General features: G+C 36.1%; 5 protein-coding genes across 12 annotated transcripts in view; 3 read left to right on the top strand and 2 right to left on the bottom strand.

Moving 5' to 3' along the window:
* Positions 1 to 5200: 5200 nt before the first annotated feature.
* LOC140803008 (uncharacterized) lies at positions 5201 to 11778 on the bottom strand. Of its 3 annotated transcripts, none has more exons than XM_073158677.1 (9): positions 11359 to 11778; positions 8578 to 10986; positions 8397 to 8501; positions 8100 to 8252; positions 7306 to 7469; positions 7082 to 7229; positions 5962 to 6081; positions 5771 to 5858; positions 5201 to 5601 (listed from the first exon to the last, which is right to left on the bottom strand). In XM_073158677.1, exons 2-9 carry the CDS (start codon positions 10906 to 10908, stop codon positions 5435 to 5437), a joined length of 3276 nt encoding a protein of 1091 aa, XP_073014778.1. In that variant the 5' UTR covers positions 10909 to 10986; positions 11359 to 11778; the 3' UTR covers positions 5201 to 5434. The 3 variants fall into 3 exon arrangements, with proteins under 3 accessions (XP_073014778.1, XP_073014777.1, XP_073014776.1); XM_073158676.1 differs by having other exon boundaries at positions 8578 to 11243; XM_073158675.1 differs by having other exon boundaries at positions 8578 to 11778.
* An 11669-nt stretch (positions 11779 to 23447) lies between these two features.
* On the bottom strand, positions 23448 to 24704 carry LOC140803009 (probable xyloglucan endotransglucosylase/hydrolase protein 23). Its single transcript, XM_073158678.1, has 3 exons — positions 24331 to 24704; positions 24031 to 24224; positions 23448 to 23949 (listed from the first exon to the last, which is right to left on the bottom strand). The coding sequence occupies exons 1-3, from the start codon at positions 24610 to 24612 to the stop codon at positions 23547 to 23549; spliced, it is 879 nt and encodes a 292-aa protein (XP_073014779.1). The 5' UTR covers positions 24613 to 24704; the 3' UTR covers positions 23448 to 23546.
* Positions 24705 to 33178: 8474 nt separating this feature from the next.
* LOC140803010 (mitochondrial outer membrane protein porin 4-like) lies at positions 33179 to 42829 on the top strand. 4 transcript variants are annotated; one of them, XM_073158680.1, is made up of 7 exons: positions 33179 to 33352; positions 33674 to 33760; positions 35494 to 35561; positions 35953 to 36063; positions 36233 to 36319; positions 41738 to 41946; positions 42315 to 42829. In XM_073158680.1, exons 2-7 carry the CDS (start codon positions 33712 to 33714, stop codon positions 42616 to 42618), a joined length of 828 nt encoding a protein of 275 aa, XP_073014781.1. In that variant the 5' UTR covers positions 33179 to 33352; positions 33674 to 33711; the 3' UTR covers positions 42619 to 42829. The 4 variants fall into 4 exon arrangements, with proteins under 4 accessions (XP_073014781.1, XP_073014783.1, XP_073014780.1 ...); XM_073158682.1 differs by having other exon boundaries at positions 33193 to 33352; positions 33682 to 33760; XM_073158681.1 differs by lacking the exon at positions 33179 to 33352 and adding an exon at positions 33409 to 33582.
* An 816-nt stretch (positions 42830 to 43645) lies between these two features.
* LOC140803012 (protein YIP4b-like) lies at positions 43646 to 58056 on the top strand. Its single transcript, XM_073158683.1, has 3 exons — positions 43646 to 44295; positions 57336 to 57410; positions 57627 to 58056. Exons 1-3 carry the CDS (start codon positions 43786 to 43788, stop codon positions 57885 to 57887), a joined length of 846 nt encoding a protein of 281 aa, XP_073014784.1. The 5' UTR covers positions 43646 to 43785; the 3' UTR covers positions 57888 to 58056.
* An 8609-nt stretch (positions 58057 to 66665) lies between these two features.
* The window catches only part of LOC140803013 (ADP-ribosylation factor 1), a 9374-nt gene continuing 3950 nt past the window's right edge, over positions 66666 to 72089 (top strand). The window contains exons 1-6 of one of the 3 annotated variants that reach the window (XM_073158687.1): positions 66666 to 66786; positions 66946 to 67149; positions 67239 to 67277; positions 67596 to 67658; positions 69959 to 69977; positions 71581 to 71692. In XM_073158687.1, the coding sequence (XP_073014788.1) occupies positions 67047 to 67149; positions 67239 to 67277; positions 67596 to 67658; positions 69959 to 69977; positions 71581 to 71692 (336 nt within the window). In that variant the 5' untranslated portion in view covers positions 66666 to 66786; positions 66946 to 67046. Of the gene's footprint in view, positions 66865 to 66945; positions 67150 to 67238; positions 67278 to 67595; positions 67659 to 69958; positions 69978 to 71580; positions 71693 to 72089 lie in introns of all 3 variants that reach the window. The other 2 variants (XM_073158685.1, XM_073158686.1) reach the window with 2 other exon arrangements.

Raw genomic sequence — 72089 nt, forward strand, 5'->3', positions numbered from 1 at the left:
TTGACCCATCTCATAAATAAATATTTGTGAGACCGTTTCACAAGAAACATACTCTCTATTTGATGAGTTTTACAATTTTTTCCTACTAAAAAAATATAAGAATCATATATAAATATTTCTAAAATTCACGATAAAGTGCTAATATTTTTTATATTAATTTGTTGCATCTACGTACAGTATAGATACAAATTAATTGTAGGCCACCTGGCAAACGACGTAGGAGTTGATGTTTACTTATATTAAATCCAGGAAATGACGTATGAGTCATAAAAAAAAAAAAAAAAAAAAAAAAATCAGCGAACGGGTTTGACAAAGACACACGCTAATAAAATTATGTACTTGCTTTGACTTACTATATATTTCATTCAAATCCATAAATTTCAAATATGTGAATTTTAAATTTTTTTAAATATATTTTTATTGATTCGAGAAATACGATAATAAACTTTAAATTTATCTATTTTATGTTTATATAATATTTAATATTAATTAAAATGACTTTCAAGTTCACTCAATAATTCATTTTACTTTATATTTAAAATATTTAAATAAATAAGATGTTGATTTAAGATTTGATCTATAATTCCAGAATTTCCCAACATTTGAGTAATATTATATTTCATATAAAATAAAATTTCAATACTCCAATCCAAACACAATATCGATTTCATATCAAGTACTTATGCAACTATCATGTTTATAGTTATAGCGAATTTCAAATGCACCCGAGATAAGCATGACAAATCAAATTTCTCCATTAAAATCAAATTCATTAATCCAAACACAACACAATGATAATGTCCTCATGATATACTAAACTCAACTCATTTAAGGAATGTAAGCAAAATATTATGATTTTGCAAAAGTGACTAAATTTATAGATTATAGACAAGTGAAGAAACATAAGAAGTGGACAATATTTGAAAATATAAGTGAAAAGTTGAAAAATCAGAAATGAGGTGTTTGATAAATAAGTAGATCTAATACTAACTTTTTATAATAATCAGTTTTGTAGAAACAAAAATCTCATTAGTTGTTGACTTTTAATTAAATTAAACATAAGCTAACCCAGAATCTGGATTTAAAAAAAAAAAACAAAACAAAACTAAAATTTGAGGTCAGAGACCAAGAAATTTTTTTAGTGATTGCAAACACTGTTTTAAACATATAATTATATGAAATCCAAGGATTATGTTTCATTAAATACTAGTTTTTTTTATACATGATTAATAAATTATTGTATTAAAAAGGATTTTTTTTTCCATTGGGATTTTAAAGTCGAGGCAAGTGAAAACTCTTTACTTAATTGATGACAGTATATATATATATATATTATGAAAGAAATCCTTTTGACATTTGTATACTTGTTTTAATTAATTTAATCAAGCTGTAATTATCTAAAAGCACTTTACGTACAATAATTAAGAGACTACGCAAGAAACAGACGCAGCTGCTGAGCTCAAACTGAACCCCCTAAACCATTTTATAAATTAAGTACTGGTTTCATTAACATTTGTCAAACCCTTCTTTTCAACTAACCCAACTAGTCGTTATTGGCATCCAAGAAATTGACTTTTCCCTTATCAATCCACACATAAATTGTATGGCTTACACTTGTAAATTAGTTAAAATTTTGAGCTTATGAAATTAACTAATTATTATGGAAATTGGTTTGATATATTACTAATTTATAATATACCACCTCATGGAGAAGAATTTAATCTACAAAGTTCATGCTTACACATTTTCACGGGACATCGACTGTTAAAAGATATGACGAATTTGCAAGTATCAGACTGAGAAATATCGAGAAAACATAAAACCCTTTTTCGATAGATTAAAATCTTTTATAATAACGTGTTTCTAAAACCTCTTTTAGGTCGTGCTGACATCCATGAACTTAAAATTATGGATTTGAAATTCATGTTTTCAAGTTCTTTGACTGGTTCAGATGAACATACTTCAGTTTAACTTCAAATAAAGCTCTTGCTAAGTTAAGCAATTTCAACGATGATTATTATAGATTTCAAATTCACCGTCGATCCATTTTTCTTAAATCCAAGCACCCAAGACGTGTGAATGGAACTTGGGGAAGCACGTGAGAGGCCGTTGACATTATAACCAGTGAGAATTAGGTACAAAAAATTATGGAGCTTCCAGAGGAATAGAGGAATGAAATGATATATGTGGTGTCACCGAATTTGACCTCTGAGGATTCGTTAATTCAGTTGTTCATGCCATAATTTTTAAATTTGTGCCTAAAAATCTATTTTTTAAAATTAAAAAAAGGACAGAAATCCCACCTAAGATGTCGAAAACATGGAAATTAAACTAATGTCTACGATATATGGTTTATAATTTTCATAAAGTTATCGAAGTGTTTGGTTTCTGTGATGGATTGTGAAAAAATCAACTTTCAGTGTTGCTGTACAACTTTCCTGATGTTATATTGATGAAAATTGAAATATCAACCAAATTTTGATCTTCCTAGAAGCTTCTTTTAATACAAATTATTGGGTTATATAATGTATTTTGTTTCGGTAAAAGTTTTTAAGATACTTAGACTATTTTTTTCTCTTGACATAATCAAGTCCCTTCACAAGTTTGAATATTCAAAATTATAAAACTCAAATATATTCGATCATATTCGAGTTTTATATATTTTTTTGCATAGTACATGCATGACTTTAGGCAAAAATTTCAACACAAAAACTCACGTGAGATAGTCTAATGATTTGGTTTGTTAGAAAAATTTTCGACTCGACCCATTAAAAAAATAATTTTTATATCAATAATATTTACTGCATGTAAGGACCACATCAACACATTTCATGGTTATAGATCCGTGAGACTGTGTTATGGAATAACTACTCGAATTTTTATATATTTATCAATTATTTATGCATGTATTAAAAATGAACTAACGTAACAGATTTCAATTGTGGTCCGAGATTTTTTTCATCATAGAGTTTGATAATTAAGATCCAAACGACAGGGGTGGGATCGCGCAGATGCCTGTTCAGTAACGTCCTACTCAATACTCGTCCCGATAAGAATTGATAATCTCTCTTTCGATTCCGAACCCGATAAGTGTTAAGACCCGAATGTTCAGGATCATGGACATTTGGGATCCTATAGGCCAATAAGAAGAATATATCTCAATAAATAATTTTTAAATCCATTGAATTTGGATAAGACACGTTAATTTTTAAATTCTGATGAGCGTGAATACGAGCACGACAGGCAATGTATATAACTATTAAAAATTAAATCATTTTTTCTGACATATTACAAATAAACTGAAATTACTTCTTGATTAATCCAAAACAAAAATTAGCATACCCAAATCATTGTCTCGTTAAACTACCACACAACCTTCTCAAGGTCCATTTGACATCAATCAGTATTCTCCTAGTTGAAATTTTTTAGTGATTATATATATATATATATATATATATATATATATATATATATATATATATATATATATATATATATAAAATATAAACAAAAAAACATTTTATGAACAAAAAATAATTTTCAATCATTTGATGATAAACTCGCTTTTATTTTCTATAATATAATTTTATTCGAATTATAATTATAACATTTGCATATGTGATTTCTTTATTTTGATGAATTAGTTAATCATTTAATTTAAGTCCTAAAATTGTCATCTATGGCTCCATTTAAATAAGTATGTAAAATTATAATCTATCAAACACAATGTTTTAATAATATTATAATAGTCTTTCAAAAAATTAATTATTAATATAATCGAGTTTAGACGAAAATTCCATCAGAAACATATTATATATCTGATTCCTCTTCCTACATTGATCTGGATGGAAAAAATTCCGACAACTCAGGTCAAAAAAATGACAAGTCTAGATATTTCGGGACTGGAATTAGACGAAATTCGAGATGGGTCGGGATTTTTGGGAATTTTGCCAGCCCTATCTGAACATCTAGTTGAACTCATAAGAAAATATTTATTTTAGGCTACGTTTGGTTTGATTGATTACCGGAGGATTAAGCATGGATTAATATATTATCCTTTGTTTGACTCCTTTTTTAGGGCACACATGATAACTGGAAGCCCATGATAGCGACACTGTAGTAGCTTGAAAAGATGAGACAGTAGTCCCTTTTTTTGGGTGGTACACACAATCCGGAAATGAACAGGAACACATATTTATTATTTCCCTACCACATTTACCCCTTATCTCACCAACCAAAAACACGAAACTCTTCTCATCTCTCGTCAATGGCGGTCGCTCGTTGTTCACAACCTTCAAATGACCGTTGCTCGAACACAAACAGTACGATTCACAGCAACGACTACGTTACACCACCAACGAAAACATAAAATCGTATGACACCGGTAATTGGTGGAAAAAAAGTTAAATAGAGGTAGCAAGAAAAATTTTCAACAGTTACTCTTCAGAAAATTCACCTTTTCAGTCGTGCTCCGTCCACCCAAATTCGCGAAGTTGCGATGAAGAGATCATAAATCGGAATCAGATTTCCCCGTTTGCCATAGGACGTTAGGGTTAAGATTTGGGTTGAGGAGGAAAACCTCGTGCTTCAAATAATGTACCCGACTTTTTCACCAACTCACTACACTCCAATTTGTTTTTAATAAATATTTTTTTTTCTCTTTAATTTATCTTTACTGTACATTTGGAGTATATGTATAATTATTAAAAGAATACATATTTAAACAGCAATGGGGGCATTTACATCATTACATTAAAGTGAACATAAATAATCCATCGTTTAAAAATCATACCAAACACCATGTTATTTATCCGACCACACTATTAATCCGTATCTCTCATTTTTTAATCACTCTTAAAACTAATCATTTACTTATCTCATCACTCCTACCAAACGCAGTCTAAGAGTTTAGAGATTTCTAAACAAGCTGGAATTTGAACTAGCTCTTGGTAATCAAAATAATAATAATAATAATAATAATAATGCTCAAACTCATTTACAAAAAGTCAATTCGATTCATTTATGCCCCAAAAACATCAAATATTAACAAGAAATATAGCATTTACATATAAAATAACAGCTTGTAAGTTATAACACTTCTCTATTAATTATTCAGCGTATACCAAACAAGAACCTTCTACACGAGCATGAAAACAAACCAGCTCAAGTATACAACCGATACTACTGTAAGAGGCATAGCTGCACAGAGCAACATCATGTCGAATACCACTTCGAAGTATAACAAATTACATTTCTATAAGTTTTCCCGAGTAATAGCGTGTCCGAAGACACGTTATTACACTCCACTAAACACGATGGAAAATATTACCCGAGTTAGTGGATGCTTTATTTTAAGGCGGCACACGCTTTGTTCTGCAGCCATAAAATTCTTCGAGGCGGGATATGCACATGAAAGCTCGTTTCTGGTGAAGGACTATTTCAAATTCATTTCTGCGGCCATGTTTCTTAATTTCTGAGAAATTTCTGAAAATGATGGCCTCTCTGATGGATCAGATGCCCAACAACTCTCCATCAATGACTTCCATTCGGGGTTGCACCATGTTGGGATTTGTGGGCGTAATGTGTTGTTCACGATCCCTCCTACGTGTTATAGTTAGGACGTTTCTTATTTAAAATCGAAGCGTTCAAGAAATTGAAGAATAATGAGATAGAGCGAGCAAATTTATGTTATTATATAAATTGGACTCGTCGAGAGATAAAACAAACGGTGACCATCCAAGAATCAAATGCTCAAAAATATGGAGCATACCAATTATGGAAGCACAGTGCATATCTGCATAGGGTTCATCACCAGTCAGCAACTCCCACAAGACAATCCCAAACGAGTAAACGTCAATCTGAAGAATGAAAATGTAAAATATAAATAGAACAACATCTGCATGAATGCGTGAAAAAGACGTCAAAAAACAGGTACAGCAGCTCAAATTTAAGCACAATTACCTTTTCAGTAACCTTACTCTTCCCACTCAGGAGTTCGGGTGCCATCCATGGTAATGTCCCACGAACACCCCCGGACACTAAAGTGTGTTGTTTCACCTTCGATAGGCCAAGATCCCCAATCTAATATGAAATTCAGTAGAAAGAAAACGGGTTTAGATAAAAATAAAAAATCATATTCCCAAATCACCCAACTCCCAGAGAATATCAAAGCCAAACAAAGACCTTCAGATAATAAAACAAAATAAGGTTAAGTTGCCATGCAAATAAACTTTTACATTGATGCTTTCAAGCAGACATCCTGAGAACCAGAGGCAAGTTGACAAGAGCCATGGTACTATGTGGGCAACCTAATAGGAATTTTGGGCCAAATTTATTTAATAGTTCAGCCTATAATTTTTAAAATATGTCTTAAATTATCCTTGCTTAATATTGGAGAACTAAGCCAAAAAAATTTAGTAGAAAAGCCCATAATTTTTGAATTGTCAAAATATAAATTACCTTAGCCTAATATCGAGAAACTAATGGATCTTTTTCTTTTCTTACAAATATGCAAATTTTCGGTTTGTATTAAATATTTTAGAGATAATTTTGTTTGATAAATTTTGGTGTGATGTTTTTAATGTTATTGTTAATTGTATGTTGGGATTATTGATTATTTTACTATTTTTTTAAATATTGGGTTGAATATTTTTTAAGAATCTCCTTGAATCTGAGTTGTTGGAAAGCCAAGGTCAAAATGAATATGGAATAATGAGTGTTCCTTAAGCGTATGATGATTCATCGGTTTTTATTTGGGCATTTTCTAGTCAAATGTCCAAATAATTTTGTTTGAGTTGTGTATTGTATTAGGGGACAAAATTAATACCAGGAGTACGAAAAGATCGAAAAAAATTCGCCCACAAGATTGAAAGTTCATGGTTTCGTCCCTGACTGTAACCTGCTTCATCTTAAATTTATATTAATTTAGAGTTTTAGGTTATCATACATATTAAAATATTTTGCCCATCCTAAAATTTTCGAGTTTTAGTTTTGCCCTTCATCCACATCTAATCATGTAGTAAATGCAGTAAATGGACTAAACACAGAAACTCAAATGTCTTTGTTCAGTTACCAAACTTACCTTGCAAACTGGACGATGAGGGTCTCTCATATTTACCAGCAGATTCTCACATTTTAAGTCGAAATGGACGATATTCTTTCCGTGTAAGTACTCCATACCAAATGCAGCATCCATTGCTATTATTAGTCTTTTGCGTCTGTCGATTGTTCTGCCCAAAAAATAATCATAAACATCGCATATCAATCATCGGCTTTACAATATGCAGGCCAATGACAGAAAATAACCTGTCTTTCTTCTGCAAAAATTGTTTAAGAGATCCATTAATCATGAACTCGGTCACTGTTGCTAAAGATCCATCTTCACCATCACGAACTACACCGTAGAAAGAGACAACATTTGGGTGGTGCAATGAACTTAATATCAGCGCCTCCTTCCAGAAATCCGCAATCTATGTTTAAGAAAGATTGAGTTAAAACTTAAAACCCAATATGACAGGAAAAATCTAAACAAGTTACTAAACCAAGTCTTTTAAGAACAAAACATGCAAAGAAACCAAAAAACACGTTATAATTCAGTTCATATACTGACCACATTGCAGTAAAAGTTACAAAATACATAGGAAGATATAATCACCAGTAGCAAACGAAGAACTATTATAAGGTCATGTCAGTGTTCATCAAGGAAACATTGAACTTCACCAAATGTATCATAAGTCATTCCAGAAATTACACAATTTATCATCAGCACCTGCTCTTTCTATAAACAAACCAGCAGGTACACATTTGCTTCAGAAATTATCTTGATCTGAACAAAAAGGTTACTTCATCAGCATTTTAAGAGGATTCTAAAAAAGACAACAGACTATATCATTTTCCAACTAGTTCGTCCTGTTGGTGAAATCATAGGCAAGAACTTTAAAAATATTGATTCATTGAATAAAATATAAAACACAACATTTTGCGGCAAACGTCCACAAATACTCAATGTTGTATATAATAAACATCGGATTAAAAATTCCAACATGGAAATGAAGATTGTTTTAAAGCAACTACGCATTTAATTGAAAGGAAAAGGTTACCAGTCGTCCCCTTTCAGAAGGCTTTCCAGCAAAGCAGCTGGCTTTTATTCTTTTTATTGCTACATCAGAGCCCTTCCACTTCCCATGATAGACTGCACCATATGTCCCAGAACCTAACTCCCGGATCTCCTCCAGATCTGCACTTTTTATTGTCTACAAGGGTAACAAAATGTAGAAACAATAAATGGCTGCACACGATCAGAAAAAAAACTATTTAACATTAAAACATTTATGATGGACATAAAATTTCTCCGATGGCATGAAGATCACATAAACTAATAAAATATCAAATTTAACCTGTAATCCTTGATCAATCGCTTCTGCTTCAGCTTTTGTCGGCTCTATCTTAGAATTGTAAACATTTTCGTTATCAAAATCTACTTCCAATTCTGTGTTGGCATCCTATATAAAGCAAGAAAAAGAGTTTTAGTAAAAAAAAAGGACAGTAAATTAATGATAAAATTTACTCGATACTTACAACTCCATCCGCCTCCTTTTGAGTATGTTCATTTGCAACTACTTTATGCTCAGCCCCCAAAGCGGCATCATCTTGAATTTTAGACTTCATCTCATTCATACTTCGCAAGGCCGCCTCTTCTACACATGCAGTTAACTCCGGCAAGACTTCCAACTGGACATGCAGGGACTCCTTAGGAAAACCAACATTGGTTGCCTCTACTGTTGCAATCCCACCATTTTCTATAGATGGTTCCATAACATTTGATTGAATGGATGCGTAAGATGTTAAACCATTGGAATTATTCTCCATAATGCCACAAGTAACAGAATTTTCTACTGCTCCTGCGTGATTTGATTCTTTAGTAATATCTGTATCATTTCTGAAATCTATACTAGCATCAGCAAGAGGAATTGATTTATCATCTGCTAAAGATGCTGGGTCAGCCTTCTGAAAAGGGCCTTTGGAAGTACCAAACTTAGTCAACTCAGCTGCTGATTGGACGGGTTCCAGACCATATTGTTGAGGATTCTCCACAGTGTACATATTAGGAGTCAATTTTACAGTTTGGAGATTAAAATGTTCAGGTATGTGAGACCCATTGAAGACGATTTTTTGGGATGAATCAGCCCAAAGATTCTGATTCTCCAAAAAAGCTTGAACCCTGGGACTACCCTCCACTGTACCTCGGATGACTCCAGTACCGACAGAGCCATTCGCGAGCTGATGTGAAACTGATGCCTCATAAGAGGGAACACCATTTCTCCATAGAGCTTGTGAAGGAATGTGACATTGGGGTGCCGGGTGGAGATTATCATCCACATATCTATAAGCAGGATTTACAAAGCGAGTTCCGTCAGCAGATGGCAGATGAATATGTGATCCACTTGCAACAGCATGGTCTTGAAAAACTTGACTACCATACTCTAACCCAGACCGAGCATATCGTTGATCTTCATGATGGATGTAAGGTGATTGCACATGGTGTCCATCACATACATTACCACGACCATGGAGAATATTCATACCATTTTCGATAGTGTAGCCATCAGCTAACCTTCCAGCAACAGATATATGTGGTCTTGATTCCTCGGCCCAAGGATTTGACTGATGTGGTGAAGTCCATCCTCTTTCATGATTATGGGTCTTAGGATGCACAAATCGAGGATCATTTTGATATGCAGGGTGCATATTTGCATCCGAACTCAACATGTACACTTCCCGGTTTGGAGGGCATTCTGAGCAAGAATTAGGGACCTGAATATACCCATTTCCCAGGTTAGGAGTCTCGAGATGTGACTGTTCACTGGCCTTCCTAGAAGATTCAGGATAAACTTGATTTTTTGGAAAATTCATCCGGCAACTCTCACAAATACTGTTACGTTCATAAGCGCTGAACCCTTGGAGTATGTTACCAGGAAAACCAGCCTTCTCATTGACAGCAGATCCTGTTGGAATTAACACCACATTGTCTGAATACTGCAGAGGTTGTTCATACATGAATTGGGTATTGACTGGAGGTCGACTATAGTCCTCAGAATAAATTCTGTCAGGAAAGTCTCCATATGGAGTTCGACAGCGGGAAGAAGGCGAACTTGGAAACTCTGCAAATTGCCTCTGATCCATGTTTCCAGGATGCCTTGGGGAATAGTAGCCAGGACTCCATGGTGTCTCAATCTCGTTATATCTTTGAGCTATCGGTTGCTGAGGTTGCCCCGAACCCAAATGAGGTATTGTTAGACGCCGTAAATTCATCTGAGCAATTGGTAATTCCATGTTTCTTTGACCATGGAAGCTACCCTCTAGATTCATCTGATTAAAGAACTGCTCAGAAACATGACCATCGTCAAAAGGCACCGCTGCCAAAGACTCCCCAGGCTGCTTTCTACACTCGGGAGACTCGTTAAGGTTCAAAGCATCCACATACCTCCTCTCATTATCCCTTTCATCTCCATCACCAAAATGCAATGACCCATCCGGATCATTATGCAAAAACAAAAATATCCTCAACCTGATAAACCCGTCCCTGGATCCTAACTTGTCGTACTCCTCCATCATGTTTGTGACATCATCATCGTTGACAACAGATACCAAGGCATCAAGATCCTCATCCGGCTGTTGGTATTTCAACAAAGCTGCACCTTCCAAAAGCTCCCTCATTTTACCCATAAGTTCTTCATAAGTTATATCACGCGGGACGTTCACAATACGTGTCTCACCTCCAACATATCGAAGTTTACCATCTTGGGGCCGAGGCAATATACTACCCAAAAAGCTACACAAGAATTTAACACGTGGAATGTCATCATTAGAGCTCGGGGTGGAGCCAGCAGTCACCATGGTGCAATCCATCAAGGATACAGATTGATGCTGCTGATCAAAAAATTGGCATTCACGTTCGACTTCCACTTCGTTTAGATTGTCGATTTCCTGATAATTACACATAACATATTCCCATCGGTTTCATGATAAAAAGGTATGCTCCCACTCCATTCCTCAACTCCTCATCCAGAACCCAAATTACACCACTTTTCACACTTAAAGATTAAAAAAATCCAATAAAATCCAACAACAAAAAAAAAACTAATCTTGATGGCTAAAATTAACTAAATACTCCAGCGGTTAAAATTTCTTATAAGTGCCCCAAATCAAAGCAGCAACATCAGAACTCTCGAGCGCATATTCGTCTCAAAGAACCAAACTTTTCATCCAAATATTACTCTTAATACGTAAATTTGATCAAATCCCACAACAAAGAGAATACACACATATATCGGAAACGAAAAAAAAATAGCGATTCACCTGAGAATGGGGATTCCGAAAACACCAGAGCCCCGAATTTCCTGAAATTTCGAATTCAAGAAAACTCCGGAAAATCCCCCAAATCTAATAGATCCCTAGTACCCTTTTGCATCAAAAATAATAACAACAAAAAAAACAAAGTGATATGTCGTCTTTCCTAGAAAATCCGAAAAAAAAAGGAGAAACAATTTTCATAATTTATAGCTGCATAGATAGATATGTGTGTATCAAAGAAATGGAGTGGAGGAGTTTGTGATTATGGTTCATGTCGAAGAAGAAAAGGGGTGAGTTGTGGAGATGAGATGCCATGGCTGGGGATGCTGGAGGTGCCAGGTTACGAGACACGTGGCGGATTTTGAGTGCTTCGAATCAGTGATTATTTCTCTCTTCCTCTTATTTGTACCGCGCAGAGTTCGTTCATTAACGTTAATTAATACAAAACCACTAATGAGTTTTGTAAGATTGTGTACAAAACACTATTTTCAGGTTTGTATATATATATATATATATATATATATATAATATATATGTACATTCCGTAGATGGACGTCATTATATTAGTCAGTGTTCACATAAATACTCACAACGAGGTTCAATATATAAAAAAAATCTATATCAATAAATAACACAATGTATATATATAATATTTTTTAAAATGATATATGATTATCTATTACCATATTATAAGAGAAAATTAGAAATAAATTTCCAAATCTAAACTTAATTTTACCTAAATTTCATAAATCTAAAAAACTTTGTCCAACTCCCTCAACAAGAAAAAATTAACTAAAACACCCTTATATATTTTAATGATTGATTTTCTTGAGGAAAATGATATCAGAGTCGAGGTAAAATTATTTCAAACATATAAATTTATTAATATAAAGTAATCAAATGTTTGAGGAGGAGAATTTTCTCAAATAACATGTATCCGAACATAGGTTCGAGATTAATTATTTACAGAATATATTCCAAATTTTTGGAATTTTCGAAAAAAAAAATATCTAACCAAGGTTGAATCTCAAGAAAACAAGGGAACTTATCAGAGTTCTAGGCTAAACTTATGATTCAAAATAACAATTTTCTAGAAATAGTACATATTCTTCTAAACTTTCAATAGATCTTAGAGAATTCAAAATACAGTACATAATTATGGAAATATGTTGTATTATATACCACAAAATGTGGAAAATATTATTGAAAACTAGTAAGAAATTATTGGAATATTAAAGGATATTCGAATAAGAATTCAAAACCTAGAACAATGACCAAGTTCTAGTAAGATGACTTTAGAAGGAAGGTTACCACCATCATTTAGTACTGAACCCTAATTACATCAAAGAGGGAAGACTAAATTGATGTTAAAACCTTTAACTGAAGAAGAAAAATGATCGTTCTAATCAATACAGACTCAGAAAAGAAATTAATCCGATGACAATTTTAGAAAAGATTGGTCTAGAGGATCTTTAAGATCTTGCAGAATTTTTTGCAAATCTCAAAGCAGTAGATCTAAAGATGAACATAATTAAGGGCCAACAACCAACCATGACATGATCATCTTCGCAAGAACCACTAAGAGAAAGTTTGGGATCTCAGAATATAAATATGAGAGAATCCCAATCAGACTTTTACACTGGTGGAGAATCACACACAGCGGGAACAAGGTCAAGGAAAAATCAAATTCTTTTGCATCAAACACCATATGGGAAATCTGTTTTAAACCATATACATCCTTATGGGGTTATGCTTGACCTAGATGTATTAGATTTCAAAAATAGAAAAGATATCATAGATGATTGGACATCCGCTATGAGAATCGCAGCTTGCACACTCGATCTCAATAGAGAAGGATTCATTAAACTTCTGGAAATGAGTCTCATGAGATCAGTTAAAATTGCTTGGGACACGACTTCGTTAGAAACCAAAGAATCAGTCCTAGCCGTAGAATCTCTTAGCGAGATAGCCGGAAGAATGGCTACCGTTTTTAAAGCACAATTTATAGGGGTAGATTATTTTAATAGTTGAAGGATCGGTTCTAACACCTTCGAGGGTGCGTCAAACACAATATTCTTCATGAGCTTCAATAGCTCGTGTTCTAAGAATGTAAACATCGATGAATTAAATTGATTTTGGTGTTCAAACCAAGCGGAAGACACTCGAAATAATCATTCTTTAATAAAGCTAACTAATTTGAAAGCTTTTTAACTTGTGTAAACTGAATAACTGAAATAAAGGGTATCAATTCTTGCATGTATTAGTTCAGTTATAGCGAGAATTGAACTAATAATAGCTCGAACTGATCAAATCAGTTTGAAAACAATAGTTAAACAGTTAAGTAAAGATATGTTTATGGATGTTCGGATACTTCAACTGCTCCTACGTCACCCCTTCTACCACCTCGGGTAGGATCCACTAGAAGACTTTGATTTATACAACACCTTGGACAAACCCACTCAACTTAGTACTTACACTACTGCCTAACTGAACTCCTAGCCTAGACTGAAGGCAGCACCTTCCAGCAAACACTTGTTTAACGTCCATGCGTTAAAGACTACATACACAAGTTTAATATCTTTGTGCAAGAGTCACTCAACTTAACAGTACACTCAATTTTCTGTATGTGTGAGTGATGGTGTGTGTGTGTGTGAATTGATATATGAATGCAACACGAAAATATTCTCACAAACTGAGAATTTTGTTTCTAGACGAAGCGGCTGGCATGCTTTATTTTTCTCTTCTTTTTTGATCTTCACACACTTGTTTGTTGATGGTCTTGATCTTGTATTTATAGAGGCTTCGTGACCATACATCAAGATTCATCAAATATGTTCATTGCAGTTGAATATGTTCCTCGATATTTGTGACTTGTCCCATGCGACAGTATTCTGGAACGTCTTGACTTTAAGCTCTGTTGCAACGTCTATTATTTTCCTTTGACTGGACAATTGCTTTTCTTAATGCACACAGCTGGATTCCACTTAGATAAGTTTGTTGTGTTCTTCAAACTGGTCGGATCCTAACTGATGTTTTGAACTGGTCAGTTAAACTAGTCTTGAACTGGTGTGGTGAAATCAGTTGACTCGTCAGCTGAACTGATTTCAGTGATTCAGTTGAACTGATCAGCTGGGCTCTTCATCAGTTAAGCTCTTCATCAGCTGACCGGGCTTCTGAAGGTCTTCTATTGAACTACCTATCAGCTGGACAATCAGTTGAACTGGTCTTTAATATAACAATTGAATGGGTTCAGTTTGGGCAATCAGTTGGCGCTTTCAATTTTCATCTCGAAAGCTTCGGTTTAGGCTCGGTAGCTTTCTGCGCACTTAGTTAAATTTATTAGAAACAAAATAACAAGTTTTGTTAATATCAAAATCAAGATTACGAACATGAAATGTTCCAACAATAGTCAAGAATGGTGTCATCTGACATCATTACAAAAGAATTACAAACGATTAAAGGGTATTAACAAACGTATCCATTTGTGTTGTAAAGAAAATGATCTTCCAACAATTATTGGAAGTAAACCACAAAGACAAAAGAGGAAAAGTTTTAGAACTCATCCTTATGCTAGAAGTGGAAGAAGTTATTGGAAACCAAGAACAGATTGGTATAGACAAAAGGCCATATCTTATAAATCTGGGCTAAGAAGTGGACCGTCAAGAAGTAGGGTATCATCTCAAGCATTGAGTATATCTATCATCTCAAACATCGAGTATATCTCGAAGCACGTGAATAACACCTACAAAGAAAATTTTTAGAGACTAAAAGAGACATTTTATAGAAAATTGTCAATTCAGTTTCGCAGCAAGCGTGGTGATGAAGGAAACTTTTGAATCCAAAAATGAAGGATTATAGATGATCTAGAGAAACAATGCTCCAATTAAGAGCAGATAAGCAGTTCCAACCAGAAGAAATAGAATGCCTCCAGATAGCTCTACATCAGAATGAGGTAGAGTATGAATCAAGAGTATCATTAGAAAATGTGAAGAAAAAGATGAAAGAAAATTACAATGAAGATCTCTTGACATGGTGGGATAAAAATCAATGCAAATCATGTCTTAAAATTAAGGAAGGAAAGGAGTATGAATATAAATGATCAAAGAGATATGCAGATTATAATCAAGGAACATCTGGACCTTAGCTTAATCAAAGCGGGAATTTCACCATATAGTAGCACAGGATTTCTTGTAAGAAATCATGGTGAAATAAAAAGAAACAAACACAAATATTTATTAATTACCAAGAAATTAATAAGATTCTGGAGTTTGATGGGTATTTCATACCTAGTAGAGAACATCTAATTTGTTGCATACGCAATGCAAAGATATTCTCTAAATTTGATTATAAGTCTGGGTTTTATAAAATTCGGATGCAGGAAGAAAGCAAAAAAGTCACAGCTTTCTCCACACCACGAAGACACTATATCTGGGAGGTATTACCAATAGAATTGGCTAATTCTCTTCAGATATTCAAAGGAAAATGAATAATATATTTAAAGATTATTTCAAATTTATGTTTGTATATATTGATGATGTTATAATAACATCTAAAAATATGGAGGAACATATTATGCATATAGAAATTTTCTCTAATGTTTGTAGAAAAGAAGGATTGGTTCTATCTGAAAAGAAAGCAATCATTGACACAAGACAAATTGAATTCTTCGGAATAGAAATCAATGAATATGGTATAATTTTGCAGGATCATATAGTAGAAAAAGTGCAAAATTTTACCAACGAGCTAAAAGAAAATAAACAACTTCAAAGTTTTCTGAGAGTTGTTAATTTTGCTAGGATGTTTATTAAAAACTTCGCAAAACATAGAAAAATGTTCAGTCTATTATTGAAAAGAGATGCAAAATTTATATGAATGAAAGAACACACAGGGACTTTGTCAACCAAAGAAGATTTGTAAAAATCTTCCGAAATGGCTATTCCTCAGGATGAAAATTATCTGGTATTATATACAGATGTCATTGATCATTGGTGGGCGGCAGTTTTAACAAAGCTCACAACAGAAGTAGAGTAGCCATGCAGATATTGCAGTGGACTCTTCTCAGATGCATAAGCCATAAGATGACATATCAACAAAAAAGAATTTTATATAGTAAAAATGAATTTTGAAAAATGGCCATTATTTTTACTTTCAAAGAAATTTATTTAAAAAGTTGATAATACACAGGTAAAAGCATTCTCGAGGAATAAAATAGAATCTAAACCCGAGATGGCCAGATTATTAAGATGGCAAGGGTTATGTCAAAATTATATTTTGATATTGTGATCATTAAATCTCATGAAAATATTCTTGCAGATTTTTTATCAAGAGATGGACGGCGGTGATATTGATGCCATCATAAAAATGCAAAGGCATATGAAGGAACACCTTGAAATACTTCAAAACGAGTTCCATAAGCTTGCCCTAAATGCAGAAGTTGCGGGTAGGCTACAACAAGCCGATAAGAAAATTGTCTCTGATATAATAACATGATGTCTACAGGCTTATACTCAGGTATGGTCTGTAATACAAAGGCCTAACCTCCAAGATATTGAGAAACCACTGGTTTCCAAAATAGAGAGTTTTCGCGTACAAAACTCTATACCCGGAGCAGGGGATTCAAATATCCCTAGCACAAGTATTAAGTCGGGATCATCTCCAGATGAGTCGGTTGAAACAAAAATTGAAACTCCATATTCATATCTCAAGTCTTCAAGTCAACCCTTCACCTCGGGAATCGAAGAGAGAAAGATCAACCATAGACCTAATATAGACATGGGAAAATCTACGGTTGATATTGATGAAGCTACAATTTCTCCATTGCAGGTATATCAAAAAATGTGAGAGAAATTAAAAACAAGAGTAGGTATTAACCCTGCCACAATCAGGGTTGATGTTTCAAGAAAATATCATAGGGTATGGATGAAACCAAATTCATACCCAAAGAAATTAAAATTCTAGTATGAATTCGGGGCTCTTGCCTTAGTTTATACTACATCACCTAACTTCCCCGAAATTTCAGGACTACCTAAATGGATTCAAGAAGCGGTTCATGAGACATAGGCAAATAACAATTATTTGTTCATAAGAGACATTCTGGAGCTATATTTCTTCAGTACAACACCAGAACCAACAGGAAAATGCTCTCACGAAGCCTTTCTTTTTCATCAAGTTAAGAAGACCAGATGTTAATGTGCAAAAAATCATCAAAGATCCTCCAACAGAAGAAACACCCCTTGTTGCTTCAATAACTGAAGATGAAATTTCCACCAGAAGAGCGTGAGGTCTATGAGTCTGTCTAACCAGGATGGACAAAGTCAAGTTTCCGTTTAAATTTTATCATAATTTAGTATACGGAGCTTTCTTGTTAAATACTATGACAGGAAAAACAACAAGTTTTGCATAAGATTTATTTGAAAAGAAAAGAAATCTTTTCTGGAATAGCAAGCTGTCGAGGAGTAAAGAAACTCGTCGGAAATTCTGCAACATGGCTCATGTGGGAAGATGATCAGAACAGATCTGCCTAGAATGCCCAAATCAAAAAGAACAAGAATTTGGCAAGGGCTTCAGACCTAGATCAGATAAGAAGTATCTTGCAGATACATGACCAAGTGGTGAAAGACCACAACCACGTTTTCCTCGGGGAGACCAAAAATTTAAGATTCCGCGACAAAAATAAAGTGGACTACCATCATTTTTCCTTAGGGATAACAAAAGAAAAAGATTCTCCGACAAAAGTAAGTAGGCATGCAATTTGCCCACTAACTAAAAGACTTGGACCAAGAAATACACCTATAAATATAGATTAAATGGGAACAAAAAATCACACAAGAATTAAAACGATGTTTGGAACCCCAGAAAATGTATTCTACATATTTCAAGGTTTCCAAAAGACGAATTGTTAAGAGAAAGTAGCTAGTAATCTTCAAAGATCTATACAAACTATTAAAAGAAGTAGAGAATGAGATTTCAGCTGATATGATGCAAACACATATCTACTGATAATGCCAGGAGATACAATTAAAAGAACAAGTTGTTCCTAGATTAATAATCTAGAAAATTACAACTCAAGAAAAAGAAGGGTCACTCAACCACCCACTAAACCCACTCAAGAGATAGTATCAAATACAGCTGAATGACAATAAAAAGCTATGACAAGAGTTTGAAGTCCGTAAATCAAATGCGTAAGGGGCTTCTATAAATAGCAAGACAGAAAGAAGAAGAAGACATCATTCAAACTCTTCATTTTCTTTCAAAACATTGTAATATATACTATCTAGTTTATGTATGTTTTAATTTCAGCTACTTAAACAAATTCCTCCTCCTCTACAAGAGATTACTATTTAATAATAATTTGTTATGTTTAAATAAAAAGACCAATGTTTTTGTCCATCTCATGTATTAATTATAAATTGAACTACTTTATTATATACTCTGAGATAGGAAACGAAACAGGGTTGTGCTAAGTGTGGTTGAAAGAATCTGCATCAGAATCCATCTGTTGTGATCGTGTGGTTGAGATGTGAGGAGAAATCTGTAAAACTCGGTGGATATAACCTGACGGCACTCTGGTAAAAAAGGTAAATTGTTCAATTTATTATACGGAAGCATGATGGACCATTTATTAAAAAAATCGATCATCTGATCATAATATATATGCTAGAAATCTTGTGTAGTTATATGTCTCGAGGCTATATGCTTTAAAGAACAAGCTCGATAGGTATAACAATCACACGTACCAGAATCCATGAAGATTAAGGATTTTTTTGAAAATTTTAGAAAAATTGGAGAGTTAAAAAAATAAATAAAAGAATGAGGAGTAAGGAGAAAGTTGAGAATGGAAGTCGAGAGTTTTTCAAATTTACTAAAATAAGTTTTATGATATTTTTATTAAATAAAAGAAATATTTTTTTTAAATTTTACAAGAGTCTTTTTGGTTTGTCAACAATCATACGTGAAACCGAAGTTAGTTACTCTAATTTTTAAAATTTTAATGATATATGTAAATTATTAATTGGCATTTAACTCCTTTGTTTTAAAAACAAAAAGCTCATACAACCTCAAATTTAGATGCAAAATACAATTGTAAAATACAATAATATTCATTGTTAGCATTAAAGGCAGATTTTTTTATTTTTTATTTTTTGGTTATCATCTTCCCAACCCCCTATATAAAATGATATCTAACTAAGATAATGATAGATGATATTAAACTTAGTACTAATTGACGATCCCATGATTTATACTAAAGAATCTCATGACAGATTATGATAATTTATGGTTGCACTTTGATGGATTTGATTTAGAGGATATGATTTGACTTGGAAAATAGATTTTAAATGACATCGATCTTGAACGTATTTGAAATTCATCACAAATATCGTTGAAAATGTTTAACCTGATACAGAGTGGATTTGAATTCAATTGTATTATCTCATTTAAACAAGTCTAATAATTTGAAATTCATCTTTATAAATATATCTATTCAAACACAACCAAGAAGATTATTAATCAACGAAATTGCACATGTCCATGCATTATTGAGAATAGTATATCTTAAGTATATTCTCATCATCCTCTTCAATCACCATCAAACTATCGTCTCAAGAATAATGCCAATTACATTCCTTCCTTTGAGGATAATTATATATAACTTGTAGTCATTATTTTCCCCTCTTATACATACATGCAACATATATTACATACCCATGTACATTTATATATATTTGTATGACGATGGAACTCGCAACTATTATCTTTCGATGCATATTTGGTAAATCTTTGGGATGACACAATAGTTTGCAAATCACGCTAGTCACATAAACTGCATTGGACAAACAATGTACGACAGACTCTCCCGAGAAAATGTTGGTAGGGGAATCGAATTCCACCATTAGTAAGCCGCTCACCTACTTCACCGACTCGAACACATCTTGAAGTTACATGCACATAGTATTCACATTATTGAAGTTACATACTTATAGTATTCACATTATATTATATAATCATAAAAATGTGATTGCTGCCATTGTCACAAGATATATCCAAATGATCAATTAAGTCACTAGTTTTCATAAAACTTAGGGATTCATATATATCACATGAATCACACATGTGTGTAGAGTGTGTGATCGATCGAATTTCCCAACTTCATGTACAATATTATGCTATGAGTACTGTAGAATATCTCAGACAAAAAAAAAAAAAAAAAAAAAAAAAACCAATCAACTTATTCAACGGGAGAATCTTCTTATAAAATAAATTAATGCTGAATTATATATAATATTATGCTGTCACCTAGAACAAATACGGCACCCGTCAATAAGAAATGAAATCAATTTTCTTGGAAATATGGTACAATTTTTTTTAACCAATATGGTACAATTTTTATTTAACATGATTTTGTGATGACACTTTGAAAGTTATTAATTACCAATTGATACCTCATGGATGAGCCCATCACCCCTGGCCCATCCCAAGCCCAGGTGGAAGACAGGTCCATCAAGGACCCAGGTATTCTCCTATAAATACCAGGTTTGAGCGTATGATTAGAAAAAATTCAATATTGTTTTCAGCAGCACCCTTAGCTGCTCCTCCCATATAACCTCAGTCACTGACTTGAGCGTCGGAGGGGCTACGCCAGTACACCCTCCTGGCCCCCTCTTAACGGTCTTTTTCTTGATTTCAGGCTCAGGGTCATCTTAAAGCCCACGTCTGAACTAGTGACGCTCGTTGGGATCGGACCCTAGATTTCCCGTTAGTATCACCAATGTTTTAATAATCGAATAAGTGATCGAATCTATCTTAATCAAAAAACTATTATATTAGGTAAAATAATATTTTAATAAAGTAAAAATATATTTTAAATTTTAAAAACATATAAATAAATAAAATATATTATCAAGGTTTAAAATCTAAACAACGTATATATATTCAAATATAATTATATCTATATTTTTAAACAAAAAATAAATCGCTCTAATATTATTAAAATACTATATTTTAACAAATTTTAAAATCTAAATAATCATATATAAATAAAGTTAAAATTTAAACGATTAGAAATAATTTTAAAAATTTAAATATAGTAAAATAATCAATTTATATCGAGATAAAAACAACTTTATTTTCAAGAATCTCTCGACAAAACGTAGAGAAATTGAGGTCAAAACCATTAATTGTTGTTAGCTTGAGATCATGTATAGAGTAATTCTGCTTGTACAACTTTAACTGTCTTGATGCGTATGCAATCATCATTCTTTCTTGTATGAGCACACATCCGGGACCTTGCTCGTAAATGTAGGTAGTGAAATCCTTGTTTTCAATTGATCGATGCTGTTAGTATGATTTACTTGATTTGCTTGTAGTCGAGTTCTTGTTTTTTTAGATTAAGTTGCAACTTTTCGATGAACATTGGATAATTTGGTTAACCAATTTTTTATTTTTCATTTTTATAAAAACTAGCGTCCATTGGCAAATGATGACCGATGCGCATACATTTTACTGCTACATACTGCACGTGTGAAAAGTCTAGAAATTATATTACAATTAAAATTGTTAAAAATTAATTTTTTTTATATAAGAAGACTAATGTCACAAGTACCACCAAATTTGTTAACAAATTTTACAGCACAAAAAATTCAATAAAAAATTCTTTTTATCAAAAGTCATATGATAAATTCAATACAAAATCTCATGAGATAATAATAACATCTCACAATATAATAGAAAAATCTCATGATATAATTATCGTAAATATGTTATACATATATTTATTGTACTCTTAGCATTATTCAATTATTATACTACTGATGGTATGCTATTTTAAAAGTTGAAAAAATATGGATAAATATTAAAAAAAACAAAACTATTTTATTAAGATGTATTTGTTACAAATGAGCTAAAAATTTACTAAAGTAAGTTTTTACAATATACTGATGGAATTTGTAATCTTATTTGAGTATTTTTTTGTTTATAAAAAGTTACGTGATAACCAAAAAAAAAAAATTACTTTAGCCCTTTATGCTTTATAATATTTTAAAAAAAAAATAGGGTACATCAAACTAAATTTCATATTAATATTAACATTATATTATCATATGTACGTAGAGTACATGACCAACTAAACCGCAAGGTATTTTTTTTTTTAACCTCGATTAATTATAAGAAAATGACCACATCATGTGTATTGTGTATTAAGAGATCATTTTTTAAATTAAATAATTCATTGAAATTATTTTATAAATTTTCCCACTCAAAACTCAAGTAATTAATATTTTGTTTTCTTCAATTTTGAGTTAAGCCTAATTGGGCCCTTGTTATGACATGATGTTTTTTGATATCTTGGGACTTGGGACCCCAAAGCCAAATAAAAATTGAATCGCCTCAATTTGTAGACTCCGAGAGTATCTAATGTAAAAGATTTAATGATTTTTAGAAGTTTTAAAAATTTAGAGATATTCAATTACATTTTTTGCATATTTTATAGAAATCTAGGAACATTTAAAATATATTTTTATCGAGTTTTAAAAATTCAATAACATATCTATGTGTCAAACAAAAATTAAAGGCAAAAACTTATGTGAGACGGTCTTACGGGTCGTATTTGTGAAACAGATATCTTATTTGGATCATTCATGAAAAAAATTACTTTTTATGCTAAAAGTATTACTTTTTATTGTGAATATGGATAGAGTTGACCCGTCTTACAGATTATTATCCGTGAGACGGTCTCACATGAGACACACTCAAAATTAAAAACTAGTGTAAAGATTAATTTTTTTTAATTAAAAACGGTTAAATTAATCAAATGAATGTAATGTTAATTTGTAAAATGATCAATAGTGTAAATTATATGCTAAAAATTTAGGAGTGAGTCTCATGTGAGACCGTCTCACGGATCTTAATATGTGAGACGGGTCAACCCTACCAATATTCACAATAAAAAGTAAGACTCTTAGCATAAAAAGTAATACGTTTTCATGGATGACCCAAGTAATAGATATGTCTCATAAATACGATGCGTGAGAGCGTCTCACACAAGTTTTTGTCAAAATTTAATGTGGTGGAATATTATTTCTGTAAAAAAAAAAAAAAAATTAATAGAAGAGTATTAATTATTAGCAACTTATTGATTTATTACATACACAAGTGTAGAAAACAAACAAACAAACAAAAGAATTCTACCATATATACTACTACATTAATATTGTGCATTCTGCGGGGAAACCTTGTGGGAATCGCTTTGAATCCGCGCAGTAATTATATATCATGAAATTTTTCTGCACCCATTTCAATCTCTGTTGGCTCGTGGCATCAAGCTCTTCGTTTAACCATGCGTTATTCTTGCCGTTGGAGGCACCAGAAGAGCAGGACGATGCACCGGAGGGCGAATTTATACATGCATGAGCCTTGTAATTCCGGTACGAAGCAACGAATGGAGCCTTACTCCAATCGGTTTTGATCAGTCCCCCTCTCGTCGCCCAATCGTCGGCATTCCACAAGCTCGAGTATATCCTCATCGGCTGATTTTTTGGGTAGGGGACTCCTCGCGATTCTTGATTCTTGAATTCTCTGATGGGTGTGCCATCTACCGAGAATCTGGAGATCATGGAAAAGAATGCTTATCAGTAAAAATAAAATAAGTGAAGCGATGAAAATACGAAAAAATTAATGACTTGCATGATTCGCTGGGGATTCCATAGGATGGAATACGTATGAAAATCAGCAGTGGGATCGAACCAAAGATGGAACTGCTGTTCTCTATTGCCTTTACCCTGGACGTACACATTAGTGTGCAGAATATAAGGGTCGCCACTCAAATTCCCCAAGAACTCGAAATCTATCTCATCATGTGTCGCCCCTTGTGAAGACAACTGCAAACAGATCGATGCAAACGACCCATTATATTAGTTTACTCGTAACGTCGTACGATTAAATATTCTTACAGAAACAAAAGAGAGAGAGATGGATTATACTTACGAAATAAGCGGTCACGGTTCCGGCTGAGTTTCCGGGCACAAGTTTGAGCTGCGTATCGATCTTTCCGAACATGTATTCGTCCTTGGACTGGAATCCAGAGCCCGAGGTTTTGTCCAAAGTGAGAGTGAGAAGCTCGCCATTATTGACGATTTTCCCTCGGCCGTCTCCCCATGTCACGTCGACATCTTTGTAGAAATTGGCGGAAGCAAGCGTAAACATGATCGAAGTACCGATGATTAGAAGAGGCAGTGTAAGTGAAACCGGCGAAAACTTTGGAGCCATTTTGAATAAAACGTGAGTCTTTTTTTTGTGTGTCTGAGAAGAATTATTCAAAAACTTGTGAGACTTGATGCTGAGGATTGAGAATATGCGTCGGGATTTATAGAGGGGAAAAGTACAGGTTGTGGTTGGAGGAGGAAAATGGCAAGGAAGGTGCAATTAGCAAGCTGTCCTACTTTTAAATATGGTAAAAATTTGTGTGAGACAGTGTCACTTGCGTATTTTGTGAGACAGATATCTTATTTGAGTCATCCATGAAAAAATATTACTTTTTATACTAAGAGTAATATTTTTGTGAATATAGATAGGGTTAACCCGTCTCACAGAAAAAGATTCGTAACACTGTCTCACCAAAAACATATTCTCTGAAAAAATTATATACAGTTATGACATGATATGTATCATATCTATGAAATATATTTAGTCATAAATCTAACAAGTAAATATATAGATATGGAAATGAGCATGAGAAGTAGACTTCATATCAAAATTATATATATAAATATATGTAAATAAATTTTCTTTAAAAAAATGTTTTCCAATATATGTTCTTATATATATAAAATTACCAAATTAGGATATAAGTTTTTAAAACATAAGTAATAGATGGTAATTAATTTTTATTTAATGAAAGGAGTGTTGGATATTTATTTGGATATGATTATGTTTTTGTTGGGGGTGGGTGGGTGTAAAAGAACATAAATGAACTTTTATATTAATTAGTTGGGGACAGATGGCTCATTTAAATGCGACAACGTAAACAAAGTTTGACGCCTAGGGGTATGGCCAATCTTTGTCTTACACTCACACTAGTTTTGTAGTGATTCGTGGACGCTATCCATATGTTCGATTTTCACTCGTATTCATTCTATAATGTGTAAAAAAAATTAAATATACTATATATATGTGTTGAAAAATGATATTTAAAATGTGTGTATTGAATATTTGAATGTTGAATATTTGAATGTTGAAAATAAGAGTTGTAAATATTGAAATTTGTGTGTGATGATGTAGGTAATTATGTATTTTATTTTTTGGATTATGTGTAATGAAACTCTATAAATAGATCTCTCATTTGTGAAGAAAATCACAATTGAGTAGAGAGAAAAATATTATAAAGTGTGTAGTTTGGTAAATTTTGAGAGTTTGAGATTTTTACTTTTTACCATAAATTTTTACTTTTTCACAACACGTTATCAACACGAAGCTCTAAAAGTCCTACATACTTTTCCAAGCTCCAAACAGAAGAAAAAAGTAACAAAAGTAATTATATTTATTTTACTGTTATTTATTTATTGTGTATTTATTTAATATACAATATAATGTTATTATTAGAAATAATAAAAATAAATTTTTCATAAACTTGTTATAAATCCTGGGAGGATGTTAAGACGACATCCCACACTCCCGGTAAGGGATACGACAAGTATAAAAGCCTATAAGGTTTTTAAACAAAATAAATTATGACACTCATTATAATATTATGATATGATATATATAATTATTTAAACATGTCTAATATTATATACATCATATTATTATCATAAAATTATACAAATACATACATTTATTTTTTTTGTACACCAACGGTCATAAATGGTAAAAAACGGCTAGTTTTTGCCCTATAAATATGATCTCACAAACACATTCAATCACTACAACTTTCTCTTCTTCTCTAAAAATTATTCTTCATCAAATTTTTCGAAGAAAAAAGAAGATGGCTTTCTCAAAGTTATTTTTAATTATTTTGGTTATCATACTCACGAGTCTTGTATTTATCGGAGAATATCCTCCTCGTGCGTTTTCTTTATTTTTACAAATGCTTGTACTTGTTGTTTATCCGTTACTTTGTATTGCAATATTTATTAACTAATAAAATGCATCGTAATTTTTTTTAGTACCACCATGTCAAATTTAACAAAGCTCGAATTTGTTGCGCTCGACATCACGGGAAAGAATTATATGCCATGGACTCTCGATGTAGAAATGCATCTTGAGTCATTGGGTCTAAGCGAGACTATTAAAGAAAATGGCATATGTACATCACAAGAAAAGGCAAGAGCCATGATATTTTTACGTCGACATCTCGACGAGGGATTAAAATGTGAATATTTGACTGAAAAAAATCCCATGGCTTTGTGGAAAGGATTGAAAGAAAGATTTGAACATATAAGGGAAGTTATACTTCCGACCGCCCGTGATGAATGGAATATGTTAAGATTCCAAGATTTTAAGAAAGTCAGTGATTATAATTCAGCGATGTTTCGAATAATCTCGCAGCTAAAATTTTGTGGACATGAGGTCACAGAATCTGAGATGCTTGAAAAGACATTTTCCACGTTTCATGCATCAAATATTACTCTACAACAACAATATAGATTACGTGGATTTGTGAGATATTCTGAGCTCATCGCCTGTCTTCTTGTGGCGAAAAAAAAAAACAACGAGCTATTAATGAGAAATCATCAGTCCCGACCCACTGGATCAACAGCATTTCCAGAAGTAAATGTTGTAAGTAAAAATGAATTTAAACCCCGGAACCAAAATAAAATTCAAAAACAAGATTTTGGTCGAGGACGAGGTCGAGGTCGTGGACGTGGACGTGGAATTGGTCGTGGTCGTGGACGCGGGCGTGGTTTTGAAAATAATAGAGATAGTTATTTTTATAACTCATCTCAAAAGAGCGTCACAAACCATCCACTGAAAAGGCATCAGGAGAATACAAGTGTTAATGAGAATCACTCAAAAAGATATGAAAGTTCTTGTTACAGATGTGGTACTCCAGGACATTGGTCCAAAGTTTGTCGAGCCCCTGAACACCTTTGTAAACTTTATAAAGAATCATTAAAGGGGAAAGAAAAGGAGACCAACTTCACTGAAAGCAGTGACCGTTTGAGTGATTCAACTTATTTTGATGCTGGTGATTTTATAAATGATTTCTCTGGAAATGATTAACATGTTGGTGGGATAGAAATGAACAATTTTGATGCTACAGATTTTCTCAATGACTTCTCTGAAAATGAACAATTTAATGGTAGAATATAAATGTACAATAATTTATTTTTCATGTATTCATGTAATAATGTTTTATTGTACAATTATGATATGTGTTATATTTACATATGTATTTTCAGTAATTTTATTTCATTGCATATTTTTTTGAAGTTCAAATATGGAAAATGCTATGAGCAAAGCTGAAGTTTGCATACCCGATAGTGGTACAACGCACACTATCCTCCGAGATAAAAGATATTTCTTGGAACTAAAACCAACAAAAACAACAGTGAATACAATATCAGGTCCTGTAGACTTGATTAAAGGATGTGGTAAAGCACAATTTTTGTTACCTAATGGTACAAAATTTTTGATCAATGATGCTTTATATTCACCACAATCGAAAAGAAATTTGTTGAGTTTTAATGATATATATTCCCATGGGTATGATACTCAAACAATGAATGAAGGGAATGAGAAATATATGTGTCTTATCACATATAAATCAGGAAAGAAATATGTGATTGAAAAACTACCAATGCTCCCTATTGGATTGCATTATACACATATAAGTCCCATTGAATCAAACATGGTAGTTGATAATTCTTCGATATTAACCAATTGGCATGATCGATTGGGACATCCTGGTTCAACAATGATGCGAAGAATTATAGAAAATACACATGGTCATCCACTGAAAGACCAGAAGATCTTTCAGAATAATAAATTTCAATGTAAAGCATGTTCTCTTGGAAAACTTATTATAAGACCATCATCAGTCAAAATCCAAACTGAATCACCAATGTTTCTTGAACGTATTCAGGGTGATATTTGTGGACCAATCCATCCACCATGTGGACCATTCAGATACTTTATGGTATTGATTGATGCTTTCAGCAGATGGTCACATGTATGTTTATTGTCAACTCGAAATGTTGCATTTGCAAGATTACTTGCTCAAATAATAAATTGAGGAATCAGTTTCCCGATTATATAATCAAGAAAATTAGACTTGATAATGCTGGTGAATTTACTTTCCAGACTTTCAATGATTATTGTATGTCTATGGGAATCATTGTTGAGCATCCTGTTGCTCATGTACATACACAGAATGGATTGGCTGAATCATTGATTAAACGTCTGCAAATGATTGCTAGACCAATGATTATGAAAACAAAGCTCCCTATTTCTATATGGGGACATGCAATTTTACATGCTGCTTCATTAATTCGCATCAGACCAAGTGCCTATCATAAATACTCCCCATTACAGCTAGCATTTGGTAAAGAACCTGACATTTCTCATATGAGAATTTTTGGATGTATGGTGTATGTGCCTATTTCACCGCCACAACGAAAGAAAATGGGACCTCAAAGAAAGGTTGGAATTTATATCGGTTATGATAGTCCAACAATCATTCGATATCTTGAACCTCAGACAGGAGATGTGTTCACAGCACGTTTTGCTGATTGTCATTTTAATGAGGAAATCTTCCCAATGTTAGGGGGAGAACAGAAACATACCGAAAAAGAAATTACATGGTATGTATCATCACTGTTACATCTGGATCTAAGAACAAAACAATGTGAAAAAGATGTACAACAAATTGTACACTTGCAAAGAATAGCAAATCAAATACCAGATGTATTTGCAGACACAAAAGGGGTAACTAAATCATATATACATGCTGCAAATGCCCCTGCTCGAATTGAAATTCCAAAGAAACAAATGGAAGATACTCATGATGTCATTAAACGCCTGAAGCGTGGAAGGTCAGTCGGTTCCAAGGATAAAAATCCTCGAAAAAGAAAATTCATAGAGAAACACGATGATCACAAAATAAAGAATGATGTTTCTGAAGAAACACATGATGATCACAAAATAGATAATGGTGTTCCTGAAGAAACACATGATGATGAAAATGTTCTGTCAGAACCACAAACTGACGAGAATAATGAAATCTCTATCAATTACATTAATACTGGAAAATATGGTACGAAAAGATATAGATGAAATTAATGATATATTTTCTTATAATGTGGCAATCGACATCATAAATGATAACGAAGATCATGAACCAAAATCTTTTGGTGAATGTAAAAATCGGCAGGATTGGATAAAATGGAAAGATGTCATCCAGGTTGAATTAGATTCGCTAAATAAACGTAATGTTTTTGGACCTATAGTCCTTACACCTGAAGGTGTAAAACCTGTTGGATACAAATGGGTTTTTTATTCGAAAGTGAAATGAGAAAAATGAAATAGTAAGATATAAAGCTCGACTTGTTGCACAAGGTTTTTCTCAAAGGCCTGGAATTGATTATGAAGAAACGTATTCTCCTGTGATGGATGCAATTACGTTTCGGTATTTGATTAGCTTGGCGGTATCTGAAAATTTAGAAATGCGTCTTATGGATGTTGTTACAGCTTACTTATATGGATCACTTGATAGTAATATATATATGAAAATCCCTGAAGGATTTAAGATGCCTGAAGCACAAAGTTCAAAACCCAGGGAATGTTATTATGTGAAATTACAAAGATCATTATATGGGTTAAAGCAATCATGTCGAATGTGGTATAATCGACTAAGTGATCACTTGATGAAAAAGGGATATGTAAATAATTCAATATGCCCTTGTGTTTTCATTAAGAAAACAACATCCAGATGCGTAATTATTGCTGTATATGTTGATGATTTAAACATCATTGGAACGAATAAGGAAATTCAAGAAGTTGTGTCATACTTGAAGGAAGAATTTGAAATGAAGGATCTTGGAAAAACCAAGTATTGTTTGGGTTTACAAATTGAACAAAAAGAATGTGGAATGTTTGTTCATCAGACAAATTATACAGAAAAGATCCTTAAACGTTTTAATATGGATAAAGCAAATCCTTTAAGTACTCCAATGGTTGTTAGATCATTAAACATAGAAAAGGATCCATTCCGTCCATGTGAAGATGATGAAGATATTCTTGGTCCAGAAGTACCATATCTAAGTGTCATCGGTGCCCTTATGTACCTTACAAATTGTACAAGGCCTGATATATCTTTTGCCGTGAATCTGTTGGCAAGATTTAGCACATATCCAACAAAGAGACACTGGAACGGAATTAAACATATATTCCGTTATCTACGAGGAACGACAGACTTGGGACTTTTGTATTCAAAAGATGCTAATCCAAGTATAATTGGTTATGCTGATGCTGGATACTTATCTGATCCACACAAGGCACGTTCCCAAACTGGATATGTATTTACTCGTGGAGGCACTGCAATATCTTGGCGTTCACAGAAACAAATGCTCGTAACAACTTCATCAAATCATGCCGAGATTATTGCACTACATGAAGCAAGTCGTGAATGTGTGTGGTTAAAATCAATGACCCAACATATTCAAATCTCATGCGGATTATCATTCGACGAGAAGCCTGTGATACTATATGAAGATAATGCTGCATGTGTTGCTCAAATGAAAGAGGGATACATAAAAAGCGACATAACTAAACATATTCCTCCTAAGTTCTTCGCATTCACCAAGGAGCTTGAGAAGAATAAATGTATTGATGTTCGTCACATTCAATCAAGTGAAAACTCATCAGATCTCTTCACAAAGGTACTTCCTACGTCAATATTCAGAAAGCACATATATAATATTGGGATGCGCAATCTACGAAATTTGTGAATAATTGTTCATGTCAACATCAGGGGGAGTTTACGTGACTGCACTCTTTTTCCCTTACTATGGTTTTTATCCAAATGGGTTTTTCCAAGTAAGGTTTTTAACGAGGCAGTACAAAAACACGTAATGAAGACATCATCGTATCATGATCATCAATACAAGGGGGAGTGTTGAAAAATGATATTTAAAATGTGTGTATTGAATATTTGAATGTTGAATATTTGAATGTTGAAAATAAGAGTTGTAAATATTGAAATTTGTGTGTGATGATGTAGGTAATGATGTATTTTATATTTTGGATTATGTGTAATGAAACTCTATAAATAGATCTCTCATTTGTGAAGAAAATCACAATTGAGTAGAGAGAAAAATATTATAAAGTGTGTAGTTTGGTAAATTTTGAGAGTTTGAGATTTTTACTTTTTACCATAAATTTTTACTTTTTCACAACAATATGAACATTTAAATGATTAAATTTATATATATTGTGGTTTGTAGAACTAGTGTCAACTTATACCAAACAAATGGCTCCGATCGAGGGATATCGCTCAAAAACTCCACAAGATAATTTAATTTAATAATTAAAAAAAAAAAAAAAAAGAGATACGAAAGAATAATGGGAAAAATGTTCAGATAGACTTTTGGTACTTCTTCGAAATCAATCCCACCGGCATTGACTAAATACGGTAAAATGAGCCTCTATTATTACTATTGTTTTTTTTTTTTTTACTTTTTTTTCCCTTAATGTGGTAAGAGGAAACTGTGTAAAAATAATTCCATTTGGTACAAATCCACTTTAAATTCGCTTGTAATATTCCAGGTGGCGATTTACCTTTCTAGGATATTCATTCATAAACAAGAGTGAGCAAAATTTTATTTATTTAAGGCAAAAATTTATGTGAGACGATCTCACATGTTGTATTTGTGAGACGAATATCTTATTTGGGTCATCATTAAATAGTATTACTTTTTATGTTAAGAGTATTACTTTTTATTGTGAATATGGGTAGCGTTGACCCATCTGACATATTAAGATCCGTGAGACGGTCTCACATGAGACTCACTATTTATTTAAACCAAAATAACCCACCTCCTCTTCTTTTTCTTCTTCTTCCTAAAAAAAGAAAAAATAAACGATAATAATGAATGAATAAATAACACACCTCTAATTCAATATTTATTTGTTTTGTGGGTGTTGATAAACCCTTTAGTTATTTTATAAAGTACATAGATTACACCAATGTATCAAATTTGGAATGATATGTTGAAACTTGAACGATCCAATTGTAACCAACATTTCTCCAAACCTGAAAAGATTCTTCATCTATGAGACGAGTCAACCCTACCGATATTTACAATAAAAAGTAATATTTTTAACATAAAAAGTAATAATTTTCATTGATGACCCAAATAAGATATCTGTCTCATAAAATACGACCTGTGAGACCGTCTCACACAAGTTTTTGTCACTCGGAAAAAAGGTATGAGTGGGAGGATCTCTCTTTAATTCATTTTGACCAAAAATTTTAATGATACTTATTAATCTTCACACATTTTTTTACATATTTTTTATATTGGTCTAATCTTTTCGTAATATCGATTTAATGATTGGGGTGAATTTGAATTATTTATTTTATTTTGCCAATTCATTTATTAAATAAATTCAAATTTCTAACCATAGTCTAGCTAAAATATATCTAATTTTAGCTTTAAAATTTCAGTCAAATTTATGTTAGTTTATTATCATGCGATTAGCCATGAATTTGTGGCGAGGTCTAAGTCCAGTCATACATACATACAGCCCACGGTATAGAATATAAAGAAGGCCCAACATTAAGCAAGGGTTCACCCGCGAGTAACACAGTATCCGTGACCACCCAATAGACTCTCATATTTGTTTCATTCACCATCACTGACAGGTAATAATATCAGTCTGCCCGTTTCTAGTCCAGTGAGCTTACAGTCTAAACCCTCGTCTTTCCGTCTCTTCCACCAAACCTCCATCTTTTCATTCACACGGCCTTGTCTCGGTGGTCGTTGCTTGGCGGCGATTCTTTATTTCATCCGTACGTTCTCTTTTCTACATCTGCGGTTGGATATTTTTCTGCGTAACATTTCTTATGTAAACCGTCTTTTAATCGATTTTCAATGTTTTTTTATTTCTAATATCAATCTTATGTTAGTTACTTGTGGTTTGTGGATTCTGTTTTCTATCTCAAGGTAAAATCAACGTAATGTTTATCCTTTGGTTATGTGGTTGACTTCGATGTGGTACTTGCATTACCGATTATTTATTGTATGAATCCCCTTTTTCTAGTTTTTATTTTCGTTTTGGGAAGCTGCGTGTCTCTGGTTATGGAATTTAACTCCTAGCTGTTTGCTAATAGTTTTGCAGGTTTAACCTGAACTTTTTGTTCGAAAAAGGATGGCGGGAAGCCCCGCTCCATTTTCAGAAATTGGCAGGCGTGCTAGAGGTGCATTGTTAAATTTATTTATGTGTGTGAATTTTAGATTCCTTATATAAATGGGTTGCGTGAGCTATGAGATCTTGGATTGTTGCCCGAGTATGTTTCAAGGTCTATCAAGTTTTATATGTACGATATGATATATTCAGCTTAATATACATACTATTTGCTTGGTCCTTTGTGTTAGTTTTTGATATGACGGTATTACCATAGTTATTAAGTCCGATGTGCGCCTTCCGTGAGTGACGCACACTAAACAATACTATTTTTAAATTTTGATTTAAGATGAAAATTGTGTTAGATTACATATATTTTATCATTTACAAGCTATTGAGTAATTTTATGAACATCCTTTATAGCACTGAAAAATATAAATGACTGTAGTATTGGATTCCATTTGAAGTACACAATCCTTTCATTTGGGGCTCTCCTTAATAGCTCCTTTGGCTTTTAAGGCACACCGAGATGTGTGCTTTATGCCCAGGGCCCAGGCGTAAGTACACATCTTGTGAGTTTTTATTAACTATTGATATTACCACGTTAACAAGAGTCCTGATTTCGTATTTCAAAGGAATGTTATGTCTTTATGAAGCTATTGGTAATGGTCAACTTTGATTTCATGGATTCTATAATTTTAATCTTAGCCTGAAGATGAAAATAGATATGCTATGAAAATGGTGGTTTGGTTATCAGTAGGAATGATTTTTGAATCACGGTATCAATTTATTTTGACAGAATGTATTGAGTTTTTCCTGTTAAGATTAAAAGTGAAACTTCAAATTTGTGCTGATGAGTACTATGCACGATTCATTTCCGTTGCTAACTTCATATTTTTACTCTTGTTGGGCCATGAAAGAAACTAACATGTTTTTTTGGTCACATGCCAATAAGACGGCTCTTGTGGGTTCCCTTTTCCTCAAGTATCTGTTATGTATTCTTTTTTGAGAAAAAATATCTTCGGATTTAATTATTTTCCAAAGCAGCTTATGCACTATTTCCTGCGAAACACTTGGAATTAGGGTCTTTTATGACTATATTATACTCCTTAGCTTACGTAATTCTGATTTTGTTCCCTCTAGATTGTCAATAGTATCAATTCAATTTGTTCGATGTAGTAAATATTTTGTTATGTAATATAAAAATGATGCTGTGAGACAATATATGGTTTCACATAATGATACTTTGGATCATAAATATTACGCTAAACGGCATACCAATTTGTGTTTAACTATCTATGGTCTATGCCTCTGTGGAAGTTGATAGTAGCTTTCAGCTAGAAACTTGGTACGCATCATTCATGCAAGGATATTTCAAAGAATCTGCGGTCTTCATAGTTTTTCTTGTGACGTGCTTGATTTTGGCAATTTTTTATTAAAAAAAATACTGGGAGACTATTTCTGTGGAGAAAAGTTTGTCAATGTTGATTAACTTTGCAATCTTATTTTTCATTACATAAAGCTGCAGGGAAGTAGCTATTGAAAAATTAAAGTTTCTCAAAATGTTTTTATGACCTCTGATGTGTTGGATAGAGAGCCTGGTTACAAATGGCTAATATCTTGTTTGAACATTGCTTTATCATCTTGGGTTTATTTTTTGTTGTAATCTTTTCTTTTATTTTTTCCTGCTCAAATTTATAGTCTAGCAAGATTTACTGAACGTATAGTATTTGAAGAGTACTGTTTTCAATCTGCCAGAAAACCTTTTTGATCTAATTTATTGATTTGAAAATTTTTTATATGCAGATCTTTTAACCAAAGATTACAATTATGATCAGAAGTTCATCTTGTCAATCCCAAGTTCTACTGGAATGGTTGTATTGTCTTTTTAAATTCAATTTTGTATTTAAATCTAAATTGGTTGTCAAATTACCTATTATTTCACTAGATCTCATGTTCAAGTTCTGTATTCTATGTTATTATGAACCTTATTTAAAAAAGGAACATTCAAGTCGTCCTGTTCTTCGTTGAGCTGGGTTCACCGGAGTTGGACTCCAAGGGGGAAATTATTGATTTTAAATCAGTTGCATAATGTTTCCTCTCCTAAAGTTGGTGTTTAAAACAGTGTCAATATACACTAATTTGACATATTGAATGACTTCGGTGCTCGTCGAAATGTACACAACATTCTGAAATTTCTTCACATTTCGTGTGTGAAACAATTAACTTTGTGAGTTTCTTAACAAGTGAGTTATATTTTGACAGGGAATTACAGCTACTGGTATAAAGAAGGATCAAAATTTTATTGGTGATATAAGTACACAGTACAGAAGTGGAAGGGCTACTGTTGATGTGAAAGTCGATACTTACTCGAATGTAAGAAAAAGTTCACGAGATTCAGATTGACTCAGAGTTTTAGTATTTGTATAGGTTCATTTAAGGAGAGTACTTAAGAACTTATTTAGAGAAATTCTCTTCCACTCTTGGCTGGTTATCATATCATTATATTTTCTATTCTTATAAGGAATATTACTATGGTTTTCAGGTTTTTATTAAGGTGACTGTAGATGATGTGTTACATGGGACAAAAGCGGCAATTAGCTTCAATGTGCCCGACAACAAGTCCGGAAAGGTACTAGCTTTGTTGTTTAACCATGTTGTCTAAAAATTAAGCTTATCTGTTCAGTTATGAAGTTCGTTAGTATCTTGCACACACACACACACACACAGATATATATATATATATATACTAGCATGAAGTATGTAAATACCAATTATATAATAAAATAAAAAAATTAATATATGGAATCAAATACATAGTTAAATAAGATAATACAGGCAGTAGATGTCGAACAAACTCAATCACCAAAGTCCAAAGTTATATTTCTCAACCTTTCTCAGCACATAATTATTAATTGTTGATATCATTCATATTAAAAACATATGATTGTCGGTTTCGAAAAAAAATATGATTGTACAACTTTATATACATTAAATAATGACTCTTATGGTTATTTATTAATTGCGAATAAAATTAAAATATACGAATAAAATTAAAATAAAACAAATGTTTTCTAAAATTATACAAGAACAATTTATGATTAATTTCTCTCATTTTGTACAAGTTAATATATTTTGTTCCTTTTGAATGAAAAAATATTTTGTTAAATAATTTTTACAAGTTATATTTTTCATTTATTTTAATTTAATTTTGTTTTATACAGTGCATTTGATGACTTTCAACAATTGAGCATAATATTCAATTATACATTCAATTTTCTTGGTGCATTTATAGACAGGTAGCCATTTTTCATTATCCATAAATTTTCTATTCCCATTTTTACCTAATTTGTGGCACCCCTAAACAACACAATTTAAAGACAAAGTAGAAAATTTACAGTGAAAATTTTTGTCTTTCTGTTCACTCTTTTATAAGCAAAGTAGATTAAATATATATCCTCTTTTAATATTTTTAGTGAAAAATATTTTTTTATTATTATCAAACATCTATTCATTATTTCTGTTTCATTATTTTTTAGATTCCTAACTCCTAAGAACTATGTTTCGACAAATGTTATTTCTCTGATGAATTTTTTTTCCTTTTGTTCACACTATTATAGATAGAACAAATTAAATATATCTATTCTCTTTTACTATTTTCAGTGAAAAATGTATTTTTATTGTCAAACATCCATCCATTTGTTCCGCATCATTGTTTTTAGATTTCTTAAGAATTAATTATCAAATACTATTCAATTTGTGCTTATCATTGTTTTCAAGTTTTCTTATAATTATGTTGCAACAAAATGTTACTTTTCTATAAATAAATAAAAAACAAAAAAAACCACTACTCTTATTCTCGCGTGTTTTGAGTTTTTCCTAAATTCATAGGAAATATGTCAAATCAATTCATTGAAGATGAATTTATGTAATTAAATAAGAGTCAAATTGACCCATTGTATTATATTTTTCATTTATTTATAATTTAGTGTTGCTTTAGACGATGCATTTGATGACATTAAAAAATTGGCATGATAGAAATTCAATTTCCTTGGTGCATTTAGACTCGTAGCCATTTTCCATAAATTTTATATTCCATTTTCCCTAAGTTTTGGCACATATTTTCCATCAAATGTTCTTGCAATCTATATATTTTTATAAAAACAGAGTTTTTGTCATATTTAGAAAGTTCCCATCTTAGAAATTCTATAAAAAAATAACAATTAGTATTAATGTATTTATTTACCATATTAAATATTTGAAAACGAATAAGAAATAAATACGTAATTAATGTGAAGTCTTTTCAATTTTTTTAAAATTCAAAATTGGATTTAATCTCCCTTGAAAATATACTACATTTAAGTGTCTGTTGGTTATATCATTTAATTTAATTTCGGGTATGATTTTGACTTTTGTGTTACTTTTATATATTTATTTCTCATTATTCTCTATCATATTATATAAAATATAAATTTTTTATATAACATTACATTTTCCAACTCTTGGAAAGAACGTCGTCATGAATTTTGTTGTATTGACTATCCGTAAATTGCTATTATTATTATTATTATATATCTTAATTTAAAATATATATACATATTTATATAAATATACATAATGTACAACTTCAGAGCAGTGATTTAAAAAGAAAAAGTCAAAAAAAATAAAAAATTTTACCGAAACGTATCCTCGTTGTGTCCATGGCGTATCTTAGCCGTGTTCAAGACGTATCCGACTTGTCAAACTTTAAAAAAGTCAACGACACGGATTTTTCCGTATCCGTGTATCTGTATTTGTGCCCGATACTTTAGAAAATATTTTTTATGAATATATGTGCTACATAGGGTGCCACATGATCTTGTGGTCTTTCAAGTTTCAGGCGTGGATTCTCTAGAATTTTGTTGTAAAATCTGTTAGTCTTTCTTCGCCTTCTTCAATGGCTCTGTCCAAAACAATGTGAGAAGGCTGTTGTCCTTCCAATTCCAGGTGCTTCACTCATCGAAAATAACATCTGTGCTTGTCACAATTTTCTTTGTGAGTGACCCCAAGAAGCACATTTTTAACCTATCGTCAAGTTTCTTCCTCTCCTCGTTCGAGACATGGGCATGTGCGATACAACCAAAAATTTTGAAATGATCCACAACTGGTTTTCATCCACTCCAAGCCTCCTCCGGGGTCATATTTTGAATAGAAAAAGTAGGACTTCTATTCAACACATGAACACTCCAATTCACTTCCTCCGGCAAAAAGTTCTTTGGAATTTTTCCTCTTGCCAACAAGCTTCTCAACATATTGAGGATGGTTCGGTTTTTCCTTTCCGATACACCATTTTGTTGCGGGGTATAGGCAGCTGTGAGTTCTCTTCTTATGCCTTGATCACAACAGAACTTTTCAAAATTTTTTGAACAATAGTCTCCACCACGATCAATGCAAAGAGTTTTAATTATTCTTTCTGCATCATTTTCAATACATGCCCCGAAGCTTTTAAACATATCAGACGCATCGAATTTCTCCAGCAGAAAATAAACCCAAGTCTTGCGAGAGTAGTCGTCAATGAAAGTAATGAGATACCTTTTACCTCCATTAGAAGGCGGATTAATCGGTCCACTGATGTCGGAATATTCCAACTCCAAGACTTTCTTTGTCCTCCATGATTTTGCTTGTGGAAAATGCTCCCGGTGTTGCTTCCCAGTTATACATTTTTCACACACATTGTTTGGAGGGACAATTTGAGGAAGACCGGTTACCGTGTTTTTCTGATAGTGTCTTCAAGCCGTTAAAACTCAAATGACCCTAACGAAAATGCCAAAGCCATGAGGTGTCATCTACTTCAGTAATTAAACAATATTGGACACTTTCAATTTCTAATGGAAACAGCCTGTTCGAACCCGTTTGAGTAACAACAATAGCACCTCTTGAGGCATCATATATTTCACAAGAAAATTGTTATTATACAACCCTTCTCTTGCAATTGACCAGCACTTGACAGATTACTTTTCAAGTTAGGAACATAACAAACATTTGAAAATTGTTTCTATGAAACCATTCTTATTAGCTATCCAAGCATTGTTGTTTGTCAAAGCTTCTGTCTTCCCGCGACATTTTCTGTTCATGAACCAACAAAGACCCTTGCAACTAATCAATTGATAGTTCATCAAGGTCTCTAGATTCCTCAATAGTGCAAACAACATAATTAAACTTTGGCCTCATTGATCGGAGAATTTTCTCAATAACAATCACATCATCCGTCTTCTCACCCTGAATGCGCATTTTGTTAATAATTGCCATTATTCTTGAGAAGAAATCAGAAACTGATTCTCTCAACTTCATCCAAAGTGTTATGAACTTGGATCGAAGTGCCTGAAGCTGCTGCCTCGTTGTCCTGGTTGATCCCTGAAACTTTTTTCATCGAAATCCATATTTGCTTGGAAGTTTCTTTGCTAAGAATTGTTTCCAAGATTGATCGATCAAAGGACTGGAACAGGAAATTTTTCGCCTTGAGATCTTTTAGATGCTGCCCTTCTAGTGCTGTTTTTTGTGCATATGATAAAATTGCACCAGCTGCTGGATCGAATATCCCTGCAGAGACTACCTACAGTAAGAAATTCTCCATTAATTGCTCCAATGATCATAGACTATCAAAGCGTGGGATCGCAAGTTGCTCAAATCTTTCGGAGTCAGCAAAAAAATAAACAAATAAACAAAGCTGTTACTTTGTGATTCTCTGCCTTACTCTGCTAACTTGGCTCAGGTGCCACTGTAGAACAATTCAAAATTCAATACATAGCAAAGTATAAAAGGAGTAAATAAAGCCAAGAGAGGAAGACCAAATCATACTTTCTATAACTGAGAAATTACAAATAAATAGACTTAAACTACGATGAATATAACTTCCACTACCTCACGTTTACTATCCAGTACACCATGTTGACCCACTAACTAATTGCCGGCAATCTAGAAAATAACCTAGTTAGATTTGCTAATTTAAAATACTAGGACTTAGTCAAATAACCCACTGTACAACTAATCTTTAACATTTCTGTCCACTGGCACTCGAATGCCTCGATGATAGGATTCCATAACTGAGGTTAATTTGTTTGTGATTATTTGAAACACGTCATTAGAGCAAAAAAGTGGTAAAAAAACAGTATAGGGAAATCTATTTGTAAAACAATAGCGAGATGGTAAGGTTAAAAACATGTCTCTATTGGAATTGCAATTAAAACGTATCTAAAATGTCCTGACCTGCTGAGTGAAACAGTAATGATAAATAGCAGATGAAATTTCATCGATTGTTACTACAAAAGATTTATACAGTTTCGAGTACACTGCACATGGGTATTACACTGTCTTGTCTCTACACATCGTAGATCACCACAATTTAATTTTACACCTTCATATCACTATACTCTGGCTTTACATCAAAGTTCACACGACCCGATTGGCCATAAATGCATATTGTATGTTGTTATTCATATATTCATCTAATTTATCTCCCATAATTACTCTAATATGTAATTGATTGGCGTCAGTAGTTCCACTGATTGGTTCCGAAGCTTTATATAAGTTTTTTTATGTGTGTTCTGTATTTAAGTAATATGCTTTGGTAAGATCGTTTCAGTGCTGTTTTCACTCTGTATGTTCGTGCACAAAAAAACTAATAGTCGGAATATGACAAAAGCAAACTAGCCATTATAGAGTTGGTTTGTCTTAGTGAATATTGTCTATGTTGAAAGTTGTTGCATTGGATTATCTTAAATGGTTGACATCACTGTCGGGGCTACCTATTTTGCTAACAACTTCTACTACACTTCTGGAAAGCTCTATTGGTCTTGCGGTAGGGCAGCTATTCCTTTCCTGATTGACCGGGCTTTGTTATGCTTCCTGCTCTGTCTCTCCTTTTTGGTTTCGCTTACGTTTTATTGTTCCTGTAACTCATGCACTATAGCTATGCATGAGTTCGGGATTATAAAAATTATTGTGTGTGTAGTTCTGAAAAATAACCAAGTTCTGGAACAGTTAACCTCAACTGACATTTTCACATTTTCAGCTTGATGTGCATTACTTTCATCGTCGTGCAGCCATCAATTCCAGTATTGGTCTGAACCCAACTCCTCTTCTGGAGGTTGCTGCAGCAGTTGGCTCCAAAGATATTGCGATTGGTGGTGAAATTAGTTTTGATACTACATCTTCTTCTTTTACCAAGTGCAATGCTGGAATAAGCTTCGACAAGCCTGATTTTTCTGCGGCCCTTGTACTGTATGTAACAGCTTCATGATTCTCTTACTTCACTCCAGTTAATCTGTTATATATAATATACGCTATATATTCTCACCCACCCATCATAGAACCCAACACATTATTTGACCATTAATAATAACCGAAGTAAAATGTGCACTGCTACTTCAAACTTCAAATTTGGAGGCACATTTATCAAGCAGAGGCAAGTTAAAAGGAAAGTATTTTTCTGTGTAAATTTATATTAACGTGGAATCAATTGCATGAGTAATTTATTTGACCATTAATAACCGAAACCTCTAGTCTTTTGGGTACCTTAAATGACCCTCATTCCTAATAGACAAAATTTGTACAATACTTGTGCTGGAATTCAATCTTCACTTGGACAGGACCGATAAGGGACAAACCATTAAGGCTTCATATCTTCATTCAGTAAATCCTGTGAACGGAACAGAGATAGCAGCTGAAATGACTCGCAGATTATCCAGCTTTGAGAACAGTTTCAGCATCGGAAGTGTGCACCAGATCAATCCTCTCACATTGGTGAAGACCAGATTCTCTGACAATGGAAAAGTTGCTATTTTGAGCCAACGAGAGTGGAGGCCTAAATCACTCGTGACCTTTTCAGCCGAGTACGACACAAAAGCTAGCAATGCCCCAAAACTTGGCCTTGCTATTGCTCTCAAGCCCTGAATATACTGTTAATTCAGCTGGATTTGAAATTTCATTATACACTTGAATTTTGATTCATTTTTTACCTGCCTCAAGTGGGTTAAAATTTTCATATATTGGGTTACTTGACCTTATTAAATTACTGTGGTGATATCGCATAAATGTTGCAAAAAATTGGATGATTGTTGTAACATGATTTTCCATGCCAATAATAATTTTTACCATGGGATTTTGTTGGCCTTTTTTTAGCTGTTTTGTGCTTACGCAGCATGAGTTTTTTGGAAAATATTTTGTGCGACTAATTTGTATGTTTGGATCATTATATTCTCGCATTGTTTTTTTTATTGTATTAACTATAATACAATAAAATGTTAGCCATTTTATATTTGAGGTAAAATCTAAACTACAAAACAAAATTTAGATAGATATACATTTTTATTAATAAACTAAATTTGCTTTTCCAATCCAAAGAAAAACTGAAATAAATTTTTTCTTGAAAAACAGTGGGTTAATCTATATGTATCTATACTAGAAAAATTTTATAATCATTTATAAGAATTTACAAACACTACCATATTAATTGAGGCATGATAAAGATAAAAGAGTGAGTTTTATGTGAGACCGTCTCACGGATCATAATCTGTGAGACGGGTCAACCATACTCATATTCACAATAAAAAGTAATATTCTTAGCATAAAAAGTAATACTTTTTCATGGGTGACTAAAAAAAGAGATCTGTCTCACTAATACGATCCGTGAGACCGTCTCACACAAGTTTTTGCCAAAATAAAATCATATTTTAGATTAATTTCTATAATCCCAAAAATACATATCTTTCTTTTTAAAGCTTTTTTTTCCATGAATAATACAATTTATGTAAAAAATTATTTAAAATCAGAAATTTTAAATTTATTTCAAATTTCAATTTTTTATATGATACATATAAAAGAAGAATATTATTATATTGACAAAAACTTCAACTATTGCAAAGGTCAATGTCACCGTTACTTAATTTTGAAGAAAAAGGAAAAACGAAAAATAACCTAAAATTAAATTATTTTACCACAACAAATCAGTTTGCTCTAGTTGGCTCTCCGATCTCCATCATCCCCTACCCCCACCGCGCCACCACAACCGGCGCCGCCGCGGTCGCTCTTACACATTAGTGCTTCATTTCCAGACCGAGAATGTCTCACAGTGACACAATCCCGCTCAACTCCAGCTCGCAATCGGACATCGACGAAATCGAGAACCTCATCAACTACTACCCCACCTCCGTCCTCCCCGCCCGCCCTCCGTCCCCTCCACGCGCCTCCATCCCCGTCTCTTCCACTCCCCCGCCTCCTCCCTCCTTCATACCTTCAAATCTTCCTCCTCCCACCATCCCCAAGCCCACCCCCATCCCATCCGCCGCAGCTCCTCCCAGGCCTCCGATTTCCTCTCCACCTTTACCCTCTGCCACCACCAATATATCCGCATCTGGATTTGGGTCGCCGCCAAATACTCTGACAGAGCCCGTATGGGATACGGTGAAGCGGGATTTCTCGAGGATAGGGAGCAATTTAAAGCTGGTTGTTTTCCCAAATCCATATAGGGAGGATCCGGGTAAGGCCTTGAGAGACTGGGATTTGTGGGGACCATTTTTCTTCATCGTATTCCTCGGCCTTACTTTATCCTGGTCTGCTTCCGTTAAGAAGGTGTGGCGGCTATCTGTCTTGCGGCTTTACATTTTATCATTATTACTATTCGGGTTAAACTGATTAGGTTGCTTGAATTTCTTCTTGTGCTCGCTGTCTATGCATGCAAGAGAGCGTGAATGTAGATTTTAATTGCAAGTCTGATTCAAGATCATAATTACCGTTCTTTTTTCAGTTCCATGTGATTTTTATTTTGTACCCATTTTCTTAGAGTGAGATGCACTCACTGTGTTTTGTGCTAAACATTTATGTCTAATTTTAACGTGGTCATGCACGTCTGATGAGCAATTCAAATGCTAAAGACAGGCTCATAATTTGCAATGGGCACGTTTAGCCTGGAATGAAGTGGAAAGTGCTGGTTTCAATTCCTTTAGAGTGTTGTTGAGAGTTCATATATTCATTTCTGTAGCAGTGGTTATCTGAGAAGTACTAGAAATTTATTTAATAGATTGGAAAGGATTGCATCTTACAGACATTTATTTTGGGTCTATGTGTACCGGTGAACCCCAGTTTGATAAATTTGTTTGCATCTTACAGGCATTACACCCACCTCCCCGCCACACACACACACACACACACACACGTGATTCTGGCTCCGCCATTGATAACATGTTTGAGTTGAAGAGTATGATGCAGAAGAAGAAAACCATATACTACATTACCTGCATCTTGAACTATAATTTCCTTGCGACCATAGTTTCTCCTCATTTTCTTACATTTAATTGAGTTTCCCCTACTGCAAAATTGGTAACATAATGCTAACAAAACGATATGGAAACTTCTGTTGTTTAGAATTCACTTTTTGTGTAGATTATGTGTTTCAGTTCCTCTGATCCATTTAGCTTTTGGGTTCCAATTTTCCTTGGGTTGCCGAATTTGGTTGCTTTATATTGAACCCTAAACTTATATCCACTAAATATTCTGCTACGATTTTTCTGTGACCAGATTATGAGAAGGAAATAAAATTAGTTTGGAAAGCTGTGATTGAATAATATATTGGTAGAATTCACCTGAGCTTAACAAAACTCAAGAACAAAAGAACAAAAATATAATGCGATTGTATTGATTTGATGAAATAAACAAAGGAAAAAAAAAACCAGAGGTAGCCTCTGTACTCTCCCTAGCACTGCTAGTTACAATTCATGATAAAAAATAACAGAATGCCTGGAACCCCTCTCTTGCCTCATGATGTCGACCGGGCAAATCGGGTAATAGCCGGGTGTGCAATCTGCCAAGTCTGGTGTTTGAATTTTCTAGAATGAATGGCCGGTGATCCGGGAGGATTGAGTTCCCTATAGCCTGAGAACCAGCGCCCGGGATGACCTGAGTATTAATCCTGAAATCACAGAACGTAAAAGGGGGGGGGGGGGCGCCGGAAGTTGTTCCGGCGTATCCACTCCGACGCTCAAGTCAGTGATGCACGCAAAGGAAAACTGAGGAAGAAAGTAAAAATATTTGTGAGTGCTTGTGAATATTAAGAGAAGAGTCGATCCCCTGTGAAATACCAACGGAGGGTATTTATAGATGAGGCTGGTAGATAACTTGCCCGCAAAGTTCGGATGGTGGTCCATGACTTGGGGTCATGGGCCACGTTGCAAAGTAGCGGGCCATGTACTGAGAGTGGACTTGGTCATGAAGTGTGGGAGGATGGGCTCCGCGATATCCGGAAGACCTGGTGGTCTGGGAGAGAACGTGTCTCCTTCCCGGGTATTTTCTATCCGGGTGCCTCTGAGGTACTTTTCAGACCGGGAAGTTTTTACCCCGGGTATTGGCTAATTACTCACTGGGATCATTGTGAATTCCTCAGATAACTGAGTGCACAACTTGCCGGGCGTCTGAAGATCCGGAATCCCGTTTTTCACCCCGGCTTAATGAAAGCAATTGCACTTTGATATTTTCTCTCTGCTCTGATCTTGCCCGAGTTCGAGAACCTCTCGGGTCAGGGTCTGTACCCGGGGCCCGGGTTCCTTTGGGGCATCACCACTCCCTCCTAAAAAAGTCGGGCTAGAGTCTGTCTCGCTGTCCCGATTAGCAGTTCTCCTGGTGATAGCGGAGTCTTCTAGAATCCTACAAATGTGGATATCATTGCTGATGCTGTCGTAAGCCCTAAAATTCAAACTTATCCGCAATGTTTCGCGTTTCGAAGACTGTTATGATATCTCGATATTTACGCTTGTCTTTTCGCCTGCTCGGTGCAACTTCCAATACTCATCTCAACCGTTGATATATTCGGGAATTGACGATCGTGATACACTCCTCCTCCCTGTATATATATATGGTGTCCTCCCACCCTTCCACTATCCCTTGCCGATTACTTCAACAGATATGGCCGGTGCCAGCAACTCCAGAACTCCAGGGATGATTGAAGCCCTTAGGGAGCCCAACCTGGAAGTCCAAAAATCCCTCATAGAAGACGAAGTGCTTAACGAAGTTCTCGGATATTGGGAAGAGCTTCAAGAACTGAAACTCCTCTACGATTCTGGGAGAGCCGTCACCCCGGCCCTGGTATCCAAACTAAGGAAAGTGCGCCAACAACTACACATAGCTGAGTGGGTGGACATCTTCACTGATGGCCGTGTATATCAACTAATGCTTCGGAAGGAATTGAAGCTCCTGAAGAACATTCTCGGTTCTCCTAGCTTCATGCAAGGCTCCACTCCCCCGCTGTCGGCTTGGTTGAAGATACGAATAATTGTAATAGAAGAGAAATATGACGATGTAGTACGGGCCAATGTATAAAAATTTTATTTCAGTTCCCTTCTCTGTTACTGCTCGGATATGACCATTTATGAATCCATCAATTGATATGTATATCACAAATTGTATACCATTATCTGATGAACTGACTCACTAGAATTCCCACACCTAATACCTCCCGAGACATTAACACAAACGCCGGGGCCTCATGTTTTCCGGGCCGCAAATGACACGCCTGGGCCTCGTGTCCCCCGGGCTTCACGAAATACCGGTAACCTAAGACTTCCCGACCCCTGGCATGGTGTCACCACCACACCCCTCTGATTTTTAACCTTGAAATCTTATCGAGAGACGTTTCATTTTCCGAGGCAATGATGACACTGCGACATTGATATTTGTTCACATCCCTTCCACTGATCGTAACAACTTACGAGGCGCTTCCTGACACGTATTCTTAAACCAACGGCGGCGCTTAACTTTTTCGCTGCATAAATGCGCAGTCGTTTGGTATGGTCGGGAACTCTTCAGCTTCCCCCGTACTCAGTACCATTTGCCTATAAATAAGCAGATGCAGGTGAGGTGAAAACAACATTTCAATATGCCGAGTTCGAACGAATCCACTGTCTGCAGCAGCCCCTATGGCCCTTTGCCCCCCTCAACGCGTGCTCGCCTAAACTCGCTGAAGAGGACTATCGAGGAGTTTATTCATTTGAAAGTCATGTCCACTCGGCGTAAGATTCACGATCTTGTGTGCTCCCACCGGGAGGGCCTGGCCTTCACCCGGCCGCAGAGGGCACTGGCGAGGAGATACAAGCGGGAATTTCATGTGGCGCGCGTGGCGGAGCTAGCCACTGATCAGGTTCTGCTGCAGGCGATGCTGCGGAAGGAAAGGAATCAGCTGAACAAGCTTGCTGCGACCGAGTCCCTTGCCAATCTCCCACTCCCTGAACTGCATCACTGGATGTTTGCGTGGCAAGCTCGTGTAGACTCTAGGATGGCAGCTGTAATACGGCGCCGGTTCCATTAATAATACTTTATTTCGCGTATTTTGCTTTTCACTTTTCTTGAATTTACTGGCTTAGGATAAAAGACCGGGGTCTAAAACCTCCCAAAACTTTAAGATAACACGCCCGGGTCCTAAGTATCCCGGGCTTAATATAATACGCCGGGGCCTCAAATCTCCCGGGCTTAAAATGACGTACCGGGGCCTTAAACCTCCCGGGCTTAAGATAATGTGCGGGGGCCTAAAACCTCCCGGGCTTAAGATAACGTGCCGGGGCCTAAAACCTCCCGGGCTTAAAATAACTTGCCGGGGCCTTAAAAACTCCCGAGCTTAAAATAACACGTCGGCCATCTTTTTTGAATAATGCGCATGATGCTATGACGACGCGTGCCCCCTCTCTTCTCCCAACGGCTGGTAACGTTCCGTCTTCCGAGGATCTGATAAGTCTGACACCTTCATGATTACATGTCCTTTCACATGCCTGGTACGACTTACGAGGTGTATCCCGCCCGTCCATACCTATCCAGATCAACGGTGGAGACCTATGATCCGGGTGCCTTCTTCTGAACCAACGTGGACCCTCGGATGATGGTTAGATATACGGCTCAGATCATTTCCCCACTCCTATATATATGCCTTCTCCTCCACCCCTCTCAACTTTTCAGCAAACTAAAGCTCCCGCGTCTCGAAATTCTGCAAAAACTCCGCTGCACCTTCGGCGTTCAGACCATCGTTTTTCTTCACAAAATCCTTGTAAGTTCATTTTTTTGTCATGTCTTCTTCTAATACTTCTTCCACATCGGACCAGAATCGCCGGGGCTCCCCGGACTTCGAGTCAGACGCCCTGCGTGATAGTCCACTTTCCGCTTCCCCTGTTTCCGCCTATCGCCCTCGGAATCCAACTCCTTCTCCCCCTCCCCTCAAAAAGCTTAAAATCCCCCATGGGGCTGGGCCTTCAAGCTCCCAGAAGAAAAAGGAAAAGAAGGCAACCTTTTTAACACCCTCATCCCGGGTAGTCACCTCTCCCCCTCGGGATATTGCTCCTGGCCCCTTGCCATGGTTTTCCACCATGACGAGCTCCCTCCGAGCCAAATCTGCCGAGGAGATACGTCTCCTCGGCTCAATCCCTACTACCCACACTATTGTCATCCCGGGCCCTGGCGACCGGGCTGATAAGCCACCAGAGGGATATCTTACCTTCTTTCGAGACCAGGTGATCAATGGTCTCAGGTTTCCTCTTCATCCCTTTTTTATTGGGATATCCTCCCTTCTCGGCATTCCTCTCAACCAGTTTCATCCTAATGCCATTAGGATGATTACCTGTTTTTTCACTCTCATCTCCATGCACCCCGATATCCCCTTTGAGCCCTCCCTCTTTAATTTTTTCTTTATCTGCTACATTGGCGATTACGCCTTTTCTTTCAAGACCCGGTCTCACCATAAACTTTTCGGAGATATTCCCTCCTCCGTTAAGGACTGGAAACGTCGGTTTTTTTACATCCGTCCCGCCGACCTCCCTCCCTGCCCGGTTGGGTTTATTTCCGCCCTTCCTGCTCAGCCGGGTCTTCCCGAAAATTACCGCACACTTGACTCTTACACCCTAGGCGAGGAGGTGATAGGGGGTAAGGTGTATAACTCCTCTGCCCTCCTCAGTGAAAAGTTATTGGTAGCCTATGGGCTGAGCCCCGGGGTGGAGGAATCTACCGATCGTATCATCGAGGAGTTCGATACCTCTCGCCCTGGTAGGTTTCTTCTGCTTGCTCTTTTTGTTCTTCCTTTATTTGCTTTTCCGCTTTATCTGTTTCTGATGGGCTATTTTATTTTCTGCAGACTCCGAGATGAAAGAGGCCTTTGTCCGGAAGATAGCTGAGGAAAAGGCATCTAGAAAGGCTGCTCGTAAGGCGGCTGCTGCTGAGCGAAGGGCCCGGGAACATCGGGAGGCTACATCCCGTGAGGCTCCTGGGGACCAGGCTGAGGAAGAGCGGGCCGTCCAGGTGCCCGCTAAACGAGAGACCCCTGCTATTGTTGAGGCCACCGGGCCTAAAGAGCTTGGGGTTATTACAATTGAGGAGGAGGATGAGGTCCCGGACCAACTCCTTCAGACCTCCAGAAAAAGTAAGGCTTCAAAAGAGCCTGTTCGTGTGGAACCCCGGGTGGTTACCCGAGTGGCTCAGAGTTCAGGGCTCGTCCCACCAGTTTCTCCCACTGGGTCTTCTCTGATCCCTACCACAACTACGTCCCCTCCTCCTACCATGCCCGAGACCATCTTTTCGGCCGGAAGCTCGTCGCTGGGCTTCGATATGTTGAAGCGGGTGGCAACTCCTGCCGAGGAGACCATCCTTCTGGCTTCGAAGGCAGGGGATCTCATGCTGGAGAGCTTCAATCTCCTGCTGGCTGTAAGTACTTTCTTTACTCTACTCCTATTTCTTTGTTGCAGCGGTATACCTTCTTCCTTACGTATTTTCTGTCTACTCGCAGAGCGGGCAGATGGCTAGAGCTGCCTTTGAGAAGTTTGGTGCCTGGCAAAAGAGCACCGAGGCCAGGGCCGCCTCCGCCCAAGCCCTTCATGCCGAGGCCCTGGCCCGCCTAGCTCAGCTCCGGGACCTCCATGCGGAGGAGGCCCACGGTCAGGGGACCACCATAACTTGCTTGCAGGGCCAGCTTGAGGAAGCCCGGGCAGAGATTGGCTCCCTGAAGGCCCACTTGGAAAAGATGGAGGCCCGAGCAGAGAAGCTAGATTTAGACGCTCGGGCCGCTCTGGATGATTCCCGGTTGGCCACCGAGAAAGCGGATAAGTTGGCGGCTACTCTTGTGGAACGGGAGGTGGACCTGGCAACTCGGGCCACCCTAGAGGAGGAGTGGCGGGCTACTTTCCTTGTAACTGCAGAATTCCAGCAGCTAGTAGCCGACAAAGCCTTTCCTTATTTCAAGGTGGGTTTCAACAAATGCAAGGAGCAGGTGAAAGAAGCCGGCCTTTTACCTCCAGAAAAGAAAGGCCTGCTAAACTTGGCCCGAGCCGCCAACTCCCTGCCGGATGGTGGTGCTGAGATCCCAGACGAAGAAGAGTCCGAGGTGGAGGAGGACTCAGAGTCGGAGTCTGCCGCCTAGATCTGTTGTATTTCCACCCCTCTTCTTTTCGTCGTAGTTGTAATAGTTTTCTTGATGTAAAAAACTTTTTCCGTTCATCCCTGTGTCCATGCCTTAGCCTGTAAATACTAAAAATCTGCCGAGTAGCGGTCAATAATCGGGCTCGGATAACCTCTGAATGATAATACTTAATAATATTAAGCCCCGAAAGATAAGCAATCCGAGGCTTTTGACCCCAACGTAATAATAAATCGAAGAGAAAACAAGGCATGGTATCACCCGGGCACTCCATAACGGATTGAAGGGAAGTCGGGGCCTGGTATCACCCGGGCCCTTAATAATGAGCTGAAGGGAAGCCGGGGAATGGTATCACCCGGGCCCTTAATAACGGATTGAAGGGAAGCCGGGGCCTGGTATCACCCGGGCCCTTAATAATGAGTTGAAGGGAAGCCGGGGAATGGTATCACCCGGGCCCTTAATAATAGGTTGAAGGGAAGCCGGGGAATGGTATCACCCGGGCACTCCATAACGGATTGAAGGGAAGCCGGGGCCTGGTATCACCCGGGCCCTTAATAATGAGTTGAAGGGAAGCCGGGGAATGGTATCACCCGGGCCCTTAATAACGGATTGAAGGGAAGCCGGGGCCTGGTATCACCCGGGCCCTTAATAATGAGTTGAAGGGAAGCCGGGGAATAGTATCACCCGGGCCCTTAATAATAGGTTGAAGGGAAGCCGGGGAATGGTATCACCCGGGCCCTTAAAAATGGGTTGAAGGGAAGCCGGGGAATGGTATCACCCGGGCCTTTAATAACGGATTGAAGGGAAGCCGGGGCCTGGTATCACCCGGGCACTCCATAACGGATTGAAGGGAAGCCGGGGCCTGGTATCACCCGGGCCCTTAATAATGAGTTGAAGTGAAGCCGGGGAATGGTATCACCCGGGCCCTTAATAACGGATTGAAGGGAAGCCGGGGCCTGGTATCACCCGGGCCCTTAATAATGAGTTGAAGGGAAGCCGGGGAATGGTATCACCCGGGCCCTTAATAATAGGTTGAAGGGAAGCCGGGGAATGGTATCACCCGGGCCCTTAATAATGGGTTGAAGGGAAGCCGGGGAATGGTATCACCCGGGCCCTTAATAACGGATTGAAGGGAAGCCGGGGCCTGGTATCACCCGGGCCCTTAATAATGAGTTGAAGGGAAGCCGGGGAATGGTATCACCCGGGCCCTTAATAATAGGTTGAAGGGAAGCCGGGGAATGGTGTCACCCGGGCACTCCATAACGGATTGAAGGGAAGCCGGGGCCTGGTATCACCCGGGCCCTTAATAATGAGTTGAAGGGAAGCCGGGGAATGGTATCACCCGGGCCCTTAATAACGGATTGAAGGGAAGCCGGGGCATGGTATCACCCGGGCCCTTAATAATGAGTTGAAGGGAAGCCGGGGAATGGTATCACCCGGGCTCTTAATAATAGGTTGAAGGGAAGCAGGGGAATGGTATCACCCGGGCCCTTTGAGCGCGTGACTCACATAATAGACCGGCCTTTGATCGGTACCTTCTTCTCGGACTAGTATAGAGCTGACAGCATATTCGGTGGCAGAAAGGTATACCCAGAGCTTCTCTCCGGGTCCAGGCTTCTCCAGGATAGGGAGCCTGGCTAGGTGGATCTTCAATTCTTCGAAAGCCCTTTCACATTTTTCATCCCAACCAAATTTTTGGGCCCTCCTTAGAGCTTGAAAGAAAGGGTAACTCCGGTGTGCAGATCGGGAAATGAAACGTGACAGGGCGGTGATTCTTCCCGTGAGTCTCTGCACATCCTTGATTGACTTTGGGGACGTCATTTCAGTGATAGACCTGACTTTCTCCGGATTGACTTCAATTCCTCTCTCAGTTACCATGAACCCGAGGAACTTGCCGCTCTTTACCCCAAATGTGCATTTGGCGGGGTTTAACTTCACCCCATACTCCCGAAGAGTAGAGAAGGTTTCTTCGAGGTCTGGGATGAAGTCAAGTTGTGCCCGGGATTTCACCAAGATATCGTCCACGTAAACTTCAACATTCCTTCCGGCCTGCTTGATGAATATCCGGTCCATCAACCTCTGGTATGTGGCCCCAGCATTCTTCAACCCGAAGGGCATGACCACATAGCAGAAGGTTCCTCCTGAGGTAATGAAACTAACCTTTTCTTGATCTTCCCGGGCCAGGGGAATCTGATGGTATCCCTGGTATGCATCCATGAAACACAACAGCTCATATCCCGATGTTGAGTCCACCAATTGATCAATCCGGGGCAGTGGGTAGCAGTCTTTTGGGCACGCTTTATTCAAGTCCCTGAAATCAACGCACATTCGCCACTTGCCGGCTGATTTTGGAACCAAGACCACGTTGGATAGCCAGGTGGGGAACTGGACCTCTCTGATCTGCCCGGCTTTCAATAATTCTCCCACCTGTTCAGCAATTACTTTGTCTTTTTCGGGACCAAAGTGCCTCTTCTTCTGCTTTATTGCCCGGGAGCCCGGGATGATATTTAACCTGTGCTCTGCCACGTGAGGGGAGATCCCTGTCAACTCTGATGAGGACCATGCAAAGATATCCGCATTCTTTGCTAGGCACTGTAGCAATTGAGCCCGGGTCACTGGCTCAAGATCCCGGGCTATCCTTGTTGTTTTCAGGGGCTGCCCGGGTAAGATGCTTACTTCCTCCTGCTCCTCTCCCTCCACCATGTATACCTGTTGGATAGAGTGCACCTCCTCCTTCCCTGGTCTTCTACTCTCTCCACTTCGTCGGGCTCTTTTATTTTCAACTTTGACGGTTTCCGCATAGCACTTGCGGGAGGACGGCTGGTCCCCCTTTACTTCTCCGATTCTATTCCCCACTGGGAATTTTAGCTTCTGGTGGTAAGCCGAGGCCACGGCCCGCAAGGCATTCATAGCAGGCCTGCCCAAGATGATATTATAAGATGTGGGGGCACTTACCACCGTGAAAACCGTCATCACCGTCTTTCGGAGTTCTTCAGCTCCTATGGTGAGGGGCAAGGTGATTTCCCCCCGGGGATAAACAGTGTGGCCAGCAAATCCGAATAACGCTGTTTCTACTGGCTGCAAACGGTAGTCTTCCAGGTTCATCTGATCCAGGGCCTCCTGGAAAATAACGTTCACTGAGCTCCCCGAATCGACGAAGACCCGGCGAATGTCATAATTCGCCACCTTCGCTTGGATGACTAGGGCATCGTTGTGTGGGAGACTGACTCCTTGAAGATCCCGAGGGCCGAAACTGATGACCGGTCCCTCACCCCTTACTGTATTTTCCACTCCGAAACTCTCATGCCGGGAATGTGCCTTCCTGGCTCGGTTGGAGTCTCCATCTGTCGATCCTCCCGAGATCATTTTAATCACCCCGAGGGTCGGTGACCCTCCTCCGTCCTTATTTTCCCGGCTTTGAGATGCTTGACCGGCATCACCATTCCTCTCCTGTCTGACCGGGCCTTTGTTCTCCGGCCCATACCCTGCATCTCTATTCCCCCATGGTGGTCCCCGGGATTTCTTCGCTACCTGCTCCGAAGCACCAGGGCCCGACTGGGAAGGGGCCCGCTTCATTCTCCGGCATTCGCTCGTGCTGTGGGCACATTCTCCGTGATAGGAGCATATTTTCGTGATATATGGCAGGTTTGGGGGCGACTGGTATGACCTGGCTTTCTTCTCATTGTCGCAAATATGGATTCCTTCACCCCGGTGTGGCTTCATGGGGGTGTATCGAGAAAAACGCCCAAGATTGTTTCCTCGGGTGTGGTCATCAGTTTTTACCACCCGATCGCCCCTTTCTTTGCGGGTAGATTCCCTTTTCTGCCGCTGTGCTTCCTCCATATTTATATACTTCTCTGCCCGGGACAGCAGATCTTCAAAATTCCCAGGCTGCTTCTTCACCAAGGACCTGAAAAAATCTCCCTCCTTAAGTCCCTGAGTGAACGCCGTGGTTTTGGTTTCAGGAGCACAAGCCGGCACCTCCAGGGATGCTTTATTAAACCGGCGAATGTATGCCCGAAGAGATTCATCACCTGATTGCTTTACCTCGAACAAGCTAAAGGCAGTCTTCTTATACCTCTTGCTGCTGCTGAAGTGATGCAAGAAAGTGTCTCTGAAACCTGCAAAAGATTGTATGCTCCGGGGTTTCAACTTTTCGAACCACCTCTGGGCAGAGTCCACTAGGGTGGTGAGAACACCTTGCACTTGATTTGGTCAGAGTAGCAATGTAACATGACCATATTCTCAAACCGGGTGAGATGCTCGTCAGGGTCTGAGTTTCCATCATACTCCCGTATTTTGGTAGCTTTGAAATGAGCTGGGAGGGGCTCACTCACAATCTCCAGGGAGAAAGGGCATCCCTGGGAAGCAGCCGGGGTTGAAATCTGAGATGACCCTGCTTTAGCTTCCAACTCTTTCACTTTCTTCTTCAAATCTTCTAGCTCCTGGGCCATAACAAGGGTAGGAGCTTTGGAAAACGCCTGGGAATTCTCTTCTCTGTCTCTCTCTTTTTCGAGAGGAGACTCTCCCATTGCCTCATTTTCCTTTGAGTGGCTGGGTTCAGGTAGGCCCCTTTCTGCGAGGGCTTTTTGGACCGCAGCAGCTATCAACTGAGCCAACTCCTCTGGGAGGTGACTGGGCAATGAATTTTCTTGACCTCCTTCCGGATTTTGAGGACCAGAGTGGTTCCCCGTAGTTTTACGAGTGGTAACCATATCCACGTCTTTAGCTACAGTTTCCCACAGACGTCGCCAATGATGTCGACCGGGCAAATAGGGTAATAGCCGGGTGTGCAATCTGCCAAGTCTGGTGTTTGAATTTTCTAGAATGAATGGCCGGTGATCCGGGAGGATTGAGTTCCCTATAGCCTGAGAACCAGCGCCCGGGATGACCTGAGTATTAATCCTGAAATCACAGAACGTAAAAAGGGGTGGGGGGCGTCGGAAGTTGTTCCGGCGTATCCACTCCGACGCTCAAGTCAGTGATGCACGCAAAGGAAAACTGAGGAAGAAAGTAAAAATATTTGTGAGTGCTTGTGAATATTCAGAGAAGAGTCGATCCCCTGTGAAATACCAACGGAGGGTATTTATAGATGAGGCTGGTAGATAACTTGCCCGCAAAGTTCGGATGGTGGTCCATGACTTGGGGTCATGGGCCACGTTGCAAAGTAGCGGGCCATGTACTGAGAGTGGACTTGGTCATGAAGTGTGGGAGGATGGGCTCCGCGATATCCGGAAGACCTGGTGGTCCGGGAGAGAACGTGTCTCCTTCCCGGGTATTTTCTATCCGGGTGCCTCTGAGGTACTTTTCAGACCGGGAAGTTTTTACCCCGGGTATTTGCTAATTACTCACTGGGATCATTGTGAATTCCTCAGATAACTGAGTGCACAACTTGCCGGGCGTCTGAAGATCCGGAATCCCGTTTTTCACCCCGGCTTAATGAAATCAATTGCACTTTGATATTTTCTCTCTGCTCTGATCTTGCCCGAGTTTGAGAACCTCTCGGGTCAGGGTCTGTACCCGGGGCCCGGGTTCCTTTGGGGCATCACCACCTCATGTTTTATTTCTTTCTCCCCTACGTCGAAACTCTTACGGCTAAATCTAATACATTAGGGCCCATAAGAACATTAGGACCCATAAGATTATTAAAGACCTAACATCTATTCTAATACCAGACAGGTTGCGACGGATTTTTGTGTTCTTCTGAAAAGTATAATTTGTATAATATATGCCATAAAATTGCTAGTTTTTATAGTTATAAAAGCTCAAAGTGTGCTATGGCACACCGTGCCCTGTAGCTTTGGATACAGGTGAAGTTCAAAGCACGTATCTTGTCAAAGTGAGAATGAAGTGGGGTGCATAATGAATAATATTTAATGTTTAGGTGCATTATTACATCCAATATAAATTTGATGAACCATGGAACTTCCATAAAACAAGTAGTCATTAGACTAAATTGGATTTCACTTATGATGTGCAATTCCTTTCATTTGAGGTGAAAGAGGTCCTGAGCCTTCGTGGCACGTCTAGATGTATATGCTTCAAGGCCAAGGTGTGCACCTTGAAGGACTGAGCCTTGGTAGGCCTTTAGGCAAAAGAATTGTGCTTCACTGGGCATTGAGTCTAGGTGTTCTTGGGTGCTTTTAATAACTATGGATTGGTTAATTGTTTATCATGTCAAAAGTTTTCTTCTTGGTTAATTAACTTTTCATTTGCCAATTTGTATCCTATCCAGTCCGAAGTTTTTGCTGTTGCATTTGCGCTTCTCGCTGCGGGTGCTGTCATTCTAACCCTGAATGTATTACTGCTGGTAATTTCTTCTCTCCCTCTCACGGAGAAAAAAAAAAGGACAGACCAGAGATATCTCCTCCGAACAACATAGACTATGTCCAATTCATTACTCACTTGCACACACCGTGCCCTCATAAATTTTCTTTCTATATAAACAAATTTAACAATAATCTATGCTCATCCGGTTGTACCAAAAAAACCTTATTTTCACTCTGATTTTCCGTGGATGTTTTAGGGTGGTCACATCATCTTCTTCCAGAGCCTGAGTCTCTTAGGCTACTGCCTGTTTCCTCTCGACGTCGGTGCCTTAATTTGCATGTTGAAAGACAACGTAATAGTCAAAATTATCGTAGTTGCGGTGACATTGGCGTGGAGTTCGTGGGCAGCTTATCCATTCATGAGTTCTGCTGTAAACCCGAGGAGAAAAGCTCTTGCACTTTACCCCGTTTTGCTCATGTATGTTTCTGTGGGATTTCTCATAATTGCCATTGATTAATGCAAATAAGGAGAATCTTGAACTCAATTAAGTTTATATAGTTTGCACTTGATATTCGACACTATTAATTCGCTATGTAAGCTTTTTCCCTCCATTTTTTGGAATCTGATCAATTAATTAATTGTGTTTAATCTATTCTAGTTATATAGAATTTTTACCCTTGCATTTTGGTTTTAATGTTTACTTGGTATGCATCTTTTATATAAAAATTTTGAAAAATACTGAAAATCCTTGTCAAAGAAGTGTGATGGAGTACAATAATTTCAACTGCTTAATAGAGTAACTGAATATAGTGTTTGGGATATGGTTTAGAAGATCGAGTTGCAATGCTATTATAAATTATAACTTTTGGTAAAACGATAAATGTTCGATTTTATAATTGATATTAATACTGATAAATGTTCGATTTTATAATTGATATTAATACTAAAATCACGCTAAGTGTTTGGTCATACAAAATGAATTGGATAGTTGTATATATTCGAAATTGTTTTAGAAGTATCATGCTAAAAAAAATTCATTTCACTGCACAGCAGCACAAGCACCACGGTTCGATCACTCTACCAAGTAGAGACAATTATTACACTCAACAAATTTATTGGAAATAATAATGTACGACACAATTACGAAAACACGTGGAAGCGTTTTGGGTAAAACGGATAAAAAAATTTATTTTCTTGCCAAATTCTTTAAATATAATGGGAATTTAAAATAAAATTATTTCCAAAACAGTAAGACTCTTGCAAATTTTTTTTCGAGCAAAGCTGTTTTACGCCATACGATTTTTCTCATATCTCTATATATAATCTGTGAAAATACTTTTAGTTGCACACGTGGATATTTTCTTTATTTATCATTAATTAAAGTTAAGAGATGATATATGAGAAAATCACTTAGTTTGAAGAATTAATATTCATGTAGTCGACTTCACAACTAGGAAGAATGTACTATGATCATGATGATCATTAATTAAATTTAAATTCGAGTAATTAACTTTTGATGATGAAACCAACATTCTGAAAATATCCTTTTTAAAGACAATATATTAAAATTTTAATTAAATATTCATCAATTTCTTATTCAAATTTTCATTTAATTTAAACAATCACCTCTCTTTTCAATTCACACCAAAATAAAGATAACCACAATCTCAAATCCCTAAGCTTCGACTTTATCGTTAATTTTTACAAATGTGCTAGGACCGTTATTTTGTTCCTTTGAAAATTTCTAGTTTTTAGTTGAATTATGTAAAATTCAAATTAAAGAATCATCAGCGTTTTGGGATATTTTGTTATTTAGAATCGATCAACCTTTTTTAAAATAAAACCTTCTCCAAGTGTATTGAAATACACGAGAGAATGTCATTTTTCAAATTAAAAAGTTGACCAAAGTTAAATAACTAAATGTCTCGGGTTTTTATATTATAATAATAAAAAAATGAATAAAACTTATTATAATGAAAAACTATATCCAACCACGGGATCAACATTAAGAAAGACAATAATGGGTTAAAAAACTTGAAAAGGATTAGAAAATAATTTAATTTCTTGCAAAATTTTGGTCTTAAAAAAATGACTACAGGAGTGTAAAATTATATACTACAAATATTGGTTTTGGCCTGACTGGACTTACCTGGTTTACTTATTTTACAATATATTAAGTAAAATTAGATGTGTTAAGATAATTGATTTTATTTTTTCTAAAAAAAAAAAACTAGACACTGTTTAATGTGAAAAATAAGATTTAATATCTTTTCATCATCTCACATTTGACTTGAATTTTGGGTTTTTATTAAAAATAATTTAAATTTTAAATTTTTTTTCAAAAATACTTTAAAAAAAAAATATGTTTCAAAACTACCTCAATCCGCTGATGAGAAGAGCGGACGCTGCCTACGTGTAGGAGCGTCCGCGCTGTAAGCGCGGACGCTGCTCCACATAGGAGCGTCCGCGCTTACCAAGCGCTGACGCTCCTACGTGGAGCGTCCCCTCTTCTCTCATGCCACGTGGCCCTTATTGATTGGTCCAAGCATTATGAGTGTCAATTCTTATCTTCTTCCTCATCCTCTTTTTTCCTCCATTTATCTTCCTCTGTCGTGCTCTCGTTTATCATTTCATTTCCTACGCACAATAATTTTTGAAGAAGTTGAGAAGATCTACAGCATTTTTCAAAAATGACAGATAATAGAAATCCAGAAGATCTTAGTGTCCTATATTTACAGACGACCCATATTTCATCAAGCGTATCTTCATTAACCGTTGATGATATTGTCAAAGTGAAAAGGTCAGACAATTTGATTTGGAAGTTATATACCGATAATTACTTACACAGGCGTGTATTGTCATATTTAAATCATATGGGTTTTTATGGAGTTTTAGAATGTGGCTCGCAAGTTATTGATAATCATTTGATTACTGCGTTTGTTGAACGTTGGAGACGTGAGACACACACGTTTCACTTTACATGTGGTGAAGCAACAGTTACATTACAAGATGTTTCAATAATTTGAGGACTGACAATTGATGGTGAAGCAGTAACCGGAGTAGACGTATCGCATAAAGTTGAGGAATGGCAACACATATGTTTGGATATGTTGGGATTTTTGCCAGCATCAAAATATTTGAAAGGTGGTCATACAGCACTACATGATCATTGTATATCTAACCCTGTCAATGATGAAACTTCAGAGGTAGATGTTGTGAAATTTACTCGTTGTGTTGCGTTAATGATTATTGGAGGAATAATGTTCCCTGATTATCAAGGAGGGTCAGCTAGACTAATTTTTTTGCAACTGTTACGAGATCTTGATAACGTGAAGTCTTATAGTTGGGGTAGTGCAGGTTTTAGAATTTCTATATCGTGACTTGTGCAACGCGACACGTGTAGAGAAGTCTACAATGGCTGAACCTTTATATATCCTGCAGGTATCATTAATGTGATGTGATTATTTAACACGATATTTTGTTTAAATTTGTTAAATTTTTTTATTATTATTACACGCAGATTTGGGCATGGAGCAGGATTAAATGTGTTAATCCCGATCGAGATGGGTTAACATTAGTTGTACCTCCCGTTGATCCGGATGCTTTAATTCCAGTTTCTCCATATGGTGCACGGTAATATGTAAAAATTATTTTTGTAAATATCATATTTATCTTGTATATTTTCTTGATATATAATTTTTTTTTGTAACTGTAGGTGGACGTATGAGTTTAGTTACACACATTCGCCAACACATTCTGTAAGAATTATAAGGGATTCGCTAGATCGTATGAATAATAATGAGGTATTATAAAATTTTAATACGTAATAGTGATTAGCCGAAAACTATTTAGTTTTTGTTGATGAAATTAATATTCAATTTTAATAATTTTTTTGCAGTTTAATTGGAACGTATACAAGAAAAATGACATAGATGTGAAGACCATTATTGATTCATACGACAACAAAATATGGCGATGTGTTTGTCCCCTTATTTGCTTTGACATTGTGGAGATGCATCGTCCTAATCGGGTAATGCGACAATTTCGAAGGCGGCAATCAATTCCAGGGTCTGCCGTCGACAATGACGATATGCATAATATCACGAGAATAGGACATCGCAACACCAACTGGAGAGATTATCATAGGAATTCAATTGAGTTGTGGAATAATAGGCTGAGACATGTTTGTAAAGAGGTGCGATACGGGCGAACGACGCAAACTGATGAAGATTACTTTGAATGGTACAATCGAATAACTGTGCGCACGAACTCACCTGCAGTTACTGCCGTTGGTTTTCAACCACAACCGTACAATACTTTTGTTGGAGAATTTAATGTTCAACAAAATTTTAGTACGCCTTCTCCGTTTTCGCATCAGTCTTCATTTGGAGGGAGAGTTGACATGGTTGGGCAACCAAGTGGGTTTGCAGGAGGCTCTACGATTTTTACGTCAGCTGAAATGAATATTGCAGGAACCTCTAATACTCATCATGATTTTTTCGGTGATTCAGGGTATGGTGACTTTCGTCCGTTTGGTCAGACAGATTTTCAGACTCCTTATTGGTCGAACACACAAAGTTTCACGAATTTGCTTAACGTCGGACATCAGCATAATGTGAATGATACTCGACCGCAGAGGAATGTTATATCCCCTATCACTTATCCAGATTATTCAAATGAAGGAATTCCTGAAAATATAGGATTGCGTAGAGGGACGAGAAGACGCAATCCACCTGACTGTGGAACAGGGAGCCATTTGTATCATTTTAATTATGACGATGATTCTGCTAATTAATTGTGAATATAAAATTTCAATTGTTGTACAGTTTGCGTTGTTGCACCGTGTGAATTTTATGATTTCATAAGTATAGTGTTATTTACCTGATTGTAAATTTTTTAATTTCATCAGTATCAGATTAATATAAGTGCAGGAAACAAAACACAAGTAAACAAAACTGAAATAAAAAATATAAACAAACACGTTCCAATTTCTTTTACATCTTACACACCTGAAATGAAGAAGATACACAATCGAAAAATAAGATGAAAAAACATAATTGACTTCCATATCCTCGACTTTGTTGTTCTTCTTTTGAACCTGTTGATATGCGTTAAGATCACATACCTCATTCATCCTCGTCATTATCTGGTGGTGGCACTCCCGATGCATTCCCCTGTGGCTGATAGTCATACTGAAAATTGAACGGAGAAATGAACGGCGGAGGTGGAGGAATGGTCCCTGGGTCAACACCTCTATGGGCCATCATTGTATGCATCATGGACTCCAAATATGATATATGTTCATTGTGGTTCAAGTTAACTCGTTCCTGGTGTGCCATGAAGGCAAGAGTTTCATCTACTTTCTCGTTTAGAGACCGTCTGTGGGGTTGTTGGCGACGCGGGACGGCGGTGCTCGATCCACCTGTATCGCCCTCATCCGTCCTGAATCTAAACGTCGTTTAGCATACTTACGCTGCCAGTCCTGGATACAAATGGGCTTCATTGGTTGCAGCCACTCTTCATCATCACGGAACACAACGCCTGCCATCGCACACAACTCTGATATGAGACATGGAAAGAAAAGACCGATATGTCTATTATTAACGCTTATCAAAATTTGAGAATTGATAATCTTTCCCACATTGATTGGGTAACCCTGAGATATAGCATATAGCACCACGGCTCGCTCTTTTTGAACTTCACTTTTGTGTGACACCGGCATCATTCTCCTTGCCAAAAACAAATACCAAAGAGCATTATCGGCCTTCAGATATTTTTCATCAAAACTACTCGGTGATCCCCCTACTGGTTTCCAGATCGCCCCTGGATGACACAGGGTGTCGATTATCACAGTATAATCAGGGTTAGCAACCAAAGTCTGGAAGGCGGAATCGTCGACCTCGGGCGTTTCTAAAAAAGCATTGATTATATCAGAATCAAATGACACTCATAATGCTTGGACCAATCAATAAGGGCCACGTGGCATGAGAGAAGAGGGGACGCTCCACGACAAGCGCGGACGCTCCTACGTGGAGCAGCGTCCGCGCTTACAAAGCACGGACGCTTCTACACGTAGGCAGCGTCCGCTCTTCTCATCAGCGGATTGAGGTAGTTTTGAAACATATTTTTTTTTAAAGTATTTTTGAAAAAAAATTTAAAATTTAAATTATTTTTAATAAAAACCCTTGAATTGTAGAATAATGGAGTTAAAAAAATTATTATGTTATCATTGTCTTTTAATTTATTATTTCATCTTACGATTGGATGTCGCGATTTAATCTGGTTTTGAGTTCCACATCTCATCTTATGCCCATAATCAATGTCTTTATGATCGGATAGGTAATCGAACTGGTCTATTTTGAGAAATTTCCAACCGGTCGGAGGAATACAATTATATTATATAAAATATTAATATAATATAATGAATAATGTATTTTAAATTTTGAAAATCTAAAAAAGATATATATATATATATATATATATATATATATATATATATATATATATATATATACAAATATATTTATCAAAGTTTCAAAACTATATAACCATATGTAAGAATATCAATCAGAGTTATATAAATTTTTAAAACAAGAAAACTAATTAAATAAACTTTAACACTACTAAAATAATATTAAATTTTTTTGTTTACTGAATTCCGATTTTTAAATAATTATGTATATATTTATGCAAATATTAAATTTAAGGTTTAAAAAATTTAATTTTCAAATCTATATTAAGGATGTTAGTTTTCTCCGAATTCGTTGGCGAATCAGGTACTCGACCTAATTGAGAAGGGTATAGAGCAATTTTTTTAACCGACTAAATATATGGGTATGAAGATTTTTTTGGTTCGGGGATGGAGGTGGATAGCAACATCTTACATATACCCCACCCGAATATGTGATTATATTATAAAATATATGTGTGTGTATATGTATCGCTTTTGTCGAATGAAGTTGAATGTAATGAGAAAACCAAAACCAAAAAAAGAAAAAAATTTATTCACGACAGCCTTGTTTGAAAATATCTGACCGATATAGATGTTAGAACCATCAGTGAATGAACATGTATATTTACTAGCTTGCATATGAATCTCAGTATTATTTGAATGCATAACAATGTGCTCGAAATCATTTTGCTGGATGAAAATATTATCATCCACATACACCTCAGCCATGTGCCCCACATCATTTTCCCAACTAAGCACATTATTTATTTCTATATTCTGATTTGAAAAAACACCATTCACATCTTCCAATACTTCATTATTGCAACAATGATCATCAGAGACAAAAGTTCGATCAAAATAGTCATCATACAAATCTTTTCCATTACCATCATTGTACGCAATATTCACATGACCATCATTCACATTTATATCAACGTCCACAATACAAAGTGTGTTCAACTTCGTCATAAAGCACATGTCCGTCTCTTGCAAAACCAAAATATAAGTGCACTTTCAAATCGTTATTATTAATCTTGGTATACATAGGACGGATATTACAATACTTCACGTAGATAACTCAATCTCAATTGTTATGTGCCACTTAGATTCATACTTTTTATATCTCACATCGTAAATATTCCATCGAACAAATTTCGGAATCCAAAAGAATAGTTGTTCACTTACTAATAGATCATTGATCTCATTTAAATATATTATTTTCATTACTTTCTCATTCACCATCATATTCAAAGACAAAGACTATTGACATGTCCTAAAAAATTATAAAATATATATTACATGCTACAATCAATCTAGTGTAATAGAAAAATTATTAATTCAAAATACTTATTTCAATAAAAAACCTATCCAACATGAAGGAACTTGACCAAACATTATGAGATGCAACGTAAAATGATGACACTCGACCGAACATTAGGGATGACAATTTCCAACGAACCTGAATAGAAGAGGGTATGGAGGGATTTTTAGATCCGACTAAATAATTGGGTAATCGGGTATGTGGATTTTCGGGTTCGGGTATGGAGACGGGTTTGATATAATCCGACCCAAACCAGACCCGAATACCCGTTTAAATTAATATATATATATGTATATATATATATATATATATATAATAATTATATTTATTTATATTAAATATTCATCTTCTCAAATACAAGTAAATCGATACTTTTTCTTTTCTCTTCCCTTTCACTTTCACTTTCACTTTCACTTTTACGTTTCAAGGTTTTATCGCTCTTTTATTTTTCATTCAATTTCTCATATTCTCCATTTGTAAGTTTATTTCATGTTTGACTTTAAAAATTGAAAAATACTTTATTTTTGTTGAATTGCGTACTTTTATTCAACTAATATACTATTTTTAATATTTTGTTATTTTTTCTATAAAGTTTATTTTGCAAATTTTTATCATTAATAATTTTTCTTATTGTTCATTTAAATATTTAAATATTCATAACTTCATTGAAACAATTTAAATTTGAAAAAATTCAATTGTATATGATAATAGGGTATTTGGGTAGGGTATGCGTATCCGATAATCCGATGTGTATGAGGATGATGATGAAATTCAATACCCAATGGGTATGGAGATAGGTATTGGGATGAATTTAATAAATGAGTATGAAGATAGATGCATGAAATCCGACACATACCCTACCCATTGCCATCCCTACCGTACATGATGAGATAAGACCCAACATGATGCAACACGACCCACAATGATGAAACTCAACCAAACATGACGTCACTCGGCCTAACATGACAAAACATAACTAAACACGGCCCAACATGAAGAAACACAACCAAACATGATATCACTCGACCAATCTGACGAAACACGACCCAACATGACGACTCACGACCCAAAAACATGACACTCGACCCAAAATATATTCTAAAACCGAAGCAATACCCGGTCCAACATGATGCAGCTCGATCAAAACCAGCCCCAAAAACTCGACCCAAACCCTTGAATCAACCCAACACTTGTAAATTACAGGAACATTTTCATTTCCATTGTAAACAAAGAGGTCATTATAAAAAATTGATTATAAATATCACCTACGTTTGTAAAACTATATTTACGTTTTTCAAATGATCTTTGCTTCAATATCTCATTGATTTCATTTTAGAGAACAGACGTCAACATCTTAAAGTGGACGAAGAAACCAAATTATCGAGATTTTAAAATGGAGAAAGGAACCAAATTATAAAAATATAAATGAGATATTACCTAATTTTATCAGTCTGTCTTAATTAATCCATTATTAAGACAACTCTGTTTCACCCCTTCATTTTAATTAAATTTCAAATGAGTCTCGATAATTTTTTATTGACCCTTTCACTTCCCATGACAGCTTATAAATCATATTATATGAAATGGAGAACAACGCCTCCGACGTTGATCACACGCCGAATCTCACCAGCAATCCCTCCATTTGTACGGAATTCACCGCCATAACTTCCATTTTCTCGAAGTAACCCTAATTTTTTTTTTATCCCAATACCTTTTCTTCTTGTGCGCGATTTCAACTGCTTACTAGCTCAGTTTCTCCTAATTTTGGCATTAAGGATATCTGAAGATTCATTTTTCCTTCAGGAAGAATTAGAGGGTGCTGCGGTGTTTCTTTGATCCGATCTTGTGATTTGGCGTCAAGTGTAGGTGTTAAGATTGGTATTTTTAACGTAAAAAGCGGGGGAATGGGAATAGCTTTCACGCGGCTGTTTTCTTCGCTTTTCGGAAACAAGGAGGCTCGGATCCTAGTTCTGGGGCTCGATAATGCTGGAAAAACAACGATTCTTTGTATGCATTTACTTTATCCGACCTCGTTTCATTGATCTCTTCTCGTGCGATGATTTTATTTTATTTTTTCGTATTCTTTAATTTTTCAGATCGGCTTCAGATGGGTGAAGTAGTCTCCACTATTCCAAGTACGGATTCATTGTTTCAATTTTTTTTTTTAAATTCTTTCTTGTGTAATTAGGATAATGACATAGCATGTTAGTTGTATTGTGAGCTTGATGTTTTAGCAGTGCAATTGCCTTTATGGAAGAAAGAATTTAGATAGTATATTTTGGATTATCACCTTATGATCTCCAACTGACTTGCGACTATTGTGGGCTGTCTAGAAGCTAATCTAGTTTTTTAATCTGTGTCAATTTTGAAGTCGATTGAGAGATGTAAGAGCTCAAGGTGGGAAAAAATGTGTTTCTAAAGCTGATAACTGACAAGTCATTCTGTCATTGCAGCAATTGGGTTCAATGTGGAAACCGTGCAATATAACAACATCAAGTTTCAAGTCTGGGATTTAGGTAAGTTTATTTACACTCAATTGATGATAATCTACCTTTTCTGTCGTATGGATTTCAACTTATTTGAATTGAATTTGTAGAATTTGGTCAATTAGAGATCCTCATTTGTTCTGAAATGGTGTTTTGTGAGTTGTGGCGTGTATGACGAAATAACAGACCAACAGTTCATCGTTTGTTTAAGCTAAAAACCAAGAAGATTTAAGGGCTTCCGAGTTAATGCTATAAGTGAAATTAGTGGTGTGGTGAATGTAGAATGAGCTCATAAGGAGATTGAATCTTGGTATCTGGAATCATGACAAATCCTTGCTTCATAGGCATTCTTTTTATTTTCAGAAGATTACAAATTGTCAGCATAAGACCTTTTCAGAAGATTACAGATTGTCAGAATATCTATACTATAGACATTTGTTCTCTTGATGAAGCTTACTACCCAATTTATATTCTTGAATCTTCATTTAATTTGTTGAACTATATGAAATAACCCTCCTTCCCCTATCAATCCTTCCTATCTTATTTTGCTATTTCATAGTTTTTTTCGATAATTTACGAGTTACTCAACATTTCTTTTTTTACATTCAAATCTTTGCTTTTCGTATAAACTATATTTGTGTCGTTGAATTATATGAGAATAATGTTTTCATTTCCGTAGTTTCACGCACATTTGAATGTGCATCTATCAAAAGTTGCTATAGTTTGTGAAAATCAAAGAGATGTCTGCGAATTACAGAGTTTTCTCGTTGTAGTTTATTTATGATGGCTCTGGAGGACCTTTCGATTATTTCTTAATTACATGATTTATTAATAGCAATGTTGTTAGATCACAATACTAGGTAGGGTCATCTTCACGCAATGGTGATTAGATTGTAATTAAAATAAAAAAGTCATTAATAGTCCTATATTGTAAATTTTAACTTTATGCAATTTGATTGTAAGCTGATATGTCATGAAGATAATATCACCAATTTATCTTCTACGTGATAAATGAATCAGTATATACAATGACAGCATGCATATGATACGATAAACTTCTTATACTGTAGATTCAAGCTAATACTAAAATTTATTTAATTTTGTTTGTTGTATAACAAAGGTTGACTATTTTTCAAAGTTTTTTTGGGTTTAATAGAATCGGTTGACTCTATACCTATCTTATGAACATTTTATCTATCCCATTAAAACTCAAGACTTCTCTCGTGATTAGTCTTGTTGCTATAGATGTAGCTTGGGGAGGCTGAAGGAAGTTTTTGAGAAATTTTAGGCTTTTTGGAGACAGAGATACTGTAGGATTCTAACAGGGAATGGAGCAACTCATTCAGTTTAATGGTGCTAGAAAATGATAGTTTGCATGCAGCCATGGGATGGAATAAATTAAGATGACAAAAGAATACTGAAAGGTATTATCATGAATTGCAAATCAAATTATGATTCATGGGCCTTCTAACGGATAAGTGCAAGATGCTTGGTTATTTGGTTCGAGGGTATGACTTTGTCATTTCAACTGATAAAAACTTGCTTCTTAGTTTCACTTCTCTCTTAACCAATTGCTTGCTTAAAATTTTGGTGGCAACAAAACGGTTGTGTTGGTATTGGGATGCTTTGGTGGAAAAGGATTAAAGATAATTGTAGGGTTGTTATTTCTGCAAGTTTGTGGATGTCTCGTTTTGATTAAATTTAATTTACCCCTTTGGCTTATGAGTGTGGATCAGGATTATAGATTAACTGTAGTTGCTAGTTGGGATGAAGATATGTTTAAATATATAGCACCCAATCCACTAATTTTTCAGGAGCATGTAGATGATCCTTATAACTCCTTTGTCATATTCTATCAGACTTGATCATTCTTTATTTTCTATGTACAATCATTTTATTACTTTTTGCTTTATGGATATCATTATTTGATGAGCTTTTACATTATTGTCATTGTGTTTTCTTTTTGTGGAATTTAATGAAGTGCTAGTTCAATTTTCTTGCATGGTGTGATAATTCAAATTTTTTCCTTTGGTTTTGCAGTTTGGTACAAATATATGAATGTTTCCTGATTGCTAACTGTTAACATATTAAGTTTCAATTTTTGTGATTCCATTGTTTATTTGGCCGTATCACAGAGCTTTCGTTGGAACCCATACTGTAGTTGGGAAAACCGAATAGTCATCAGCTACATATTCACTTGATTTTTTTTGTATCAAGAAATTGATATTTTACTTGTCGCTTGTAGTTTCACTATCTCTTTACAACTTGTTTAAATGAACTCATTCTAATGTCTGGCTTTAACAAAGATGTGTTCCCTTTTCTGTTTGCAGGTGGACAGACTAGTATTAGGTAATTCTGACCGCCGTGAAGTGTAGAGCTTATTTGCCTGATGTAGGCTTTGTGGAAGTTTCTTGTACAATTCCCAAGCTATTAATTTCCATATTGCTGTTTCCTTGTTGATTTTATCTTTATTTTATTTTCTAACAGTTTTGGATGGAAAATCTGCTTTAGTGACTGAGATAGTGAAGGCATGCATTAGGCATGATGTCTTCATTTGGAGGAAATAAATAAAGAATATCACAATTAATTAAACGGGATTTGCCGTCTTCTCTAAAGATTTATGAGAAGAGCATTGCGTTTCTTATTGTAATGATACACCTTGAAGAAGATAAGTTTGTCCAATGGAATTTATACTGGTCTTGAACTTCTACGGTGGTCGGTGAAGCCTTATTTGGGTTTTATGCTGAGTTTATATAAGAAACATGGACAATGGTCTTCATTGGGGCTTAAATGTAATCTTCCAATAGTAGATTTTTTGCTGTTCATAAACAGCTTCATGCTCTAGCTCCAAGACGAGTACCCCTACATCCTCTCAATGGCAATATCTGTGGGAATTCATTCTGAATGTACTCAATTTCCTTTATCATTAGCTTAAACAATTTGTTGAACTTTGTATATTCAGTCATATATCATGCATAATGAGCTTACCGATATAAATCAAACAACAGTTGACTTCTCACAATTGGGCTATGGAGTTGGTTCACTATCTTTAAGAAAGCCCAGAATATTTTTGTTATTTATGAGATTGTGTTCAAATATCTATAGAATGGTGATATGATAAATTATTAAATGATATCTAGTGATCGTGTATTGAAGATATGAAATAGCATAATGGTTGAAAAAAGTAGGGAGAAAAGTGTTATCTTGTAAGTAAATACTGATTACGTATTGATAGGTGATTTGAAAGGGAAAGTAGTTTATTTGATTGAAATTTTGAAAATAAACTTAACTGAAATTACAACTTTCAAATATTATTGGTCAAACAGGGGTTGTGCTTTTCAATATTGATAATTTGAGCCAACTTCTCCCTTATATTTCTTTATTAGTTATTTTATTTTTTCAATATATGGCAATGACTGTATGTCACTTTACGCTCTGATTTCCATGAATTGAGTTGTTTCTGTACAATGTTTCATCTGTGTTTCAACATCGTTGGGATCTTTCCACACCGTGAAAGAGATAAAATGGTGTGAGCGTTCGTTCCACTGATTACTGTGTTGAACTCATGGGATAATTGTAGCTTCCATTTTACAACGAGAATTGATTGCATCTCAATGATCTTCTGGCATGAGTTTCTATCGTTAGATTTTAGGTACTTCTTCCATCAAGCACAGGATAAAATAAAAACAGAATTATTGTCATCCCGCTAGATTTTGCTTTGAACTTATTCTTTCTCTGTGTTAAAGCGAACTGGTCTTTGAAAAACTTATTCCTCTTTTAAGTGCAAGTCCCTATTGTAGTCCAATTGTTTGGTGATTTGTGTTCAAGGAGTTCTTCGCATCTCCCAAGATTATCAGCCGCTTGAACTCATGATGCATATGATAATCATATTGTGCTTGGTTTTCATAGCTGAAACCTGTTGAATGGGGCATTCATTTATTTTGTTTCCCAGGCCTTACTGGAGGTGCTACTTTCCCAATACTCAAGCCATTATATATGTTGTTGATTCGAGTGATACTGATAGACTTGTGGTTGCAAAAGAGGAATTTCACGCGACACTGGAGGTGCTCTTGCTTTTGTTCATCTTTATTATTGCCCCGTATTGGAAATGTTCGATTTTTGTATCCGGTGTATATTTTGTGCTTTAGATATAACATCTTGGGCAGTCTTTCTCGGGCAGTTTAGATTATAGATTAATTGAAGCACACTTGCCTTGTTTTTAGTTCATTTTCAGATATGATTGGTAGGTACTAGGCAGTGGTAATTGGTAAATTACGATGAGGAAAGGTAGAGCATACAAAAGTTGAAACAGACATCTCCTAGCTCTCTACAAGAGTTACTTTGAGTTTGCATGAGTTGGTTTGAGAGGTAGAATGCGTGATTTGGCTGTTAAATTACAACCCATTTACAAGTTGTAGTTAAGACTGTGAGATGTAAAGTGTTGGTTTTACAGTTTTCCTC

The sequence above is a fragment of the Primulina eburnea genome, chromosome 10 (assembly GCF_022965805.1).
Source record: "Primulina eburnea isolate SZY01 chromosome 10, ASM2296580v1, whole genome shotgun sequence".
In the NCBI taxonomy this organism is placed as follows: domain Eukaryota; kingdom Viridiplantae; phylum Streptophyta; class Magnoliopsida; order Lamiales; family Gesneriaceae; genus Primulina; species Primulina eburnea.

Excerpts from the sequence above, each read along its gene's own strand:
- LOC140803008 (XM_073158676.1), bottom strand. The coding sequence starts at position 11,001 with ATGTGTAATTATCAGGAAATCGACAATCTAAACGAAGTGGAAGTCGAA. Across the intron at positions 8,502-8,577 it reads AAAAGGAGGCGGATGGAGTT|GATGCCAACACAGAATTGGA; the intron begins GTAAGTATCGAG and ends TGCTTTATATAG. Across the intron at positions 8,253-8,396 it reads CGATTGATCAAGGATTACAG|ACAATAAAAAGTGCAGATCT; the intron begins GTTAAATTTGAT and ends TTACCCTTGTAG.
- LOC140803009 (XM_073158678.1), bottom strand. The coding sequence starts at position 24,612 with ATGGCTCCAAAGTTTTCGCCGGTTTCACTTACACTGCCTCTTCTAATC. Across the intron at positions 24,225-24,330 it reads GAACCGTGACCGCTTATTTC|TTGTCTTCACAAGGGGCGAC; the intron begins GTAAGTATAATC and ends ATCTGTTTGCAG. Across the intron at positions 23,950-24,030 it reads TGGAATCCCCAGCGAATCAT|ATTCTCGGTAGATGGCACAC; the intron begins GCAAGTCATTAA and ends CATGATCTCCAG.
- LOC140803010 (XM_073158679.1), top strand. The coding sequence starts at position 33,538 with ATGTGGTTGACTTCGATGTGGTACTTGCATTACCGATTATTTATT. Across the intron at positions 36,320-41,737 it reads CCGACAACAAGTCCGGAAAG|CTTGATGTGCATTACTTTCA; the intron begins GTACTAGCTTTG and ends TCACATTTTCAG. Across the intron at positions 41,947-42,314 it reads TTTTCTGCGGCCCTTGTACT|GACCGATAAGGGACAAACCA; the intron begins GTATGTAACAGC and ends TCACTTGGACAG.
- LOC140803012 (XM_073158683.1), top strand. The coding sequence starts at position 43,786 with ATGTCTCACAGTGACACAATCCCGCTCAACTCCAGCTCGCAATCGGAC. Across the intron at positions 44,296-57,335 it reads GGTCTGCTTCCGTTAAGAAG|TCCGAAGTTTTTGCTGTTGC; the intron begins GTGTGGCGGCTA and ends TATCCTATCCAG. Across the intron at positions 57,411-57,626 it reads CCCTGAATGTATTACTGCTG|GGTGGTCACATCATCTTCTT; the intron begins GTAATTTCTTCT and ends TGGATGTTTTAG.